The 72,089-nt window shown below is 35.2% G+C and overlaps 1 protein-coding gene across 1 annotated transcript; it reads left to right on the forward strand.

Moving 5' to 3' along the window:
- The first annotated feature begins 36,394 nt into the window (after positions 1–36,394).
- On the forward strand, positions 36,395–39,477 carry LOC131046245 (ergothioneine biosynthesis protein 1). The gene is made up of 5 exons (XM_057979930.2): positions 36,395–36,801; positions 36,997–37,277; positions 37,378–37,615; positions 37,708–37,956; positions 38,127–39,477. The coding sequence occupies exons 1-5, from the start codon at positions 36,524–36,526 to the stop codon at positions 39,205–39,207; spliced, it is 2,127 nt and encodes a 708-aa protein (XP_057835913.1). The 5' UTR covers positions 36,395–36,523; the 3' UTR covers positions 39,208–39,477.
- Positions 39,478–72,089: the final 32,612 nt, after the last annotated feature.

Here is a 72,089-nt window from a genome sequence, read left to right on the forward strand (position 1 = left end):
GATGAAAACTGCTAATTTTGCGATTTAAGACCTTTACATTCAAAAGAGGGTTAGAATCCACTAATCCAATCACAAATCAGATAAGGAATGAATAATAAGTGGATTGGATTGATTTGGTTAATTTGGATTCCCTCTTTTGTGAGTTGAAGTGCTGATTTAGTGTAAAATATTGAGAATTGAAGACAAAACTGAGAAAACAGTGAGCTACAAATATGGGATTTCGTCCTGTACCTGGAATTTAGGAGTATAAGTTGATTCAAACCTGCCCCTAAAAAATTCCCCAAAAAAGAAGGGACCATGACATGACAACATGGTCCTCTGAATTTTCCACATAAGAAAAAGGGTTGTTCCATCTCTATGTTTGAAGCTTATTCTGAGAAGTACAACTGCGCACCTGTTTCCTGCACACATAATAAAAGGGAAATATGTTGGGAATAGGAGTTTGCCTAAGTCAAACCCTGGTTGAGGAATAAACCTTGAATGAAATATTGCAAATACTGAAATAAATAATGGAAATGTATACCTCAGATCTGCAATGATTGATGATGATGCTTTGCTTCTTGAATGTAATCACATATGTTGTATGAAATAACATGAACATGAAAAACCCCTAATCACACACACATGCTTGCAAATGAATGATGCAATGTTGCTCCACAATGGATAGATGAGGAAAATTTAGCTTTAGGAATGGTTGATGATGAATGCTCCAATGCTTGAATGCTTGACTATAGTTCTCCTTGCCTTATGATCATATATCAAAATGAGAGGGGAAGATCTCGTTATATACTTGCTTGTCATCAAACATATTAATTTTCCAACATAGGCTGACCCAGAGGAAGGTTTCCCACCCAAATTTTGGATAGGGCTAAGGGTCCAAATTAGGCTCCAAATAGGGAGGACCATGGCGTGGCACCATGGTCCCAGTGAGGACCAAGGGGCTACGCCTTGGTTCTACCCCAAATTGGGTCAGGGTTAAGAGTTCCCAACAAGGTACAAGATGCAAATATGACATTTATTGCATGCAAGAGACATAAATAGGTCCCGATCAATCATGAGGATGAGAACAATAAGGTGAGGGCCCCAAAATGTGGTCAAAATTGCAAAGGGTGCAATTTTAGGATACTACACCAAGTAAACAACGGACATGAGTACTATTCTAATGGTTATAGGGTCCATATGTGGTGGAGTAAAGGAGAATAGATGTATGCCTAGAATCATGGGTTAAAAAGTTGGATTTATGTTGGTTAATATAGTAGAATGATTATTTTAGAGGACTTATTTACAGGTTAATTTAAAAAAAATGCATTGAATTGTTAGGAAACATCAGATTGGTATCAAAGAAAATCATTCTTATGCTTATACTTATTTTTTTACTAAAAGAGAATGCCATTATTAATGTTGTTTAAGGAATAAATCATTCTTGTTCCTATGCTTATTTTGTTAGTGGCACATGTTTGACATTGAGGAAATAATTGTATGCAACTTAGAAGATTGGAAATGTTTCAAATAGTGTGTAGGCAATACATATGAACCAGCAAAGAAAAAGTAGAATGATGTGAGCAAGGAATGATGGCAATTTTTTAGGTTAAGCACAAGTATGAGTGAAGGATAATATACAAAGACAAGACATGGCCCATTATTGTAAGATGTCACAACTAAATGAATGTTATAGAGTTGCATGGGAAGATAGAAAGAGTAGACATTATGTTAGAATGCCATAACAATCTTGGATGAATTTGATGCTTGTGTAGAAAAGAAAAGGGCTACCAACATAGTGTTTTGATATGAGGTGCAACCAAATTTAGAAGCATGTATGTTAACAAAGATAAGGAAAGTGTTACCTCTATTTAAATATTGAGCTTACAAATAATATGAAAGATGCTAGAATATTGTAGATGAAACAACAGGTCATGTCATAAAAAATGTGATTTCATGTAGACCAAAGGACAATGATATATCATTAGTGATATGGTGTGAAGAAGATGATTATCGTGCATGAAATAGATCATGTTCTAGTAGATGAATTGTTAGAGGAATTTTAGTAGTTTAGTGTTACAATTATCTATTTGGCTTTTGGATGTGCATACAAATGTAGAATAGTATCATGAAGTGAAAAAGAGGATAGCTCGGTTGGAAGAAGGAAAAGGAAAAATACATAGATAGACTTGTAAAAAAGTTAGAAAAAAGTAGCTATAAAATTTAGATTTGTTGGAGGATTTATTATGGATGTTGGAGGAATATGAAACATGCAATAATAAAAAAGGAACAAAATATATAGTGAAGAGTTTGATGAGTTGTGAGAAGATGAAAAAGAATAACATGAATAAATACTCACCTTGTGAGCAATAGTTATATTCAAAGAGGAAATCCATAAAGTCAAGTGTTAGCCAAGGAATAAAACTGCTAGATAGGGAAATATCAAATCTCTTGAAGATTTTGTTGAATTATTATTGGATAGAAGACTCTTAAACATTATCTTTCAAGAGTTATAGAGAGAAAGGATATAATAATATAATGATTCTAAACAGGATGAGTCACATGAAGCTCTTTTTTTTGTGTTACCATAGGAAGAAGGGGAAGATATTAAATATTATGATGCAAAAGGAAAAGAGTTGGAAGAGCACAATGAAGATGAATTCCAATTATCACATAGGGTGGCTCAAGATGTTGTAGCAATATAATTTGTCCACATTATAGAAAATACAAAGAGGATGGATATCTTTAGGAGCTTCTTTTCATGAGGTCCTATTAATTTTAGAGAATACAACCAACTAGAAGAAACATGATACATATCTCTAGAGAATCTCGTTATTGATGAAAAGTGAGTAGAAGGTCATTACTACCTTGGAGAAGGAACAATATTGATTGAGGAAGGAAGTAGAATCATATACATTTTGATGTAGGAGCATCTAGATCCATTGGTGATCCCACATCAACCAGAGAAATATTGGTTTGTTTTATTTTAATTTTTTTTCTTTGGTGTTTTTAGACATCTCCTAACATCAGAAAAGTGGACCCATGTGTTTAAATTTGTAAATTTCAATTTTTTGCTGAATCACAATTATAATATTCTGTAAGTAGTTTTATGAGAAATTTTAAAATTTGTAAAGGCTGAAGCAAAATACTTCTATAGGGGATTTTGGTATTGCAATTCAAAGCATACTCACCAAATTTCATGCGAAACAAAAAAATGTTGAATTTTCTTGCTTGTTAGGACTTGATTTTGCACTTCCGAAACACCACTTCCAACATAGTATTTTAGTAAGGTATTGTGGAGTTTATGAAAATTAAATGAATGATTTTAATAGATTTATACTTCATCTCTCCATTTCATACAAAAGTTGAGGTGTTTGATTTTGAAAGAAGGGACGACATGGGAGTGGGAGGTGAAGAGAAAGAGGCACCTGTTCTGGGCTTTGAAAAATACAACAATTCAAAGATAATGGGGTTGTAATTAAAATATATACGACAACATGGAGAACAAGGAAAAGAGGGAAATAATATGCAGATTCAAAGGAAAGGAAATCTACATAGAGTCAAGGGGAAGAAAATAGAGAGAAGGATGAATAGTGAGAGGCCATGAAAGGCAAATTTCGTAATGTTGTTACAGATTTTATTTTTGTAGTTTTTTTTTTGATGTAAATGGTTTTTAAGTTTATAATCAATAAAAAGATGCAAATGTTTATTTTGCATTTTTTTGTTGTGAGTTTATGTTGTGAGTAGAGTGTTTGCATCAAATGGTATCTAAACAAGTGATCTTGAGCCTATAGACAGAGTGCTGGATGTAAGATCGTTTGACACCAGGATTTGTGGGTGGAGTTTGAAGCAATAGAGTTGTTTGAGAGGCTCAAGAGAATTGTTGCAAGTGTATGAGGAGTAATATTCAATTGAGAGCTAAGAGGGATAAGATGCATGAAAAATAGAGTTGATTGTGTGTGAATATTTTGTTGCAAGTATTAAAGAGGACTTGTAATTTTTTTTTCTATACGTGTAAGTTTGTGGAGGTTGTAGATTGAGACTGTGTGAAAAGTGTTTGATGAAATTTGTCAAAGAAGAAAAGCATGAGGTTGGCTATGGGAAAGCGTTTTGGGATTTCAATCCTCATAAGAAGAAATAGTACAAGATTGCAATTAGTGAGATTAAAAGGATATTGAAGAATTTGAAAGAGATCTAAACAAAATTAGAGGAGATAAAAGAAGAGGAAAATATCGATTTGTGTGTACTTGAATTTGTATGTGCAAGAAAAGAAGAAAAAAATTAGAATGTAGCAGAACCATGTCTTTTGGAAGGCAAAAAAAAGGCCACGAAAGAAGTTAAAATAGAAGTTGTGGATATAGAAATAGTTATGAGTCCTTTGGAGGAAGAGATGGTGTAAGAATAAATTAGAATATAATTTGTAGCAAAATTTGAGGAGCAAAGTGAAGTTGCAATAGTTAAAGATGAAAATGTTGCAACAAAATGAAGAAGGAAGAGTTGCAACATGAACAAAGGAACTAGAGAAAATAGAGGTAATAAATAAAAATTTTCATTTTATGATAATAAAGATGATGGTGAGATGTGTGCAAATGAGGTAAGTGTAGAAGAAGAGGTGAATATAGAGGTGTAGATGAAAATACTTAATTTTCATAATATTGCTGGTACAAATTTGCATATAGGTGCAACAGAGGACAATATAAATGAGATGGAGTATGAAAAAAAGAATATTTGGTGGAGGAGGTTGGTCAATGGTGGACATAGGTTTGGAAGAATAAGAAGTGAGGAGAGGATTTGGTAGAAGAAGAGGGGAGTTAATCCAACCAAATATTGGAAGAGGAGAAGGAAGAAGTGTTGCAATGTAATTGTTTCAATGTTGTTTTTCATTGCAGCTTGTTTACAACCTAGAAGAGTGGTTCAATCACTCAACTCCATTTTGTGATCTATTCTCACAAATTTCTTACCCGGTGTATTTGATGCATGAGCATCTGGGTCCACAAGTGATCCCGCATCAGCAAAAAAAATATTAATTTATTTTATATTAATTTTGGTCTACTTTGGTGTTTTCAAGCATCTCTTAGCATTAGAAAAGTGTCCATGCACTTTAATTTGCAAATTTCAAAATTTTGCGAAATCACGGTTATAATATGCTGCAAGCAGTTTTATGAGAAATTTTAAAATTTATAAAGGTTGGATAAAAATACTTCTACAAGGGATATTGGCATGTCATTCCAAGAATACTCATTAAATTTCATGTGAAATAAAAAAAAAGTATTTTCTTGCCTATCAACACCTGATTTTGCACTTCCAGAACCATTTTTGGCATAGTATATTAGTAAGGTATTATGAAGTTTATGGAAATTCAGTTGTTGATTTTAATAGTTTTATTCTTGATTTCTCCATTAGCATATGTAATTTGAGGCATTTGAATTTGAAAATGACAAAAAAACAGTTTTAGAGCCCAAAAAATTGCGTTTAATCACCCTTTAGAGAAAATTAACTCATTTAAAATTTGTCATCACTAAATTTTCAAATAGAAAATTGTATTTAAATGAGAAAGGAAATGTGGATTTTAAAAAGAAAGAAGGGAAGGTTAGGGTGTGGGAGGTGAAGAGAAAGAGACACCCATTTTGGGAAAATATAGCAATTCAAAGATAATGAGGCTACAATTAAAATATATACAACATCATAGAGAACATGAAAAAAAAGGAAGAGAATATGCAAACTTGAAGGAAGAGAAATTTGAATAGAGTTGGGGAAGAAAATAGATAGAAGAAGCATGAATAATGAGAGGCAATGAAAGGCAAAGTTTGTAAAGTTGTTACAAATTTTGTTTTGTAGTTTTTTTTTAAGTAAGCAGTTTGAAAGTTTGTCATCAATAAAATGAGGAAAATGTTTATTTTGTATTTAGTTTTGTTACGAGTTTATGTTGTGAGCAAAGAGTCTCTGCATCATATTTTTTTTGTAAAAAATGATGAAAATAAATAAAAATAGTTTTTTCTTGTAAACAACACCATCTATAGCTATCAAACAAAGTCTTCCTCACAAAAGATGAATTAAAAACCATGTAAGGTGATCCCATAATAATGGCTTATAGATTCTCAAGACACCCAAAAATTCAAGTAGCCCATTTTTTTTTTTTGAAACAACCTTTGAGCAAAGGAAAACCTTAAAATGAAGGTACTTTTATTGCCTTCGTTTGAATATACTACCTTTGTTTGAATTTACAACTTCAATCAAAGGTAATTGCAAACCACCTTCAAGTGAAGGTCCAAATCAAAACATTTTTTTAAATAAAATAATACATTCACTCTTAAGGTAACCTTAGAGAAAAGGTACTACTTTATATTTCTTTTGAAAAAGTTAAAATGCCCAAAATGATAGTTAACTTGTCATTTTTAGCTATATCACCTTGAAGGCCTATATCTAAGATGACAGTGAAGACATTTTATCTAGTGAAAGTGAACCATAGTGAAGAACTAGTAAGCTTCAAGCGATGCCATCTCATGCCACCTAAGTCACCTAATAGATTCGATCGAACACCATGTGTTGGGTTGGTGGTTTTCTTTCTTTCTTTGTGCTTTCAAACCCTCAAACCCTAATTCATTGTTGATTATTCTTTGTAAAATGGGGATTTTGATGATTCTTTGTAAAATAGAATATAAAATAAGGATTTTGATGATCCTTTTGTATTCTAGTTGGCAATTGTAAATTGGGAGTTTTAGATATTGATTGGATTTGTATAGAATGAATGAATAAGCATTTATCTTCACTTGAAAATGAATCACCAAAATAAGTCATTGCTAATAATGATAAATTGGTGTATATATGACCTCAATAATTTTGAGATATTTTCAACATTATAAAATGTTTGACTCTAAAGAAACTCAAAACCCTATCCATCACTAATCCATCTTGCCAGCTCAAAAATTATTTTCATAGGGTAATGCCAAGATTGAAGATAGTACTAATTTTTTGAATGGAGATATGATAGTTACTTTGACACAAAAATAGGTGAAATTCAAACATAGAAGCACAAATGATTATCTACAAGATTTGCCTTAAATAATATTGACATCCAATAGCTACCAAGAAACGCTTATATTTCTCCCTCAAATTTCTGTCACCAAATTTATAAAAACATTATGTTGCCTTTGTTGGTATATAAGCCATTTATTTACACTTTGAAGAACTGTTAGCAACAACCAAGAAAGAATACTGAGAGAAGGTGAGGGGGGGGTGAATCAGTCTTCACCGGAATATCAAACTTAATCTCAAAACATAGATTTGATAAACTGCAGTAATACAATAGATAAACAAATTAACAACACAACACACAACACCAAGATTTTTGACGTGGAAAACCCGGATAAGGGAAAAACCATAGTGGGAACCTACCCATAGTAAGATGATACTCTGCAGTAGTATGTGTAAATATTACAATGGGGAATGCACATGCATTCAGGCACACTGCCTAGAGCTCACTGCTCAAATATAATGTCACGGAAGGCTACAACCCTAAGGGAAGTCTCATTGACTTACAACAAGATCCAGACTACAATTCAGAAGAAATGACTGAAATAATAGCATCTCCAAATGCTTGATTATAGTTTCGGTTAAGCATGGATGTCTTCCCTGCAACACCAATCTCACCTCAAACTCAACATCGATGGATAAATAACTTGTTCGCACATAAACCTCTATCTGATAATGCAGACATAACATTGACACCTAAATTACGTGAATATATCACCTATATATACAAATAATCAACCTTGAGAACAAGGTCGGCTAAACCCTCAACCCTCGATTACAAAATCACAACACACGATACAAAGATTGACCACAAGACCAATATAATGATTTACATAGCATAACATGGACCTAAATAAAATTCTCAAATGCTCAACTCCATTGGAAATCACACCAAGATCAACTGCAACACACCACACCACCATAAAAACTGCATAACAGGAAAATCATCACCAATTCATAGAAACCACCAGAAACTCACACAATGATCAATGCAGATCACCAAAACAAAAAGGACACAACTAGGAAACACCAACAAGCATGTTGGAATCATGAGGAACAACTGCACCAACACCACTTATCAAATCTTCATCGGTCAATGTCTGAAAGCTCAAGAACACAACCAATCAACAATTGTCACGAAGAAAGATAACTTGTGGAGCACCAAATCACGATCCAACTAAAATGAAGATACACAAGACCATCCCAAGAAATATCCCAAATTCTCAGCACAAGATCTGATCACACCGGAATATACTGGAGGATATACCAAACTCTGCAAAATAGTGATCAACAAAACAACACTACAAACCGGATCATAAGATCTTCCCAAAATGCAATCACCGGAGAAAGTCACAAGAATATGTTGACATCAATGACAACAACATATCCTAGCAGTAAAAATGACCAACAATATCCAACAATCTCCCCCTTTGGCGTTGATGACAACATATGAATGTGAAAAACAATTAGTGCAAAGAAAGAAGATATTTCCAACAAACTCCCCCTAAGATCAGGACAGATAAAGTAATTTTTCATATGATATCTCTCCCCCTTTGACAACAATGCCAAAGATCTCAAAACAGAAAAACAAACTCTCTCTCTCCAAAACAAAAACATGAATCTGTCTCCAAAACACAAACTACTCCAGCAGAGGAGCAACACCAACACACCAATCCAGATAAAATGATAAGGCTCTAAAATCCACCGGATTGATGCAACTTAATGCATCTAGTTCTCATCAAGAGGGGTAGATACCCCTAACTTGTCTTTGAAGTAAACAAACATATCTGCAGGCAAAGGTTTAGTGAAAATATTAGCTATCTGTTCCTTTGTAAATACATACTCCAACTTCACCTTCTCTTCACTGACTTTCTTTCTCAAGTAATGATATTTGATTGACACATGCTTAGTCTTTGAGTGTTGCACCGGATTCTTTGACATGTTGATGTAGCGTCGTAAATTGTACGCACTTGCTAGGGTGGTACAATTTCACACCTAGTTTAGCACCCACCTTGGCGCATTTTGTATTTTGCATTGCATTTCCCCTTTAGCACTTAATTAATCAAATTAATTAGGTCTAAGGTTCTATTTCATCATCTTTCATATCATAAAGTTGGGCCCTTTCATTAAAGTGTGCCCCTTTCATTTTATTCTTCCAATGCATCATTTAATCTAAAACCCTAATTAGGTCCTATTTTGAACTTGGGGGCTTGATTTCGAGGGTCAAAACATCTCGAAATCAGCTGTAACTTCGGGATTCTCTCTAAAATCATCATATCTGACGGCCCTGAAAATTTGGTGAAAAGTTGTCGGGACCATGGCGCCCGGAGTGCAACATGGTCCCGGACATTTTTCCCAAAATTTTAGGAGCGGGATCCAATCATAAAATAAAGCTTAACCCCAAGAAATTGGCGGGATATTCAATCTCTAGGTCGGCCAAAAGTCGAAATTAAGACCTAGGGTTTCATACATAAGAGCTCTCTTTCTTCATTTGAAAGGATCTGAATTTTGGCTTTCGAGGACCTTCTATGCAGCGAAAGAGTAGATCTTTGAAGACTTCAACAACATTCAATATCCTTCTATCAAGCATTTATCAATTTCATTCATCCATTTAGGGCTTGGAAGACATTGAAGAACAATAGGAGATTACCGACTGAAGATTGGATTGTACTCCTCCCTTGAGGGTTGGGACCTTGCACACACACTAGGTCTGCACACACAATACATTTTACAATACAACTTGGCTATTCGTGGAGGTGGAAATCACCGAAGCGGGGGTTTGACTAAGGCAAAACCCTATATAGCCGCCCAAACACCTTTTCAGATATAAGTGCAGGTTTCAGGACTCGGACGACGCCGCAAGTTACAGATCCGGAAGAAGCAGACGGAGACCGAACTTCACACCAAATATCAGAGCAAAAGACCAGGACAGGGGCGTGGGGTGCCCTGGTCCTGCCAGGACAGGGGCGCTGGGCGCCCTGGTCCTCCTGACAGACAGCATTTTCAGCATTTTTGACAGCTTTGCAAAACAACAGTTTCCGGAGCAGTTTCAGGGGCAGAATCAGGACAGTGGCGCCCGCGCCCCCGTCCCGAACATTTTCAGTCAGATTTTAACTCCGGGTACGCATTTGCATTCTTGTCTTGTCCTTGTGTTTACAGCTTTCCATCATTTAAGTTCAATTCTGTAATCTTGTTATTAGTTCATACTTGCACTTTGGGGTTAGGGATTGAACTTGCATCATTTCATCTTTCAATTACAACAAAGGAATAGAAATCCTAATAGGTAGCCCGTGGCTCTCTCTTCCACAAGAAGAAGTAGCCAATTGTGTGATACCTCTAGGCTCTTTCGTATTCCACAAGTGTGTGGTTGAAAGTGAGATTAGGGCATGTTTGCTTAGTGTCACTTTTTCTCCCACACATTTTGGTGAACCCGACGTGAATCTATCATTGCTTCCTCTTGCATTGCATTTGTTAGATCTAGATCTAGATTTAGTGTGTTTTCATTTCATTTTCATTTAAAAAAAAAAAAAAAAAAAAGGTGTGTTTCTTTGCATTGTGTGTTTAAATTTTATGCAATTTCAAAATGTCAGATTTTTATTTTCAAGATGTTCATATTTGTGATGATTATGAGTTAGATGAAGCTTTAGATGAGTTTTTGAAACCTAAATATACCAAACCTTCATTTTACCAAAAACTCATAAACATTGTTACTATGCCATTTCGTTGTGATGAGAAAGATAAGTCGAATGATTCCTCTCAAGGGTACATTCCTATCAGCTCTTCCACTAAATCTAGTAACATGGTTGTTTTCAATGATCCCCTCTATGAAGAGATATCTCCTTTTGAATCAAAAGATAAACCTTTTAATAGATATGATCATGCTTTGTTGAATGATGCCCTTGATGCCTTTGTGTCTCCTAAAAAACACTCCCTTCATGAGGATCCTTTTGTGCAAGAAGATGACATTATCCCTACATTTCTTAGCGATGGCCTTTCCTTTTCCAACAAAATTCCCACTAGAGATGATGAATTAATGATAAATGCTTACCCTTCTCCTAAAGTTTGTCTTACCCATAAGCATCCCTTAGAGAAAGAAGATGAAATAATAAGCAATTTCCTTAATTCTCTCTCCCCTAAAGATCATATTGAACATATTTTGAGGAAAGAGGATGAGTTTAACACATCTATTGATGCTCTCCCTCCTAAGGATGAGGAATTAATAAACAATGTTATCTCCTCTCCCGAAATTGACAATACTTCAAACATTCCTTTCAACAACCTCACTATTTGGGATGAACCATTAGAAGAAGGTGTAGATTATTCTCTCTCCCTTGATAGGTTCTCACCTTCCTTGAATATCAATTATTCTCCCTCTAAAAAAGCATCTCCCTCTCCTCAACTTGGTTCTACTCATAAGGATACCCTAGTTCAAAGCAAGATGGTTAACATCTCTTTCAAAGATCTCCCTCTCAAAAGTGAGACTTTAGAGAGTAATGTTGATCCTTCTCCTAGAGAGTTTATTCCCCATGTAGGTCATTTGATGATAGAGGATGATATGACCTTTCCTCTTCCTACTAGAACATCAATGCCTATCCCTTGTCTCTCTCCTAAAATTGATAAAATTTTAGTGCAAGAGAAGACTATCAATAATCCTTCCAACACTTTTGTTCATTCCTCTAAACCATCCTCAATCAATTTGATACATGTGAATGAGACACCTAACAAACCTCTTTTTACTGTCCAAGGTGCTTGTTCTTCTCAAAATTCTCAACCTTTAAATAAGCCTATCTTAGTGGTTCAAGGTGGTTATGCTAATGATTCTTTTTGCACTCCTAACAAACCTATCATTACTGTGCAAGGAGGTTATTCTACTAAGAGCCCTTATGAGTATGCTAAGCAACTGACTAGAGAGAGTTATCATGTGGTTGCCCATACCTATAACACAAGAAACAATACGCAACCTAATCCTCCTCCAGTTATCCCCACTTCGCTTCCTCCTTCCCAACCAATTCTTCCGCAAGCTCCACGTATTTTACAAGTTCTTGGTAAGGAATATGATCTCATAGAACAACTTAAAACTACTCTTGCTAAGATATCCCTTTGGGATTTGATCCAAACTTCTTCCGCTCATCATGGAATGTTACAAGATGCCTTGAAAGATTTGAATGTTCCTCCACCTAATACATCTAGTAATGTAGTATCTTTGGTTAACTCTGTGATGAATCCTAAAGCTCAAATTGTGTTTACCCAAGATGAGTTGCCTACTAGTGAAATTCAACATCAATATGATCCCTTGATGATTGTGGTTATCATAAATGACACTGCTATAAGACGAACACTGGTAGATAATGACTCTGGTCTTAATGTGTGTAGCATTAATCTATTGCATAAGATGAATGTGGATACATCCCTTATTGAGCCTGACTCTCGTCCCATTCGAGGCTTTGATAATGTGGCTAAGTCTTCATTAGGTATTATCACCTTACCCATCACAGTGGGACCTGTTACTTTGCCTACTCCTATCCATGTTATGTCGGGGAATCTAACATACAACTTGTTATTAGGGAGACCTTGGATTCACAGTATGCAAGCTGTCCCCTCTACATTGCATAGACAAGTTAAATTCATTTATAACAATAATAAATATACCTTGATAGGTGATACTAATCTTCAGGCTTGTTTGCAAACATCTACTTCCAAAGGGAGTTCTTCTAAACCTTCCACTTCTAGTGATGACTCTTTAAACAAGATACCTATGGATGAATCATCACTCTCTAATGATCAAAATTCTTTGGATGAGCCTAAATCTCCTGAAGAAGATCCTTCTCGACTTGAGTCTACACATGAAAAGGCTTTTGATCCTGAGAAGGTTCTCGCAGAAGACGATTGGGGATCTCTTGATTTTAATCCCACCTTTGTAGGTGAGTATAGGGTTCCTCCTAGAGTGCTTAAAGTTAAAGAGAAGGAAGAAACTAGAGATCAATCAGTCTTACCTGAACCTATGAGCAATAATTTTGTGGCCACCTCTCAAACTTCTTCTCCTCACACCTCTAATTATGAAGAGTTTGATTCTTTGTCTTATGAAAAACCACCCTCTCTTCCTGAAATGGCTGATCGTTATGGTCGTGGTTTTTCATTTTTTCTAAACATGGGTATCATGGAAATGGTTGTGGTGCTCATGAACAAGGGATGAAGGTTCCTCTAGAGACTAATTTTCACAATTATGCCTTTGGACTTGGCTATAATCCCTGCAAACGCACCAAAGCATCTAAAAGACCATCTCTCAATGTGAATGCTATATTTAGTAGTGATGATGATCTCACTTCAACTAAATCATCTTCTACTTCTATCAACTCTCATTCCCCTCATAAGGAAATCTTGGCGATGAACAAATCTCTTTATGACTCCCCTCAAATTTCTAAATCCACTTATGAATCTTTATCTCCTATTCATCATAAAGTCCTTTCCTCCAGGGATAAGGCTCTAATAAATTACACTCATCCCTCTTCTAAGATTTCTTGTGACTTTTCGTCTTCAATTTTTATCACTTTATACATGTTTTTGATCTCACTTATAGTTGAGCATTTAGCATGTCATATTCAAATACCTCATTCAATCTATCATGTCTTTAAATAACATTAATGGCTATTATGTTGCTCATCATTATGTGACATTGGTAGCTCATTTACTGGGGGCTCATTGTCATTCATGATGGTACAATTTCAAGTGCAATCATATTTTTTTTTGAAGCAACATAATAGCCTAATTTTCTTGTTCCTATGGGGACAAGAGTGATTTCATACATCTCTTCTTTTGCTTATGTCCAAATCTCTCCCTAGAAGATTGTGTATGTCCTTCTCATTGTCCTTATCCTTGGGAGGCAATGATCTTTCCTTATTTTTATCTAAGGATCCACTTTTTCCTATTTTGTGGATGGTGTGGACTTTATTACTTGATGTTATGCCTTGTACGCATTTGTTGTTGTTTGTTCAAGGATTCTCTCTTACAAGAGGTCTAAATCCTTGACTACAACCTCTTTTGCACTTGGTAAAATACATCCATAATGAATTCACTCTCCCGATTGGGTTAAAAAGAGCGTCATCCTTCATTAAGAATCACTTTCACCTCGCAAAAGAAGGAAGTATTGCATTCTTATTCTCTTCTTTTTATTATTCTAGAAGATGTTATATTTGTCCTCTCGGGGATAGGTTTCTTTTTGTACAAATATCTCTTCTCCTCTAAGGATCTCCTTTACACATACTACAAGATATCCCTTTTCAACTATCTTATCCTTGCTTAAAGAGTGCAAAACTCTCTTGCTTGGATCTATGACATTGTTGCATTTTTGGGGTATTTTCTTTTGTGATGAAGGTAGGTATCCTTGTTCTACTTTGCTTATGACATAAACATTACACTTTTTGAGCAATGGGTCATTCTCGGAACCAAAGCACAGACTCTTAGAGTGAGATGTCTCCATTTTTCTTTTATGCAGGGTGATTATTCTCGGAACCAGAGCACAGACTCTTAGAGCGAGATGTCATGCTTTTGTACTATACATATACAGGTTGTAGCATACTCGGGCATAGACTCCTATGAGGTTCTTCTAACCTCACTTACACACACATGCACGAGGTTGAGTGGAACTAGCGGCATAAGGCTAGACTTTCTCACTCTCCTCCCTTACATGGATCACCTAGACAGACTCTAGGGGCTAGTTTTCCATGTCCTTTTCCCATGGATCACCTAGACAAGATCTAGGGGTGAAAAGTCCATGTTTTCTCTCTCACTATTCTTCTCATGGATCACCAATGTGTGTATTCATGCCTTTTTCCTTTCTTTTCTTCTCTTTGCATTTTGTTTCCATTTACATCCTTCATCTTGTGTTAGAGAACTCTCAAATCCTCACACTCTTTGTTGTGTTGGAATTGAGATTTAGTCCTCTTTCTTACCAAATGATTCTCCATTAGCTTTTGATCTCATATCAAATCTTCTTGTGAGCATTTGTCATCAATATTCTTTAACAATTCGAAGTGGTAAACATGATACCCTGTTTCAACTCACTAAAATTAGCAAGCCGAAACAGGGGGGGGCATATAGCTACCCTCGAATTTTCATCACCTTCCTTAGTAAGCATTAGGTGATTTTGTGATCTAACGTGTGTTTTGTAGGGTGCGGTTCCTAACTGTGTACTGCAGATACCGCTGGGGGCTTCGTTCGACAGACTTATGGATATATCCTTTTTCAAATAATGTTTACTTTTCTATACTTTAGCTTGCATATGCACATAGTGTTCATATGACCGCTAAAGTGGGGGCTAAATGTAGCGTCGAAAAATTGTACGCACTTGCTAGGGTGGTACAATTTCACACCTAGTTTAGCACCCGCCTTGGCGCATTTTGTATTTTGCATTGCATTTCCCCTTTAGCACTTAATTAATCAAATTAATTAGGTCTAAGGTTCTATTTCATCATCTTTCATATCATAAAGTTGGGCCCTTTCATTAAAGTGTGCCCCTTTCATTTTATTCTTCCAATGCATCATTTAATCTAAAACCCTAATTAGGTCCTATTTTGAACTTGGGGGCTTGATTTCGAGGGTCAAAACATCTCGAAATCAGCTGTAACTTCGGGATTCTCTCTAAAATCATCATATCTGACGGCCCTGAAAATTTGGTGAAAAGTTGTCGGGACCATGGCGCCCGGAGTGCAACATGGTCCCGGACATTTTTCTCGAAATTTTAGGAGCGCGATCCAATCATAAAATAAAGCTTAACCCCAAGAAATTGGTGGGATATTCAATCTCTAGGTCGGCCAAAAGTCGAAATTAAGACCTAGGGTTTCATACATAAGAGCTCTCTTTCTTCATTTGAAAGGATCCGAATTTTGGCTTCCGAGGATCTTCTATGCAGTGAAAGAGAAGATCTTTGAAGACTTCAACAACATTCAATATCCTTCTATCAAGCATTTATCAATTTCATTCATCCATTTAGGGCTTGGAAGACATTGAAGAACAATAGGAGATTACCAACTGAAGATTGGCTTGTACTCCTCCCTTGAGGGTTGGGACCTTGCACACACACTAGGTCTGCACACACAATACATTTTACAATACAACTTGGCTATTCGTGGAGGTGGAAATCACCGAAGCGGGGGTTTGACTAAGGTAAAACCCTATATAGCCGCCCAAACACCTTTTCAGATATAAGTGCAGGTTTCAGGACTCGGACGACGCCGCAAGTTACAGATCCAGAAGAAGTAGACGGAGACCGAACTTCACACCAAATATCAGAGCAAAAGACCAGGACAGGGGCATGGGGTGCCCTGGTCCTGCCAGGACAGGGGCGCTGGGTGCCCTGGTCCTCCTGACAGACAGCATTTTCAGCATTTTTGACAGCTTTGCAAAACAGCAGTTTCCGGAGCAGTTTCAGGGGCAGAATCAGGACAGTGGCACCCGCGCTCCCGTCCCGAACATTTTCAGTCAGATTTTAACTCCGGGTACGCATTTGCATTCTTGTCTTGTCCTTGTGTTTACAACTTTCCATCATTTAAGTTCAATTCTGTAATCTTGTTATTAGTTCATACTTGCACTTTGGGGTTAGGGATTGAACTTGCATCATTTCATCTTTCAATTACAACAAAGGAATAGAAATCCTAATAGGTAGCCCGTGGCTCTCTCTTCCACAAGAAGAAGTAGCCAATTGTGTGATACCTCTAGGCTCTTTCGTATTCCACAAGTGTGTGGTTGAAAGTGAGATTAGGGCATGTTTGCTTAGTGTCACTTTTTCTCCCACACAGTTGATAGCACTGGAATTATCACAGTATATAACAATAGGCTCATCATAAATAACTTTAATATCTTTCAACATTTGGTTCATCAAAACTACCTGAGTGCAATTACTAGCAACAACAATGATCTCAACTTCAACAGTAGATAAGGACATTGAATCTTGTTTCTTACTAGCCCATGAAACCAATTTCTTACCCAAAAAGAATTCTCTACCAGTAGTGCTCTTCCGGTCATCAATATCACCAACCCAATCTACATCAATGTAGGCACATAAATTGAAGTCATCATTCCTCGGATACCATAAAGCATAATCTATAGTTCCCTTCAAGTATCTGAATATCCTCTTAACAACAATGACATGACTCTCTTTTGGATCAGCTTGACATCTAGCAACCATGCACACAACATGCATAATGTCCATCCTAGTCTAAGTGAGTTATAACAGTCCACCAACCATAGATCTGTACAAACGCTGATTAGCTTTCAGAGATTCATCATTCTTAGACAACTTACAACCAGTCACCATAGGAGTTCCAACCAGTTTGGAGTCATCTAACCCAAACTTCTTCAGTAATTCCTTCACATACTTAGTTTGAGATATGAATATACCTTTTCTAGTCTGTGCAATCTACAAACCTAAGAAAAATTTCATCTCACCAATCATAAACATCTCAAATTCCTTCTGCATATCACCGACAAACTTCATGCTCAAGTCATCCTCACCTCCAAAGATAATTTCATCAACAAAGACTTAAAAAGTCAAGATGTTATCATTTTTATCTTGACGTACAGATTACTGTCTGTAACACCTTTACTAAATCCCAATTTCAACAAATATTTATCGAGTCTAGCATACCAGGCTCCAGGGGCTTGTTTCAATCCATAAAGAGATTTCTTTAGCTTACGTACCATGTCTCCATCATCTGATAGTGAAAATCCATCAGGTTGCTCAATGTAGACTTCTTCCTTAAGATCACCATTCAAAAAGACAGTTTTGACATCCATCTGATATACCTTGAAATCTTTATAAGCAGCATAAGAAAGCAATAGTCTAACAACTTCAAGTCTGGAAACCAGAGCAAAAGTCTCCTCATAATCAATTCCTTCTTGCTGTGAATATCCTTTGTAGACCAATCTAGCTTTATTTATGAAAATTTCACCGACTTCATTCAATTTATTTTTGAACACCCATTTAGTACCAATAAAATTCTTATCCTTAGGTCTAGGCACAAGTTCCCTTGTGTTGTTCTTTTCAATCTGATCCAGTTCTTCTTCCATAGCTCTCATCTAGTTTTCATCTTTGTAGGCTTCAACAACATATTTAGGTTCAACTTGAGAAATCAAGCACACTTCTTCAACAACTAACCTTCTTCTAGTCATTACACCTTTATTCTTATCACCAGTAATCTGATTTTTAGAATGATTTAGTCTTACATACCTCAGAGTCTTTTGATTGTTCTGATTCTCAGGTTCCTGCACTCCTTCACCACCACCAACAACATCCAGATTAACTGTCTCTACCAGATCATTCTGCTTAGGCTCTTCAGGCTGAATAGGGGCTAAAACGATATGCTGTCCATCATCATAACCACATGCTCTGATCTCCTTCCCAAGGTTTTCATCCACCTTCACATTTTCACTTTCTACTATCTTTCTCAATCTCTTATTGTAACACCAGTAGGCTTTTCTCTTTGTTGAATATCCCAAGAAGATACCTTCATCACTTCTAGCATCAAACATTCCTATATCCTCATCTCTCTTGATATAACATATGCTACCAAATACTCTGAAATATCTTACAATAGAAACATGACCAAACCATAGCTCATAAGGGGTCTTACCCTTATCACCTTTGATGTGAACTCTGTTGAATGTGTAAACAACAGTACTAAAAGCTTCTCTCCAATAGATCTTCAGAATATTTCCTTCAATCAACATAGTCCTTGCAACATCCAAAACATTTATGTTCTTACTCTCAACAACTCCATTTTGCTATGGGGTTCCAGGAGTAGATAACTATCTTCTAATCCCATGCTTCTCACAAAATGAATTGAACTCACTGGAACATAATTATCCACCTCTATCAGATCTCAGACACTTCACCTTTAATCCAGACCCAGTCTCCACTTTTGCTTTAAATATCTGGAATTTATCAAATGCTTCTGATTTCTCCTTCAAAAAGACAACCCATATCATCCTAGAATAATCATCAATTAGTAGTATAAAATATCTATCACCCTGCACACTTCTAACATTTGTAGGTCCACATAGGCTAGTATGCACAAGATCTAGCAGTCCATCTGATGTATACTATTTTCTTTTGAAAGAAATTCTTGTTTGCTTACCCAACTGACATTATACTGGATTAGCAGGCTTAACAATCTTAGGCAGATCTCTAACAACATGTGTAGAACTGATCTTGATCATTTAATCAAAATTTACACGACATATTCTCCTATGCCACAACCAACTCTCATCAATCTGAGCAATCAAATAACTTTTCTCACCAACATTCAAATGAAAAATTTTACCTTCAGTCTTAGTTCCAGATGCAATCTCTATACCGAAGGCATTTAAAATCTTGCATTTTCCATCCTTGAATTGTAGATCATAACCTTTATCAGCCATCCGTCGAACACTCAAAAGATTATGCTTCAAACCTTCAACATACAAGACATCATTAGTGTTACGCTTACCATCAAAAGAAATAGAGCCTCTCCCACAGATCACACATGCTTTGTCATCTCCAAATCTAACTATTCCACCATCATACCTTTCCATACTCACAAATTTTCTTTTATCACCGGTCATATGGTGTGAACAACCACTGTCAATTACCCATTCATATTTCTCTTCAACTTTAGCAGCTAAAGCTTTCTCCTCAATAGTACAATTAGTGGAATCAACAGGTACATGTCCATATTCCTTAATGGAAAGGAATACAACTTCATCTCCTTCTGATTCTTCATCTATAATACCTTCATCAACAACATAATAACAATTCTTCTGACTTCTATACTTCTGGTTAGGCTTGTAAGGCTTATTATACTTCTCACGCTTGTCATATCTATCATTCCTATCATGCTTATCAAAATGATCATGTCTATCATATTTAGCCATTCTCTCTAGGCATCTAGAAGAAAAATGTCCTATCTTATTACAAGAGAAATATTTCAAAGGCAACTTTCCATCATACTTATCGGGACCTTTAGGAAATCTCTGGGCAATCAATGCTTCAAGTTCATCCATCTCTCTTTCTTGCTCTTATATCTCTCTCCCTCTCTCTCATATCTAGATATTATGCACTCATCAAGATCATATTTCTGCTTACTAGATATAGATGTAGATGCTCTAAATGCAGTCTCAGACTTTCCATGTGATTCTCCAAACTCACTCAGCTCAAATGCAACAATCTTTCCAACCAACATATCTCTTGTCACTATAGTCACACTTTGGATCTCATCAATAACAACAACCTTATGTTTATAAGAAGGAGGCAAAGATCTCAGCACCTTAGTAACAATTTCATCTTCCTCAATGGTTCCATCAACACATTTGATACCTAGGACAAGGTTTTTCACCTTACCCGTGAAGGAGTGTATGTTGTCATCATCTCCCATCTTCAATGTCTCATACTTTCCTTTTAAACTCTGCAACTTATTAACTTTCACCTATTTGTCTCCTTCATACAGGATCTCAAGATTCTCCCAGATCTCATGTGCGGTCTGAAGTCCCATCACATTTGTCATCTTAGAATCAGTTAGGGCACTAAGCAATGCTTCCTTCGCTCTAATATTGTGTTCAACTTCCTTGATCTTATCAGGAGTAGACGAACCATTCTGAGGAACAATATAGGTATTCTTTTTAATCTTCCAGTAATCTTCTCCAAGACATTTCAAATGCACTTCCATCCGGTTCTTCCATATAGCATATTTACTTCCATCAAATCTCGGACTGCCCTTCTTAAAGATAACACCTTGAGCTACCATCTCGAATCTGCTGAAGTGATCAAGCTTCTACCAGAGGATCTAGCTCTGATACCAATTGTTAGCAACAACCAAGAAGGAAGACTGAGAGGGGGGGGTGAATCAGTCTTCACCAAAATATCAAACTTAATCACAAAACATATATCTGATAAACTATAGTAATAAACATATAAGAAAATTATCAACACAACACACAACACCAAGGTTTTTGACGTGGAAAACCCGGTTAAGAGAAAAACCACGGTGGGAACCTACCCATAGTAAGATGATACTCTGTAGTAGTATGCGTAAATATTACAATGGGGAATGCACATGCATTCAGGCACATTGCCTAGAGCTCACTGCTCAAATATAATGGCCCAAAAGGCTACAACCCTCAGGGAAGTCTCACTAACTTACAACAAGATTCAGACTACAATCTAGAAGAAATAAACTAAAAGAATAGCATCTCCAAATGCTTGATTACTGTTTCGGTTAAGCACATATGTACGCCTTGCAACACCAATCTCATCTCAAATCCATCACTAAAGGATAAATCACTTGTTCACTCATAAACCTCTCTCTGATAATGCAGACATAATATCGACACCTAAATTACATGAATATATCACCTATATATACAAATCATTAACCTTGACAACAAGGTTGGCTAAACCCTCAACCCTCAATTACCAAATTACAACACACGATACAAAGATCGACCACCAGACCAATATAATGATTTACATAGCATAACATGGACCTAAATCAAATTCCCAAATGCTCAACTCCACCGAAAATCATGCCAAGATCAACCACAACAGGCCACAACACCCGAAAAATCGCATAGCACAAAAATCATCACCGATTCATAGAGACCACCAAAAAATCACACAATGATCAATGCGGATCACCAAAACAAATAGGACAGGACTAGGAAACACTAGCAAGCACATTAGAATCATGAGGAACAACTGCACCAACACCATTTATCAAATCTTTATTGGTCAACATTTGAAAGCTCAAGAACACAACCAATCAACAACTGTCAGGAAGAAAGATAACTTGCGGAGAACCAAATCACGATCCAACTGAAATGAAGATACACAAGACCATACCAAGAAATATCCCAAAGTCTCAGCACAAGATCTGATCACACTGGAATATATCGGAGGACATACGAACTCTGCAAAACAATGATTAGCAAAACAACACTACAAACCGAATCATAAGATATTCCGAAAATGCAATCACCGAAGAAAATCACAGGAATATGTTGACATCAATGACAACAACATATTCTAGCAACAACAATGATCAACAATATCCAACAAGAACAAGATTTAATTAAGTTTATAAATTACTCCTATTTATTGGTTGAGGAATTGTTAAATTATGCAATCTAAAATATTTTTTTTTATTGGTAATAAAGATTGAAAAACTACCAAAATAGACCCAACATACCTTTTTTTACCGTAACAACCACTTAAAAGACCATTCTTAACTTGATATGTTCCTTTATTACTTTATATTTACCAATTGCATTGCTATACATTCCCTCTAGGCATGCCTCATTACCTTGTCATTTTTTTACATGGGGAAATTTTTTCATGTGGTAAGACCACTTTTTTCCTACTAGACAACATTTTGGAGATGCCTTTGTCATATTTAGGAGTTGAGAATTTTTTAACCAAACCATTCAAATGCTTGGTAATTTCTTTTAGTGACTTAGCCAGTTTTAAAATGGGATAAAATTCTATGCTAACTTAACCATGGTGGGCATGTATTAGTTTTCTCAATATTAACATGCATAAAATATTCTTGTGTACTATGATCCACCCTCCCATCATTATTGACATATTATAATTTTTCAGGACCTCGATCCTCTCCTTTATGTAGTCACAATAATTTTTATCCTCATTTTAATAGTACTTATAATACCTTTTAGATAAGAGATGTAGGCTAGAATTAGTTATTTATTTCACCTTTTTTGTTACCTATGGGACTGCGACACTTATAAAAAATCATACTTAAATTGTTATAAATAACTCATAAGCTCACCTCCCAACACTTTAAAAAATTACTTTGATACCAACTAGTCTAATTGTTTTGAACAAGAAAGTTTAATAAACAATTTAGAAGATATAATTGGCAACTTGTCGAGTAATAGAGTTTAATTTTTCTTTAAACTATCTATGAACTACCAGTTTTGTTTACATCTATGTACTAAAGCTTGAAAAGTTTAATTCAAAAACTTATATGTAGGCACAATGTATGAATGTCGTATATCAAGAAGGTATTCACTATTTCATGTTTGTGTTAAATTTATATATCTAGAAGTATTGCTCTTTATTTCAATTACAATTATAATGAATAAGTAGATGAAGTCTAACAAGTTTATTAATTATTGCCATACAAGGTGTATCACAAGACAAAATATTAATAGGCGTGCACTCATCAATATCACAAAACATAAAATTCATATCATTTGGCCTTATGGATAAGTGAAGTATATCTAAGAGGAAATGATGATTGATAGCTCCAATTCAGTGAATTAGGGGAAAAATAAGTACATCTCCATGAAAAGCACATCTTCATCCAAATAATAACATATCACAAGGGTGTCAATGGTGGGAGGATGATGTGTCATAAAGGATATAAACAATTAAAAATTAAATATATATGCATACATAAAGTATGCAAGGGTAATGGATTAGGATGAACCATTATGATAACTATCCAAAAGTGGGAGGGTGCAATGACAAAGTTATATCACCATGTAAGAACAAACTGTAATAAAAGCATGCCAAGCATATGAAACAAAGGTATATCCAAAACCATAGGAAAATTTATGTGAAATGACAAAGTTATTTCATGTGTTGTTTTTATCCTTGGTTATATGCATTTTGTTAGGGTTACATTATGTGTGAATTGAAAATTGTACGATGTACCTATTGATTATTTTATTATCTATTTCATATAATATCACCTCTTTCTTTAATTTATTTCAATGTTGTTTATATTATATGGTCTATATCATTACTTCTAACCATTTTTGAGAACGAATGGTTTCAAACTTGGTCTCTTTTATCATGAGTGTGTTAAGTGATTGTGAGAAAAATGTCTTGGAATTATTATTGCTTGAGGTGCAATTTAGCCCTATTATCTATCATTTTTATTTCTATGAATTAGAAGGTTATTAATGATACAATGTCAATGATTGGGATTTAGAAAAAATAACTATGATGGTACTCTGATGTTATGAAATGGTCAACTAAGATATCTTATTGAGCATTATTACATAGATCACTTCTATATTAGAATAATAGATATAGTCTTAAGAGAGTAATGAATAATACTGCTCCACTATCAACACTTATTTCTATGACAACATCTATTAAACTTAAACACAAATATGCTCTCATTTGGTAGAACAAATTTTCCACTTTGACTTAATTACTAATAAATGCTCTCACCCTACCCATCATGTTATAAAATCATTAGAGCTTTGATTAAGAAAGGAGAGTGCACACAATATATTAAAACTAGTCTTATTCATATCACTAACAATTATATTTTATATAATCTGGCACAGCTATAGTATTCAACATTAAGATTTTTTTATTAAGATTAAAATAAAGAGGAAAATGAGTTTTTAAAGAAGTATGGTAACTTCATTAATTGGAAAGTGGCAATCTAGTCTATTATTCATTTTTATATGTTGAATCAATGCAGATTACAAAGAATGAAAGCTACCCACAGATAGCTGAAGGAAATACTTTTTGTTTTTATAGTGTCAATGTAAAAAGAATACAAAAATCATGAATCGACTTTTTCAAATAAATAACAAGTGTTACAATTTCAATCTGATAATAGTATTTGTTTAATAAATTCCTTTCTCAGCCATTTAGTGGCTGTTCTAATAGATTATTCTTACGAAATCCATTGAAACTAATATGACAGCAATTAGAGGCAATGCACAAGTTAAAAGTATTCAAATACAATTCATGAAGTAATAACTACTCAGAATTGTCTTGCCATTATTGTTCCAACAAAACATAGCAGTTGGAAAAGTAAGATAGCCAATAAATTTAATGCAATGCTACTAGTACAGCGTAGCTTATACTTTGTCGTTCCGCAAATACAATTGAGAGGGGTAGTCACGTGTTTTACACCGTTGATTTTGCAATCAACGGTTGCGATTGACTAACCTGTCACTAACATGCTGTACGAAAGGTCCGTTTTGGAACCAGAATAGACACAGCCAATAAGATTATGGTACATAGATGTAGTGAAAGAAAATGGAATTCAGTACTACAACATGAATTTTGTCATTAAATCAAATATTTCTTGACAAAGAAAATTAAAAAAATCCTCAGAAAATTATGAACAATCAGAGAATATTCTGTATGGGCATCTGACAAGAACAGAGAGAAGTATGGGCTTCCACTACAACAAATGGACACGAGAGAGGCGATTGAAGCAGCATTTGTTCATGATTCCACATTTGCATGCATTCACAGTGTCTGCCAGAAATTTCCTTTATTCTACCTATGTTTTGATGGATGTCGCTTCATTATTGTTGGACTTGTGATATAGTACAGCAAGCATATATTATTTAGGTTAATTCATTTAGCAACTCTTTTCCACGGCCAAGACTAAGGAATTCAGTTTTACAACTACTGATTGAAAATCTGCTCCAAAGTTTCTAATGCCTTTTCATCAAGTCTTCTTTGAATAGATATAATGTCAGAGATGACGTACATTCAGTCGGAGTTGTGTCAAATTTAAATTTTGGTCCTGCCCAATCCATTAACAGTGTGCTTGAAACTAAATTTTGTTCATTAAGCCCGATCAATACCAAAAAGAAAATAATTTCTTCACGCCCACTGGAAACTCCGAAACTGTTTTGCGTCTATTCACGTGTAAAAGTAGGACAACAAAATAAAACTCCGAAAAAGTTTGCTCAGGGAAAAAGTTTGTTCACTACACCTGACAGCATTTATCCAGCTCACTGACAGTAATAAAATATTGAAGATTTACTGCACGGCCCTGTCCACATGAGATATTAGGGGAAAGGATTCAGTAGTTGAGCGCGTTCCAATTCTTATGATAGAAGTTGATTTAATACTCTAATACTTGTTGATTTAATGTTCAACCTTTGTATAACATTGCACCAATAGTTGCATGAAATATACCATTTGTTGTGAAAAGTAACCAATCATGTGATGCCACATCAGCTGCACAAGTATTGGGGCCCTTTTGCACACCTATTGGTCTCACTTTTTTTTTTGGGCTGTTTTGGACACCTTGGCAAAAAGCATGCTGATGTGGCATCATATTTGATGATGTGGCCCTAAAACCTTAGTTATAAGCAGGGGACTTGCCAAGTAAGCTGCTGTAAAAAAATCGGAGTGATTTGAAATTTCCACGTAGGATTTTGAGAAGCGCAAAGATAGGGTGCACAACTACTGGGTCCTTTCCCCTAGTTCATTTGAAAATACACAGGTTAATTTATTGTCGTATCGTACCAGATTATAACCTCACTGAATGCAACCACAAAAAATATATGTTTTTAAAGACATTTTAACATGCATTAGGTAGCTATCTTAATAGATTGAAAGCAATGACAATTATATCATTGAATGTACATTGTTAATGGCCGATATGACTATCATTGTTGGTGAAATCCACACCAAGTCCGTTAAAGAAATTACAGTCTCATTCCACAGCCACGTTCACCACGGGAATTAAGGCTGTAGCTATTCTGGCTCCAAAATGACATGTCCCTCCATGGTATCGCATGCAAGTACATAAGGAGTACATGATAGACTGACATAAAGGGACCCACCGATGATATGGAGGCATCTTGGTGTCTAATGACAGTGGGTGATGTTGCTGTTTTCTCTTTGACGTAAAAACTTCCACGCAACCAACAATTTCCCGATCAATCTCACGGTTACGGGCACCACACGGCTAAAATTTAAATCTGACCGCTCTCACGGCTACGAGCACGACTGCAGGTGTTGAAAAAGCCCAATTTTCAATATTTTGAAAACTGAAAATGCAAAACCGGTAAAAAGAATCAATAACCTGGTTGTTTGAAATTGTTTCGGATTTATTTTGTATGGGAGTTGCATGGGCGAGGGAGAGCCGAATGCTGCAAGAAGAGGGGAAACCATTCGAGAAAATCTCGATCGTTTTGGTTGAATGTTCTTGGTTGAATCACAGAGCGAGGGAGTTGCACATCTTGTGGAGGTATATAGAATCGATATATGTATAATTTTTTTTAAGATCTCGTCGGGGTTTTTGTGAGGTGACATGTCTACCCGCAATTTTCTGTGTGTCCATTGTTTGTATTGCAGGGCGTGCGAGAGGTGTGAAAAAGGACACAGGGTTTGTGGATGCGAAGGTGTTGTCAAAGAAGGCGACATGCATAACATGTGTTGTATGGGTTTATTGTTATCACTGCTAACATGTGAGTTTTTGATGTGTAGGGAGGAGGGGTTGTAGTGCAGAGGTTGGTGGGAGGTGTCAAGATTGTTGTGTAGGGTAAGTGCAAACGCCAATAGATAACATGATATTTTTTTGATTACCTATAACATTTACTCAGTGTTTTTCATTTTGAATTTTTGGTATCATTTTTTTGTAGCGCAGAGGTGGGTGGGAGGTGTCAAGAGCACTAAGTTTGTGTGAGGGTTCGATGGCAGTGGTAAGTTAAAACCCTAACACATAACACAACATTCTTTTGTTTTCTAACATTTAATGTTTTGACCGTGAATTTTGTTTATCATTTACATAACACAACATTTTTTTGTTTTTAACATTTACTGTTTTGACTGTGAATTTTGTTTATCATTTGCAACATTCAAGTGGAGGTGTAAGGAAACCAAGCTTCGCTGATTGTGTGGTGGCTGGGTGAAGAAGAGTATAAAGGTGTGCATATTTGCCTAACCATATGTGCCGGTTTTCCATAGTGACTAGAGCTGTCAAATCACACATGCCAATTTTCTTCGTTTTCTGTATGTAAAAATTTAAATTGTTTGAAAGCATCCACTGTTTTCTTGGGCCAACCAAACACAATTCTGTTGTTTTATTTGTTGAAAGGTTGCATGATAGGGCCCAATATGTTAAGAGTTAGAAAATACAATGGGTTGGTTGCTTTCTATAACTGTGAAGCCCAAAATTGTTGCAATGCCTCATGTTTTTGAGTGTATTGTTTCTGTAGTCAGCCAACTATGCATATGTGTGTCTGTGTCTGTCATTCTCTCTCTCTATATATCATGCACACACACACAAACACACATAAACATACATATATACATAGTCAATTATATCTTGCATGATATATATATATATATATATATATATATATATAGAGAGAGAGAGAGAGAGAGAGAGAGAGAGAGAGAGAGACATGTACACACAGACATATGCATCACTGGATGACTACACATTGCACAACCAATTATGCTGCTTAATTGGATGGACAGTAAATGACTACAAACATGCATGTATTCCCATGTATTCCATGGAACCAAAATTGTTGCGGTGACATAATCCCTCGTCCATCCCTACACACAAGTAACTCTCATGTTAATAGGTTACTCAGTACAGGAAAGCTTGAAATTTTTGTTTTGTTTGTCACACATTAGGGTTTACGTAAGTGGGTTTGAAAAGAAGTTAGAGTTAATTTTTCTATTATGTTAAATCTTGGTGACATGAAAATAAAATCTGTACTCTTTTTAAGAACTCACAGTCGGATTCCTAACCGGCTTCAATCCATCTTTTTGCATGTTATTGACTTTATAAAAAACTCAAAACTGTAGCTTGTTCTATCGGCCATGGCTAAACTGGCTCCAAAACCCCAACACAAGTTCTAAAATGCAAAGTTGTGGCGACATAATCCCTCGTCCATCCCTACACGCAAGTAACTCTCAAGTTAATAGGCCATGAGAAGTAAACCCTAAAGCTCGAGACGAAAAATGAAGCAACCTACTTAGTAGCCTTGTCTTTTGTGGACGCACCAATGACGTACATGTCGTCTGCCATTCTTTTTTTGCTATTGTGGTGTGTGTTACAAACCTTTGTTGATTTCTTTGAATTGCCTTGTGTCATGGAAATCTGTGTGACCCAACATGAATCAAAATTCAGTAGGAATCATCCTTTATGCTAATCACGTCACCGAGACATTCGAAATAAATCTAGTCACATACATGCGTTTGCATGGATGCAACTATTGTGGCTCCAAAATGGTGGTGCCGTACCGACGACATACATGGAATACATGGGAACATGTGCATACCGATGCCTAGTTGCAGGAGGGCCAGATGCATGGGCTTTGATGATGTGGACATGGCAGAGGTGCCAACTGTGATGACATGGACATGCTGGAGGCGACGTGCACATGTCATCATGCTAGCAGATTTAAATGTGTGCATAACACATTTTCGAAAAATGGCAAACTGGTAGTGGTTCGTGCAGACTGCAAAATCAAGAGGGGACTCTGTAGTTAGGGGAGAAAAGTATATTGGGTATGTCGTCTCTCGGATGTGGTTAAATTGGCTCCAAAAAGTGGTTGTAAAGTTTGTGTTATTGACTTTTTTGAAGAACGAAAGTTGCATCTTGTTCTGTTGATCATGATGAACTATCTATGATTTTTTAGAAAACTGAATAACACAAAGTTTATAACCACCTATTGGAGGCAGTCTGTGGCTAAACTGGCTCCAAAAGGGCATGAAAAAGTCAATAATTCAGAATTTGTCAAAAAATCATAGTTGTTGATTGATATCAGCAAAATTAGCCGCAACTTTGAATTTTTTGAAATTTTCGAAAAAAATAACACTAGTTTTATAACTTCGTTTTGGAGCCATTTTAATTGCATCCTGTTATGTGCAGTTTTATCTCCTGCGACATGCGTGGTGTGGACGTCGCCTTCGACATGTCCACGTCATCACAACCGATGTGTATTCCATGTGCAACTTGTCACAACCCATGCATGGGACCACCTGCAAGTGGGCATGGGTATGCATGTATGTCCCACATGCATGTCAGTCATTGTTGAGTTAAGAAAAGTTATGTGAATATGCATTGTCATTTGTTATGGTTTGTTTGCAACTAACTTTTCTCCCAATCAGATAGGTACTTGTCTTACTTTCTCAGTTATTCTAGGGTCACTCAGAATAATATCTTTATTTTTCTATTGTAAGAGTAGTTTAGTGTAGGAGTACATCTCAATCTATGCCTTATATTTCCAAGCCAAGAAGAATATTTGTAATCAAGGATAAATCATCTTTCCTTGGTATATTTTCAATGAGATGCATCGGCTATTCAACAATTCCACGGGTATTATGTCACATGTCATGGGTATTGTAGGTATACCCACCTAGGTTTTGTAGAGCCTGAAGAGTAGGAGGTCATTAGCCTTAGCTAATACCTCGGTCATTGGGCATTGACCTGAAGGTCTGTTGATTAAGTCTGGCAAACTTATAGGAATCCTTCAAATAATCAGTTGGAAACACCAACACTTCCCTAGGAAAACTGCTCTGAATATTGAAAATTTGAGATAGGTTATTGTAGAGGGGCCTCACATGACCCTGTAGGTTCAGATGAATCATTTGCAAGTGCCATGAATTCTGAGAAAAAGCTTGTTAAAGTTTGACATTTTTTTCACTTAGGGCACTTAAGGGATATCGTTGCTAAGGTATGACATTGAGCATTTAAGCGAGTTGGGAGACAAAATAGCAGCATCCCTAGGGTGGAAATGCTTAACCAGATGTGTTGGAACTGACGGTTCGTGCCCATGATGAATAGAATGAGAATTAGGCTTTGTTGCAACTTTTCATTGAACGCCTTTGATGGTTTTTGTGTCAATAAAAAAATGTTGTCCTAGGAAAACCACTCCAAATCTTCAAAATTTGAAATAGGTTATAGTAGAGGGGCCTCACATGACCTTGTAGGTTCAGACAAATCATTCAAAAGTGCCATGTATTTCAAGAAACAACCTATCAAATTTTTATAATTTTTTGCACATAGGGTTTCTTAAGGGAGAACACTACTAGGGTATGACATTGAGCATTCAGGTGAGTTGGGTTGCAAAACAAGATCATGTCTATGGTAAACCTACCTAACCAAACATATTGGCATTGATAATTGATGCCCATGACAAATAGAATGAGAATTAGGATCCATTGCAACTTTTCATTGAATGCCTTTGATGATTTTTGTGTGAATAGAAAAATCGACGTCTTAGAAAAATTGCTCCAAATATTGAAAATACAAGATAGGTTATTGTAGAGGGGCCTCACATGATCCTGTAGGTTTAGATATATCATTAAAAAGTTCCATCAATTTTGAGAAACAACCTTTCAAAGTTGGACGCTTTAATGCACTTAGGACACTTAAGGGACAATGCTTCTAGGGTATGGCACTGAGCATTTAGGTGAGTTGGGCTGCAAAGAAAGATCATGCCTTAGGTAACCAAATGTGTTGGCACCAAAGGTTCACACCAACAATGAACAAAATGAGAATTAGGCTTTGTTGCAATTTTTCATTGAATGCCTTTGACGATTTTTGCGTCAACAAAAAAATCATTGCCCTAGGAAAAACACTCCAAATATTGAAAATACAAGACATGTTATTGTAGAGGGGCCTCACATGACCCAATAGGTTTAGACAAATCATTTGCAAGTGCCAGAGTTTCCAAGAAACAACCTATCAATGTTTGATAATTTTTTGCACTTAGAGCACTTAAGGGACAGTGTTGGTAGGGTATGGCACTGAGTATGTGGTCGAGTTGGGAAGCAAAACAGGAGTATCCCTAGGGTAAATCTTCCTAACCGGACATGTTGGCACTGAAAATTCACATCCACGACGACTTTTGAGATTTTGCGATGACTTGTTTTCTGTCATTACTAAGCATAATTAACCATACTTATTACATCCACATAAACAATGATTTTCTTTTGCTCAAATATGTCAAAGTGCATAAGAGGTAGAACATGAAATCAAATCCAATTTTGTTTACTTGTCATTTGTCATTACTAAGCATCCATGTTATGATTAATAACAATACCAATATGGTCATTAAATTTGGTGAAGTTGCCTGAGGCAACCATATTTAAGACTTAAGATTTAGATGGAACAAATTATATCGAATCACAAGATTATATAATATAACATGATATTGTTCATTATTTAACCATTGTTCATTATTACATTCCTGATTAAAGTTTCAAAGAATGAAGACATGCACATGAGGAACAAATTATATCAAATCTCAACTTCTATCTATCAAATTGTTGAATAATTACAAGTGCATGTCCATATACAAAAATGACATGAACGCTAACTCAAAGTTTTAAAAAATGTGGCATATGCCATCTCAAAATCTATACAAAATATGCATGCCAAATAGCCATGTATGAATCCAAAAATGTCTCTATCACATCCCGATTAAACTACTGATGGATCACCAAAATTGATCCTCTTTGAAGCACTCTTTGGCTCTGAAGTTTCATGCAAAAGAAAAAATCAAACCACAATTGAGATTAGTTATATTATATAATTTAGAATAAAAAAATTAACATAAAAAATCAATATACATTGAACTATAATTGAGCTCTAAAATTTAATTCTTAATTACCTCAAGTCTACGTCTTCTCCTAGGACGGTCAAGAGTCCTAGTATACGTTTGTGGCAGAGAAGGGGTGCCACTGACATTTTCAAAGATAACCTATATATGTTCACAAATATAAAATTGATACACGCTAGCATATAATTGTTGGTGATAAGAATATATTTACTAAACACAAAATAAAATAAACACACACTAGAGGCATTTCTTTTGTTGCTTCTTCAGGTATTGTGGAAGCAGTCAACAAGGATGTGAAACCAACACTTCCTTATACATAAAAATGACAAGTATGTGCAACTATCAATCTATGTAGACATGTATAATCATTATAAGTTTGTTAAAATCTTAATTCAATCAAATTTGTGTTCAATTACCTTTCCCTTGTCTTTCATTGTGCTTCTAGAGTCTGGATAGCACTGCAACTCACTCACACTATGTGTGTCCTACAAGAGTAAAATAAGATAAACATGTAAGTTAATATATAATTTAATTAATCATAATTTAAATGATAAGCATGTATACAATAAAAAATGTAAATGACTAAGTGCAAAAATATATACCGTAGTTGTGAAAGCCAAATGAAATGACCGAGAGGGTGGCGTCCTGGAACTGTGTCATGTCCTCTGCATACATCAATTGTAAAATAGACCATGCATATAAACATTAGTAATTAATACTATCTCTTATAAATATTCATTTAAAATAAAATGCACTATGAAATTACATGTTAATTGTTACCACTATATTGCCAGTGTATGATCCATGAACCTCCTCATCTCTAGCATGCAAGAAATCCCTAGGGTATGCTCCAATCGTTGTCGTCTCATTTGGTGCATCGACCATATCATGGACCTCGTAATCAGATGTGTTAATGGGATGATCAATAGGCTATCTTAGAGGACCTAAGCATATGTGCTTGCACATAGTGCAAGTAAGCAACACACAAATATGTGGACTCGAGGAGGATGTGTCAATGCCACCTAATCCACCACCAACATCAAGGTCATGTGGCTGAGCTAGTGTAGTAATATAAGATTCTAAAAGGCCACTCAAAGAGTGAGTAGCTGATATAGCTTGTGACGCTACCTCTGCAATAATATCTGGAGGTTGTACTAGACGCGGGCGAGTAATGTGAGGAGGGGGAACATATGGGTGGGATGTACTACTCAAACTACCCCAGACCCTGGAAATGTCTGATGTCAAAGTAGTTAACATGCTTACCTAACACAAACTCGACATATATAATTCTAAATACAATAACATGGCACATTGAGATTGTTGTTGGGTGGTCTATCAAAAACCATCCACCAATCATCCGAAAAGTTATCTCACATTTCATCATTCACTCACCATTTTATGGAAAGTTTTGGTTTCTTCACATCAATGGGTTGTCCAATGCGAAGATTAACAAATAGAGCGACTATTTTGACTTTTTTTATTTTTTGAGGTTCTTCACCTTGTCATAGGACAACCCATCCACATATCATTCCCTCATAGTGTCTCACAGTTCACCACAAAAGAACGACGTTGTGCTTGGTGGTGAGGGTTTCTACATTAGAGATTATTGATTGTACTGTGGAAAACATCAAGGATAAACGAGGGATCCTACCATACACCTAAGAAATTCTCCTCAATTGATCCAAATTTTGACCAAACAAATCATGAACTAAGGGAGGCTTTGGTGACAGAGAGTTTGGTGGTTGTGGGTTTTCATTGCTGTCAACCATATTACCCGATTGAAGTTGAAAATTTATAAAATTTATTAATTTTAAATAGCATAGATTTCAAATAAAAAACCTAATTTATAACTAAAAAATGGAAAAACAAATAAAAAAGTGCAAATGAATGATAAAAAATGAAGGAATACGAATTTTTTTTATACCTGATGTTGGCAAATGATGAAAATTTGTTGTGGCAATCAGATATCTTATTTTTTTTGGATATCAGATTGCTGCAAAGCTCCAAACTCGTGCTCACCATGGGTGGAAATAATCCACGACAAACACGATTCAGGTTTAAAATACCCACATGTATAAGATATTTGATAGTATTAGATATCTGATACCTTTTTTACATTTTCGTCTTATTATATATTAAATAATATATATTATTAATAAACAATAATATGTATTAATATATAATAATATGTATTAATAATGCATATATATTAATATATTATAATATCAATATATAATATATAATTAATATATAATATATAATATATTAAATAATATTTACTATATATTATATAATATCTGATTAAAAATATAATATAGATATCCGTTATGCTTTGGCTTTTTCCATGGCTACATGTACTGACATCCCAGCCAACCAAAAAGTCAACACAAATTTTTCACGTTTTCGGGCAAATGGAGAAGGCATTTTTTCATATATCCACTCTTTGGCCCCTCATGATCCTGCATATACCCATAGAAACAAAAGAAATTACACATTATTTTATTCTTTTTGTGGAGGGGAGAGATTATATATTATATCTTATATTCTAAGAAAATAATGGCTATGAGTAGCATTCTATTGGCTATTGGGTCCATGTATGGTGGATTAAAAGAGAATGGACATATGTCTAGAATCATGGGTTGGATAGTTGAGTTTATGTTGATTATAATATATAGTTAATTTAAATAAGATTGGATTATCTTGTTAGGTTGCATCAATGATTTAGGAAATCATGTGTTGAGATTTTGTCCTCATTAAATATCATATGTACATAAAGCCCAAGGAGCATATGCATGGAGAGTTCAAAATTAAATAAAGGAAATTACCTTTTGGACCTTAGTTTATTACATGATAATTGAATAATGCACAAAATTGACATAGATTAATCAATTAGAGCTAGGCAGATTAATCACAATAAAAATATTTGATTATAAAGTAAATGAGAGGGATAGTCCACTTGTCTTATAGATCAACAATGAAGAATAAATCTAAATTAATAATGAAGTCAATCACCTAGGCATTAGAAATGAAAGATATCTTTCTAATATTTACATTAACTATTAAAGTCTTGAAATTTTCTATGGATCAAATATACATCCTATGAGAATTGGTATTGCCTACTACTTGAATGGATTGATGCATGGAAGTGGCCTATAACTTATGCGAATGATATGTGTGTTCTGTATCCTTCATTGGCTATTAAGAACTAGCAATATTTAAAAGTGTCTTTTAAAAATCATGTGACCACAAGAGCTAAGCTATTTTAGGCTGACCCCCTTAAATGGATTGACTTTATAGTGATGGAAATGATAAAAACCGACACTATTTAGGCATACAAATGTCTTCATATGATTTGATGCAAAATTCCAAAATGAAGCGTTTCTAGAATGATTCTCCTTGAAGTACTTAGGATATGTGAAAGATTAATGATAGTATTTAGTTGTGTAAATGATGTAGATTGAATACTTTTAAATACTAAGACAACAATCAATCATGTAATCATGTTCCAAGTCTACTCATCATAGCCAATAGAATATGCGAAAATCAACATATATTTAAATTTTATTGTTTAGTTTCAAATCCATTTTGTGTGGTGTAAGATCAATCCCATACATTATAAGAGATTGACTCAAGACATGGAAATATAAATCTTGAGATGCAAAATTAATATACAAGAATAAAACAAAGATAAACATAATTACTAAAAAATAATGTCAAGTATGTATGTCTTTATCTAAGTGAACATACAACTTTTACAATTACATTATTTTATAAAACAAAACATTAGTAAAAAATGTATTAACTCATTACTTTATTTAATCTTTTGATATTAATTTATATGTTTTTCTACCAAAGCATCTTCAAGATTGCCTCGAAGTAACACGAAATGCAACCACCATCTTTCGAAATTTACCCACTTTGACATGTATAAAAACATATCCGTTGGGGCTAGCCACCTGCTTGAATATAAAGTATTTAGGTGATAATGTGGTGTATTGAATTATTTAATTATAAGAAAAATGCATGGACGATTGCTATTGTTTTATTTTTATTGTAGTGAACGCCTAACCACTAGGTAAAATCTCTGAGAAAGAAAGAAGATCTGAAATAGTATCAGGACGATCAAGCTATAAAAGGAGTTGCACCTCTCCTACAAAAGAACACAGAAATGAATATGGAGGAGAAAATTGTGTTAAATGGGCTGAGGAAACAGCAGAGGGAGATTCATTTCAGTTTTCTGTATGATACTCAAGGCTCACAGATTTACGAAGAGATTACATGTCTGAAAGAGTATTACTTGTTCAATGCAGAACTCCAGCTGTTTAAAGACAAGGCAGTGGAGATAGCAAAGGCCATTACCCCTGGAAGTTTGTTCGTTGAATTGGGTTGTGGTAATGCTCTTAAGACTGCTTCTCTACTCTCTGCTATTCAACACGTCCATGGAAGGTGATAACATTTTTTTCAACTTTTTGTTTTGGGTTTTATTGAACTTGAAAGTGGGGTTTGATTAATCTAATGGTTTCTGAATTGTTTTTAGTGAAACAACATATATGGTTTTTGTTTTTACCTTTAATAGCCCAATAAAATATAAATGTTTCTGCTCCTCTTTGAATTTTTTTCTTGGTTTTGGGATCTATACAGATGCAGGTATGTGGGGATTGATGTTTCTGAAAGTGCACTGAAGGAGGCCAGAAGAAACCTGGGAGATCTTGTGGCAGAACTGAACCCTGATGCCATAGAGTTGATAAATGCAGATTTTATCGAGGGTTTGCTCAAGGTGAAAAGCTGTTATCCTGAGCAGCAACTCTGCATTGCATGGCTTGGAAGTAGTGTTGGCAATCTGACAAAGGAAGATGCTGCAGAATTTTTCAAGGACATTTTCAAAGCTGTGGGATTCACTTGCCAACTACTTGTCTGCATCGGTAAGACTTACTAATGAATGATGGGTTATAGTCAAAATTGATTGTTCAATGTTCATAGATAAAGAATCTTTTCTGACTATAAAGGTTTTATGTTGTGTAGATATGTGGAAGAATCCTGAAACCCTTTATTCAGCATACCATGACAAGAAGGGTGTAACTGAGCGCTTCATCAAGCATGGTGTGCAGAAGGCACTGTCTTGTATTGGATATGAACCAGATGAGGACTCTGTAAAATCTTGGTGTTATGATGTGGAGATTAACAAGCTTCTTAGAAGAGTAGAAATGTATATCTCCTTCCCCCAAGGTTTGAATCTTGATAAACATCAGATCCAAATCAGGTAACAGCTTCTTTCCAAAGAAAAAACATCATAGGTAACATATAACATGGTCATGAATTCTGATGTAGATATTGTTTTTTTCATTTTGACAGACCCAGGGAGAGAATTTTGGTAGAATTCTCCACAAAATATAGTGTGGATGATATAAAACTTGTGGCAACCAAGGCCTGTTGCCAGTTGCATAGATGTTGGGGAGACAGCTCCTATTACACCTGTCAAATATTCCTGCCTGTGAGTCATGCTTTGGTGCAGTGTTGGAGGGACACTGACAATCTGTTTGCAGGCATCTTGGACTGGAACTCCAAACCAATTGATCTGCGACATCCATATATCTTCTACTAGTAATCATGCAAAACCACTTAAAGCCATTTTGCTAGATCACAACTTTTTTATTGCCTTCTTGGATGTTTCTATTTTGTAAATAGCTTGCTAACACTTGTCTACAACTCAAGTATTTGCATTATTTTTTTTCTTTATATGTGGTAAGTAATTGTTGTCTCATTGCATGCAGTGGCCACGTTTGTGCCTTTACAAAAGTAAAAATGATGGGAAATGATGAAGAATCAGAATTGGATACTATATTTTCAAGAGGAATAGACCCCAATGTCCTGGATCCATCGCAGTGCCACAGCCATCCAGTTATACCCTCAACATGGCCTTCAAAGGAAGTTGTGATTGACTATGTGAGAAGAACAAGAATATGGATACAGAATGAGGCTGTAAACGGAAAATTGGATACTAGGGTTTTTTCCCTAGTAATTGAGCATGAAAGAATGCATCAAGAAACCCTAACCTACATGATAGTCCAGGACAGGAAGAAATCATTTGAGAACAAAACAAAAGTATCTATAAATAAACCACAGAAAGGCAATGTGTTTTCTGACATCCTTATGCACAAAATTTCCAGACCAGACATACTCATTGAAGCTGGAGATGTGACTTTAGGGGCACACCCAAGTGATATATCTACATTCATATGGGATAACGAAGGCCCAACATTTCATACAAAAGTTTCTGAACCTTTTCTTGTAGCTTCAAGGCCTGTTTCTATCAAGGATTACCTACGCTTTATTGTTTATGGAGGCTACAAGATCAAGAGTCTCTGGAAACAGGAGGACTACACTTTTTTCTCTGAGAATGGATTTGTGTATCCAGCAACATGGTCTCTTGTGGGCAATGAGTATTATATTCATGGCCCTGATTCAACCAAGCATTGGACTGAAGTGGCTGAGGAAGCTGTGTATGTAAGTCTTGCAGAGGCTGAAGCTTTTTGCAAGTGGGTAGGCTACAGAGTGATGACAGAAACACAGTATCACAGGATCTTGGATTTTGACAAGCATGGAAAACAGGTTTTAAGTATGAGAGAAGGTGGTTGGGAGTGGACTAGCACAGAGTTTCACCCATTTCCTGGCTTTAAGCCTATTCCAGAGTATAAAGAATACTCTACTGATTTTTTTGATGGAAAACATTATGTTCTTAAGGGGTACTCAGATGTGACACATGGAAGTATGCACAGAGATTCGTTCAGGAACTTCTATCAACGTCAGTACAGATATGTATTCTCCAAGTTCAGATGTATTCTCTCAGCTTAGGATGGGTATCAATCACAGCTCCAGTGAATGTATTTAGAAAGACACTAGGTTATAGTAAGTGTTTGTGTGATTTTTAATTGTAATCATGTATAATTGAAAAATAAATAAACTATTTCTCTACAGAAGAAGAGTTGAGAATGATAGACAAGTATTTAGTTGTTGGCTTGATGCAGATTTTATTTCTGCGGGTTGTTCCAAAGTAATATGCTCATGTTCCAAGGTTTGATAGACTAAACACATCAAAATCTGCAAAATAGAATTTTTTTCTTTTTTTTTGTTAGTATTATTTTTGTGATCTTGAAATCAATTCTTGAATCTGAATGAGGTTCAGAAATTTGATATTTGCTAATTTCCAAATGTACACTTTGTCTTGTCTTGAAGTTTTTTGTTTGCTCTTCACATAAAAACCAGATTGTGATTACTTATTCGTGTCAAACTTTTATTCTATGCAAGGTAAACTCATGTTTAAGAAGAATATAGATATGAAAGTAGACATTATTTTTTGCAAGGTAAACCCATGTTTAAGAAGAATATAGATATGAAAGTAGACATTATTTTTTGATACATGTTCCCTTGGCTTGAGTGCCTTGCTTGAAAACATGGAAGCATAAAAGAAAAAGATTCAAATAAATAACATCCATAAAACATTTAAAATTAACTACTACTAACTATACATAAAAACTACTACTAACTATATATATGAAAATGAGTGGCATATCTTATTAATATCTAGATGTAGCTAACATTAAATTGCATAAGTAATACTACTAACTATACATAAAAACTACTACTAACTATATATATGAAAATGAGTGGCATATCTTATTAATATCTAGATGTAGCTAACATTAAATTGCATAAGTAATACATTAAATAGGTTTGCATAAGTAATACATTAAATAGGTAAGGGTACTACACTTAACAACTATGATATTTTACCAAAATTGTGTGTCTCATGCTACAATTAGTTACATACAACAAATACATAATTAATTTTTAAGGAGAATAATTAATTTTGTTATCCCCTCTATTACTCCTAGAAGGAAGGAATCATATGTTAAATATCAACATGATATGTATTGGGAAAACTAATTATTGCTAGAAACATTTGAACATAGGAAATATCATTGGAATGGATTGGAATGGACGAGTAAGATACTCATCACATGATGGAAACAATTGAACAAGCTTGAAAATTTGTAATAATTATGAAAATGATATCATTAGTGTAACCCTAAGAAAATATAATGATGATAATGATGAAAACCATATAGAATGCCTTGTTATAGGATCATAAAATAATTGCCTTGACATCCATGAGATATTGTAATGTATAAACTCAAAAGAACTGTTAATGTTGTCATGTACATACATGGTAAGCACAATAAGATATTTAAAAAATTATAAGATAAGATCACATAAGCATAAACATGCAAGAATTTTAACATAAATAGATAAAGTCCACACATTCCCTAGTGTTGCCTTTGGAGATGGAAAGAGTATTGGCCATTTGATGGAATTGATTATGTGTTGCATTGATGTTTTGTCATTGATGCCAACACTAGCTATTTGGATGCTTTACCGACACCCTTCTGGTCTCGGTAGGTTGAGTGGTTTCTGGTTGATTTGGATCCGACATGATCCGGTAGGCTCCGATATGATTTGGTTATGGAATAGACTTGTTCATGATACTCATGATCATATTCAGTAAGTTGGTTTTGGTTTGGTTATCAGATGCTATCCTGTTTGCTTAGAAGCTTGGTTTCTGGTTCCGAGGAGGGTTTCACCAATAGATCTTTTGATGAATTGCATAAGTGGTGTTGGTGCAGCTTCTGGTGGAGTTTCAGGATACTATTGGTGATCATGTTCGAGACTTGGCTGATGGAGATCATTGTTGTAGCATATGGACCTATACTGGGTCCTGGTTGATCTAGGTTATGGACCGACTTTAATGTAACGTGTGGATTGGACCTCTCGATGTGTTTCTGGGATGTCTTATGTGTGGATATTATTTGTTTGGTCTAAGGCCAAAATGGTTTGTAATTATGCAATTGGTTTATTATTTGGCGGCCGACTTGATTGTTTATGGTCGAGGGTTTCTATATATAGATGTAAGTGTTACCGCGTCATTCTTCCTTCGTAATAAGAACAATTTGCTTTTAAAAAAATTCCTTTCGGAGTCCTAGTCTTTCTTGTAATATCTCGGTTCAAGCCCTTAGTCCGTTCGCAAATTGTCTTCCAATAAAAAAAAAAATTGCCGAGTTTTAGTAATTGGTTGAACTCTGTGAAACACTTTGAACCATCTTGAACCGGGTTCAACAGGTTCATTTAGGTTCCACAGGTTCCTAGGTGTTCAGGGGATTTTTCATACTAACATTTTCTTTAAGTGTTTTGCAGCGGCTCTTTAAGGTTTCTTGTTCGGTAACGTGTTACGTCATCTCTCTCCAGGCGTTGAACTCATTGAACCGAGTTCAAAAGGTTCAAACGTGTTCAACATGTTCAACACAACACAAATGGTCAGCAACTTGGCATAATTAATACTCTCAGAAAGGATTTCCCTTGAGCGCAGTGTATACCTTGAACTACTTGAACCCCAATGAAGTCTGTTCAGGATGTTCATATGTGTTCAAAGTTGGTGGGTCCCACGGGTTAAATGATTTGATGGTGCATTGATTGCCAAATATGAGGAAGGTCAACCATATCTTAAGTGACGTCAATTGTTGGCTTTTCGAAGTAAGTAATCATTTCGGGAACTGGTGGTTACTTCAAAAATGCCGCCATGCATTTAATGCATGCGTGCGATGTCCAATCCACAAACTTAATACACTCAAACCGACAATTGGAATTATTGCACTTAATAATTCCGTATCAATGCTCTCCCTATAAGGTATGAAGGATTAACTCTCTGAAAATTTGTTCCTCGCTGCTGTGGTGTTATTTTTCCTGGATAGAAGTTTTAATCGCCGGTAGTCGTTTGGTTGCTCAACTGTGAAGGTGAGTCCTTTTCTTGTTCTCTCCAGTAATTTTTACCTGTATTTCTTCTCTCGTAGTAGGGTTGCTGCAACAAATTAAGGCTTATCACTTTGAGTTATGAAGTCCACACTGCACTTGTTCTGGAATGTTTTTAGCCTCGCATGTACAGAGCCCATAGTTAGCGATACCGACCTTAAAGGGGAGAATCTTGAAGTTTTAAAAGAAAGAGTCTTCAAGGGGATTGATGGTTCTTTTGGTGTAGAGATTTTGAGTAGCAGTCTCATAGAGGTAGCAACTTTTCCCCCAACTATCCCTTGCCTAGAATTGGTTAGGGAATGTATCGCTAGGTATGATCTAGTCTCTGAGACCATTAGAAGAGACAATGGTGAAACCCTTCTTGCTATAAACTGTGAAGTAATTTCCTCTATCTTCAAGATACCTAATTACTAGCTCTCCAATTTTTCCCCTGCTCAGTCAGTCACCGAGTTCAATGCGGATAGAACCAGACACCGAAATAATGTAGCAAAATACTAGCTGAAAATTCCTCAAAGGGGTGGTTCCAGGTTGCCCAAGAATCCCAATAAGAATCACATGCTGCCTCACATTCACGATGTCATGCTTTTTTTGCATCGAGTTAGAGGCTCTGCAGAAGCCTACAGTTTCGACGACTAGATTTATTGCTATGTGCAGTTAGTACTAGAGGGGAAGCAATACCTTGACTGGGCAGAACTGATTTCCAATTCAATGAGGGAGCAATTGAGTATGGCTAAACAGTTTAAGCATAATTTCTTCATGTCTTTGTATCTTGTATACTGTTTGGCATGTGTCAAGGAGTTAGTTGGAATCCCAAGATAGCTCATGGAGGAAGATGTTCCCGTGTACGATTTTTATCCCATGCTGCAAAAGGATAATGCCTTGCAGGATTTTAGAAGGGTACACAATGCTTTTCTGGGTAATTTGTGCTATGAATTGAAAAATGTGAAAACCAAAAGAATCTCCAAGGATGCACAGATGTTGATAAAGAGGTTTGATAGTTTCTTTATCCAGTTTCCTCATTTCTGCTATATAAGAATAGGTGGCTTTGAAGAGGAACCCTTCAAACCCCCTCATTTTTGTTCAGATTGCTTTGTTTTAGCAGAGATATGTAGGCAGCTGACCTCTGTGGTTAAAAAGGTGCAACCCAAGGATAAATGGGAGGGTCATTTTCTCATCCAATTAGGTGTGTTGTCCTGCAGTTCAATGTCGGACACATTGAGCATTGGAGCAGATCTCAAGAACTTCAATTTTCCCTTGTATCCTAAAAGAAAAGGTTTCGATAATAAGGGTTTTTCTCAAAGTCTTGGTCTAATGCCATATCTCCCAATACCATAGTTAGAGGACTTCTGGGAATATTGTACTGATGAACTCGAGGTGTTCAAAAGGGGAAACATGAGGATGGTATTAGAACAAGTTATTTCACTTCAGGTAAAGCTAGATATTAAAGGGCTCGAAGAGGGTTATTTAGAATTGTTTGATCCTAGATACTTAGCTCGAGAAGAAACTGAGATGCCTTCAATCAACTGGGATGAGGAAGAGGAAGATGATATACAACTAAGAACCAAAGGAGTCTCAGAGAGAACTGTGGCGTGGGTTGCTAGGAAAAAAGCAGCGAAATTAGGCGTCAAGTCTGATCCTGCGAGAAGTAATGAGGTTCCTCTGCGTTCACCAAAGCATTTTTCTAATAATGCTTCTATGCTTGTTCATGAAAGTAAAGATAAAAAGCCGCCTCAGGTTAGACACAATCCTAATTCATCTTTGGATTTCTGTACTCCTCGACATACCCGGTCACGAAGTGCTGCCCAGAGAAGGATGGACCAAGCTAAGGATGCAGAGGTGAAGGATACGATTTTTGATGCCCAAATATTTGAAGTTGAAGACCTAGATAGCGATGCCACTAATGCCCTGGAGTCCCATGCGGTAACCGTTGCTATGACACCACCTTCCAAAGCCATCGAAGGAACAACCAGTTCTAGTGCAACTCCCAAGTGCTTAACCACTTCGGTAAACAAAAAGCGAAATTTCCTTCCTATGACTATTCCAATTCAGGAGATGGTCATGAAGTATACTGAGAAGGGACCCAAGCTGAAAAAGTTCAGAACAACTGCTCGTCTGGATAATGATGAAAGAACCGGAAAATGGGTCGCTGAAATTGCCTCATACAAGCCCAAGGATGAAAACAAGAAGGCCAGTGCAGATGATTTTGAGATCACTAAGGTGGAGCTGGGAAACATGAGTAGGGACTCAGACAATCATTTCTTCTATGTATCGGCAAAGAAAATGCTCACCAGATTGGAGAAAGACAGGCGGGAAAAGAGAGAGCTAAAGCGACACATAAATATTCTTGCCTAGCTCATTGACAACATTGGTTATTTTGGGGCACTCTCTATATCTCATGCTACAAAGAACTTTGACCCGACTTCACTAGAAAATAAAAAGTTAATGAGCAAGGTTTAACGGGCCAAAAGTATTGCAGAGGCCATGGAGAGATGGATTGAAGGAATAGTCAAGGACGGAGAGAAGTATATCACTGACTCCCAGAAGTTATGTGATGAAATACAGAGCCAAATCGCAGAAGTTCAAAATCAAATTTCGCCATGGGTGAAAGAGGAACACAAATTGGAGAACGTCTTGTTGATGTTCATGAAAATAGAAGAGTATGGAGTTACCCAATTTCTGACAGAGCATTCAATCAAATTTGTGACAGATGAATGTCAGCTCTTCGTGTTGAAAAAGACTATAATGTGGCGGGTGCTTACCTTCAAGTTTGTGATCTCCGATGTTAAGACTTCTATGTATGAACTCCAAGACCTCCAATGCAGTATAGTTAATGACAACAAGGTGGTTAACACACAGGATGCGATTAAAGTTTTTTGAATATACATGGAGAAAATCAAAGCCAAGGGCAATTTCACTTCAAAAGATATAACACGGGTTGCTCGGATCGAGTCCATGACCTTTATTGGTAACGATCAGTTACCAAAACATGCCGAAAAGATGGTGAAGCACCGGTGGAACAAGGAAGCAGTGAAGGCAAAGCTCAATGCAATGAAGGTTCCGAACCAATCTATAATCCAGGAACTCACAACCACCCATGACGCCCAGTAAAGCGAAGAAGAAGATGATGATTGGAAAGTGACATAATGCGTTGATCGAGGCCTTGTTTTTGTTTATGTGATTTTCATGTTTATGCAAAGACTTCAGGACATCTGTCCCAATTATATCTTATTAGTTTCATAACTATTTTGGGGGAGGTCGAGTTTTCAGGGAGATCTCCCTTGTTCTAAAAACTATAAATTAAAGGAAGATAGATGGAATAGGGGTTAGATTATGTAAATAATTTTAGTTAATTTTTGGTTTTATATTCCTCTGTTTTGTAAAAGTCTCGTGGGGTGGAAGGAAGGATCAGATTTTCAAATCTGGAATTTGAAAGGATTTATAGATGTATTGTCGTGCCTTTGTTGCATAATATATATATATATATATATATATATATATATATATATATATATATATATATATATATATATATATATATATATATATATATATATATATATATATATATATATATTAAAGATCATACTGTTTTTGGGAGAAGGAAAATCTGTGGGTTTTGAATTTGTGTAGATAGATATCTTTGCATATGTTTATCTAATCAAACAATAGTAATGACCTTTCTACTACAGAAAATTATTATTTTTTTGGGACTCCTTCCTATGAGTGTTTGTTTTTAGGACATGATTTGTGCTTGAGAATAGATTTGGTTTCTCTTATCTATTCTTTTCTTATCTGAATTGTTGGAATGGTGTTCTGAACTTTGTTTCAGTTACTTCCATCTCTTGTGTTGAAAAGGTTGGAAAGATAATTTTTCTTTGAAATATGTGTGAAATATTGGTCTCTCATCCAAGAATGAAGTAGGCAGCCTTACATGCTTTCAGGTTAAAAGCATACTACTCAAATAAAATTAATTAGATTATACTCTGAATAACTAAAATAGGGAGCTGTACCTATGGAAAATTCAGAGGGAAGTGGTTTATATAACACTTGCCCAACTGTTTAGTTGAACACTTGTCTTTAAAAGAAGGTGACATAGTTTGAAATTGATCATTTTTAACAAAGGCAAAATCCATTCACTAACAGTAAGATCTCATTGTAGATCATATGGTAGAGATATATGGCTATAGGAAAAGAATGTTATGTGCGAATAATGTAATATCATTTAGGTAGAGGATTTGGTTGATCATTGGAGATCAAATTGGGTTTATGTAAGAGGATTTAGTCCTCCGGTATTGAGCTTAACCAGAACTGTACTCAGGCATAGGAGATGCTATCTTTTGTAGTTCAACACTTCTCCGGATCGTAGTTTGGATTTCTATGTAGTCAGTGAGACTCCTTTTGTGATGAACAGTGCACTCTAGGTTGTTGGCCTTCCTGCAAGTGCAAGCCCCTCAATTGTAATTCGCATACTTACTGCAAAAGTTTTATCTGACTGTGGGTAGGCTTCCCACCGTGGTTTTTCCCTTTACCGGGTTTTCCACATACATATCTTGTTGTCATGTGAATGGTATTTATTCTATGATTATTGTTTATGCTTAATTGGTTTTATCTGCTATTCTGGTATTTAGTTTAAGCATTTTGGTATTTATGTTTTGGGTTCCAGTGTTAAAGTTTTAATTGCTAATGGTTCTGGTAATCTGTGACAACTGATTCACCCCCCCCCCCCCTCTCAGTTGTCTTCCGGTTATTTGAACTATCTAACAATTGGTATCAGAGCCTTGGTCCTCTCTGCAGAAAGCTTAACCGCTTGAGGAAGATCCTATGGCGACTAACAATTCAAGTTCATCCAGTTCATCTGGAGCTATCTTTCAGAGAGATATTCCTAGGCTTGATGGAACAAATTACATAATATGGAAGATTTAGATGGAGACTTATCTGAGATGTCTTGGCAAGGAGATTTGGGAGATCACACAGAATGGTGTCACACCTTATAATCCAGCATCTAGAAATCCTCCTCCAGCAAACTTGGATAAGGAGCTTGAGAAACTAATTGTAGAGCAAGAGAAGCCCTCTTGTGTGCACTTTCTGATCAACAAATAATGAGATTAATCGACAAATCATTTGGAAAGGCTATATGGGATAAGTTGGAGACTCTTAATGAAGGTGACCCTATAGTGAAGATTGCTAAACTTGATGGTTACCGAGTAAGATATGAAAACCTAAAGATGGAAGAAGATGAAAGGATTACTACATTCATGGAAAGGGTAAATGAGATTGTTATGGAAATTCAATGTTGTGGTGGAACTCTGAGAAAAGATGGAATTGTTTCTAAAGTTTTGAGAGCCCTACCACTGTCTTACAAAATGAAGGCTACTGCTATTAATGAGTTGAGAACAATGGCTAATACATCTATCAACATAGATGCTTTAGTTGAGAAACTATCTCCTTTTGAGCTTGAAGAATTTGGACCTTCTGGAGCTATGAAGACTGAACCTTCTTTTCATGCATCTACATCTACAACTGATAAGCTAGATTGGAAAGCCTTGTATGCAAAGGAATTGGAATATATGAAGAGAGACTATGATGAGTTTGAGAAAATTGAAGCACTATTTGCTAGAAGAGTACCTAAAGGACTGATAGGAAGTAAGTATGAAGGAAAATCACCTTTTAAATGTTTTGCATGCAATAAGATTGGTCATTTTGCATCTAGATGTCCTGAAAGGAATTCAAGATTTGAAGAAAGACTTAGAAGATCATTTAAGCCTAACCCTGGATATCAGAACAAGTATAAGTACAGGAAAAACAAAGACAAATCATGCTACATAGTGGATGAGGAAGACATTATTGATTATGATGATGAACAGGAAGAAGACTCTGCTAGTGGTTCCAACAATGAAAAGGAATGGGTGTTCTTGGCTATCAAGGAAGATGATCCATCACTGGAAGAGAATGTACCTGAAGAGAAGGCACTTGCTTCTAAAATTGAAGACAAGGATGAATGAGTAATTGACAGTGGTTTTTCACATCATATGACTTGAGATAAAGGGAAGTTTCTATCTTTGCAAGAATTTGATGGCGGTCTAGTTAGATTTGGAGATGACAAGGCATGTATGATCAAAGGAAAATGAACTATATCATTGGATGGTAAGAACAATACTTACAATGTTTATTATGTTGAAGGTTTAAGGCATAATCTTGTGAGTGTAGGACAATTGGGGGATAAGAGATTTCAATTACAGTTCAAGGATGGAAAATGCAAAATCATTAACAGATCTGGCTTGGATATTGCAACCGGTATACAAACAAAAGGTCACATATTTCATTTGAACTCTAGTTCAAAGACATGTTTGACTTCACATATTGATGATAATTGGCTATGACATAAAAGGCCATTTCATATGAATTTTGATTGCATTGTAAAGATCAGTTCAACTAAGGCAGTTAGAGATACACCTAAGATTACAAAGCCCAATAATCCGGTATGTAAAGAATGTCAAATGGGTAAACAGGTCAGAACCTCTTTTAGGAGTATATAAGATAAATCAAATGATATTCTTGATCTTATTCATACTGATTTGTGTGGCCCCACTAGAGTTAAAAGTTTTCAAGGTGATAGATATTTCATGCTAATCATTGATGATTATTCTAGAATGATGTGGGTTACTTTTCTAAAAGAAAAATTCTGAGACATTTCAAAAGTTTAAATTTTTTAAGGCTAAAGTGGAAACTGAGACAGGATTGAATATTAAATGTTTGAGGTCAGATCATGGTGGATAATTCACATCCGGTGAATTTAATCTTTTGTGAGAAGCATGGTATAAGAAGACAATTTTCTGCTCCCCGGACACCTCAACATAATGGAGTTGTGGAAAGGAAGAACAAAACTATCTTGGATACTGCTAGAACAATGATGATGGAAGCTAGTCTACCTCATATCTACTGGAGAGAAGCAGTGAGCACAACGGTTTATACATTCAACATAGTACATATCAAAGGAGAAACCGGTAAGACACCTTATGAATTATGGTTTGGCAATACACCTACAGTTAAGTATTTCAGAATTTTTGGTAGTAAATACTATATCAGGAGAGATGATATCATTGGGAAATTTGATCCTATATGTGATGAAGGCATATTTCTTGGTTATTCTAATGAAAGCAAAGCATATACATGTTATAACAAGAGATTGTAGAGAACTGTGGATAGTGCTAATGTCAAAGTAGATGAGCTGAACATAAGTCAAATCAAAGTTTATTAGAAGGAACCAACAGTGGAAATGATTATATCTCGATCAGTAGCACCTTTACTAGAACAAAGTGTTGAACCAGTTACTCCGGTAGTATCTGGGAATTCTACAGTGACTGAAGATCAGGAAAGATGAACAGTGAGTCAGAGGACTCCTAGGTATGTGAGATTGCATCATTCAAAATATCATATCATTGGGGATAAGAACAATGGAGTGATGACAAGAAGAAGACTAACAACTAATGAGGTATGTTTAATTTCACAAGTTGAACTGGTATTAGTAATTGAGGCATGTAAAGATGAATATTGGTTGAAAGCTATAGAAGAATAATTAGATCAGATTGAGAAAAATAACACATGGACTTTGGTTCCCTGACCTAAAAATAAGAATGTTATTGGAACTAAATGGGTTTTTAGGAATAAATTGAATGAGGATGGTGAAGTTATAAGGAATAAGGCTAGATTGGTTTTTAAAGGATATTCTCAGAAGGAAGGAATTGATTATGGAGAGACTTTTGGACCCGTAGCTAGGATTGAAGCTGTAAGATTATTTCTTGCCTACGCTGCTTATAAAAATTACAAAGTTTATCAGATGGATGTTAAATGTGCATTTTTGAATGAGGATCTTGATGAGGAAGTTTATATTGAGCAACCTAATGGTTTTTCACTATCAGATGATACAAATATGGTTTGCAGGTTAAGGAAAGCTTTATATGGATTGAAACAAGCACCTAGAGCTTGGTATGCAAGATTGGATAAATATCTTTTGAAATTTGGTTTTACTAAGGGTAGTACTGACAGTAATTTATATTATAAAATCACTGATGATGATATACTGATTATTGAAGTATTTGTTGAAGACATTATTTTTGGAGGTGAAGATAAATTATGCATAAAATTTTCTATGAATATGAAGAAAGAATTTGAGATGTCTGTGATTGGTGAGATAAAATTTGTCTTAGGTTTGCAGATTACTCAGATTGATAAAGGTATTTTCATCTGTAAAACTAAATATGCTAAGGAATTGTTGAAGAAATTTGGTATGGGAGATTCTAAACTGGTAAATACTCCTATGGTTACAAGTGAGAAATTGACAAGAAAAGATGTTTCTGCACCAGTAAATCTTACAAGATAGAAATCTATGATTGGAGATGCTGATTGGGCTGGAGATGTTGATGACTGGAAAAGTACTTCCGGTGGAGCTTTCTTTCTTGGAAAGAAGTTGGTTTCATGGATCAGCAAGAAACAGTCATGTACTTCTTTATCTACTGCTGAAGCTGAGTATGTTGCTGCTGCTACTAACTGTACACAAGTTTTATGGATGAAGTAAATGTTGAAGGGTATAAAGGTGGATTGTAATGCACCGGTAGTTATTCACTGTGATAACTCTGTTGCTATTGATATATCAAAGAATCCGGTATTTCATTCTAAGATAAAGAACATATCTGTCAAGTACAACTTTTTGAAGGAAAAGGTGGAAGCAAATGAAGTTAGATTGGTTTATGTGAGCACTAAAGAGCAAATTGTAGATATTTTTACTAAACCTTTTCCCAATGAATCATTTGATTATCTAAGAGATAGATTGGGATTTTCTGCCCCTCCGGTAGAGACTTGATTGATGTGGATTGGCATCAGTCCGATATGCATTATCAGAGATAATATTCATTACAACATTGATGTGGGGATGCTACTACTCAGGGGGAGTAGTCAGCTTTGTGATTCAGTGGTTTATGTATTTGCTTTGATATTTTTGTCATATTTCTAGCATTGATGTCAAAGGGGAAGTGATATTGATGTGAAAAAGGAAGTGAAAAAGAAAAGGAAAAAGGGAGAAATTCAGAGCTTTACAAAGATATTATTCACAGGGGGAGTTTGGTCTTTATTTCAGAGCTATATGTGAGAGATTGTTGGTTTTCTTCCATTGGGGGAGACTTGTTTGACATTTGTTGGTACTTAGATGTTTTTCACATCTAGTGTTGCCATCAATGCCAAAGGCGGAGATTGTTGGCCATTTGGTGGAATTGATTATGTGTTGCATTGATGTTTTGTAATTGATGCCAACACTAGCTATTTGGATGCTTTACCGACACCCTTTTGGTCTCGATAGGTTGAGTGGTTTCTGGTTGATTTGGATCCGACATGATCCAGTAGGCTCCAGTATGATTTGGTAATGGAATTGGCTTGTTCATGATACTCATGATCATATTCAGTATGTTGGTTTTGGTCTGGTTATCAGATGCTATCCTGTTTGCTTAGAAGCTTGGTTTCTGGTTCCAACGAGGGTTTCATAGGCAGATCTTTTGATGAAGATATTTGATGAATTGCATAAGTGGTGTTGGTGTAGCTTTTGGTGGAGTTTAAGGATGCTGTTGGTGATCATGTTCGAGACTTGGCGGATGGAGATCATTGCTATAGCGTATGGACCTATACTGGGTCCCGGTTGATCTAGGTTATGGACCAACTTTAATGTAATGTGTGGATTGGACCTCTCAATGTGTTTCTGGGATGTCTTATGTGTTGGAAATTGTTTGTTTGGTCTAAGGCTGACAAGGTTTGTAATTATGTAATTGGTTTATTATCTAGTGGCCGACCTGATTGTTTATGTTCGAGGGTTTGTATATATAGATGTAAGATCTCATAGTAGATCATATGGTAGAGATATCCGGTAGGCTCCGGTATGATTTGGTAATGGAATTGGCTTGTTCATGATACTTATGATCATATTCAGTATGTTGGTTTTGGTCTGGTTATCAGATGCTATCCTGTTTGCTTAGAAGCTTGGTTTCTGGTTCCAACGAGGGTTTCACAGGCAGATCTTTTGATGAAGATCTTTGATGAATTGCATAAGTGGTGTTGGTGTAGCTTCTGGTGGAGTTTAAGGATGCTGTTGGTGATCATGTTCGAGACTTGGCAGATGGAGATCATTGCTATAGCGTATGGACCTATACTGGGTCCCAGTTGATCTAGGTTATGGACCAACTTTAATGTAATGTGTGGATTGGACCTCTCGATGTGTTTCTGGGATGTCTTATGTGTTGGAAATTATTTGTTTGGTCTAAGGCTGACAAGGTTTGTAATTATGTAATTGGTTTATTATCTAGTGGCCGACCTGACTATTTATGGTCGAGGGTTTGTATATATAGATGTAAGATCTCATTGTAGATCATATGGTAGAGATATATGGTTATGGGAAAAGAATGTAATGTGTGAATAATGTAATATCATTTAGGTAGATGATTTGGTTGATCATTGGAGATCAAATTGGGTTTATGTAAGAGGATTTAGTTCTTTGGTATTGAGCTTAACCGGAACTGTACTCAGACATAGGAGATGCTCTCTTTTGCAGTTCAACACTTCTCTGGATTGTAGTATGGATTTATATGTAGTTAGTGAGACTCCTTTTGTGATGAGCAATGTGCTCTGGGTTGTTGGCCTTCTTGCAAGTGTAGGCTCCTCAATTGTAATTCACATACTTACTGCAGAAGTATTATTTGACTGTGGGTAGGCTTCCCACCGTGGTTTTTCCCTTTACTGGGTTTTCCACGTACAAATCTTGGTGTCATGTGGATGGTATTTATTCTGTGATTATTGTTTATGCTTAATTGGTTTAACTGCTATTCCGGTATTTATGTTTTGGGTTCCGGTGTTAAAGTTTTAATTGCTAATGGTTCCGGTAATCTGTGACAACCGATTCAACCCCCCTCTCAGTTGTCTTCCGGTTATTTGAACTGTCTGACAAAGAGAACTTGAAAAGTAGATCATGAATAGTAATAATATAGATGCATGATATTAACATTTTTTCACAATTTTTTTTTCTCAATAATGGTAAATCCAAAGGTAACAATGTCATATTTAAAACACAATGAATGATCCTAGCCAATTGATTTTAAATCTTCCTTATAATTATTCAATTGTATGCGAAATTTTAGTATTTTCTTGGAGAACCAATCCACCAATCTCAAAATAACATTAGATTACTTTTATTATATTTTCTTTTCAATTGTTATATGTCTCTCTCTCTCTCTCTCTCACACACACACACACACACACACACACACACACACAGAGAGAGAGAGAGAGAGAGAGAGAGAGAGAGAGAGAGAGAGAGAGAGAGAGAGAGAGAGAGAGAGAGAGAGAGAGAGAGAGAGAGAGAGAGAGAGAGAGAGAGAGAGAGACATACCTATGTAGATTATTTAATGTATGCACAAAATATTCATCATGTTTCTAGTTCTTGTAGTTGTTGTTCTCTATATGTAGTATCATTGATGGTATCATCAAGAAATGAACTCCAACTCAACATACACATACACATACACATACACATACACATACACATACCCATACACATACACATACACATACACATGTAAATTATTTAATGTATGCACATGACATTCATCATGTTTCTAGTTCTTGTAGTTGTTGTTCTCTAAATGTAGTATCATTGACGGTATCATCAAGAAATGAACTCCAACTCAAGAGGAATAATGGTCTTAGTACCATATACGAATAAGATGTGTATCCCATAAGAGTATAGATTCTAGTACAATAATTGCAAAAAACAAATGACTTGTGTATGTATGTTAGTAACATGCTTATTTTATATTCTCTTAATCCTATAGTGTGTACATGGTTATGAGTAATATACTTGTGGCTAAATTAAATATTATTTGAGTTATGTTATTATTATTAGTGTCATATATATAGGTATTTAGGTCATCTTGAGTGGCATCCAAGATAAAATAATTATATACATAGGAAGTAAAGGCTATTTTATTATCATATTGAGTATTGTGTTCTTATTGAAAACTAATGGAGGGAGCCCCCTCTAAGTGGTTTAGGATGATTCTCCCTTAAAGTGACATATTATTTATTATCAAGTATTTGTAGTATATTTCTTGTTATTTATCCTATTGTGGAAGTTGTTTCATTAAAAGTGGTATTAGAGCACGGTCTTCGCACTTGGTGGGTAAAAATTAAAGCAATTTTTTTTGGCTTGAGAGATCAAATTGTGAAGCACACATTTCTCTCAAATTGGTCAATTTTTTTTTAATTTTTAAATTAAGGATATCTTTAAAATTATTTAGTCCTATTTTTAGGTCAATTGAAGTAGAATTAAAGGAGTTATTGTTTATTTAGGTCCAACAAATTTAATGTTAGTGTTGCAAATCAATGATCTTTTCTTGATTTTTTGAGGGTTGAACAAATATGCAATAATCCACCTACATTCCTAATTTAGATAATTTTGGAGTTATTTTTAGTAAGTTATTGTGAAATTAGGTTTTCCACTAAATTTTCTCCCAAGTTGACAAATGAATGACTTTCCTAGAGATTTATTTTAAGACGTGAGATCTCGAATCAAATGAGTCACTATGAGAATTTTAAATTAGTTTGATGTGTTTTGATTAACTTATTGTGAAAACTATTTGGTGTCATCATGACAAGACCTAGACCACAAGAGGAAAAAAATAATCCTATCACATCTAGTAAATCTCTAGAAAAAGGTAATGTAATAATTGAAGAGATTAATCATAAAAAAAAACCTATAAAGGAACACAATATCAAGGTTAAACATGTGATTTTAGCATTATAAAAAATAATCAATTCCCTTTTGAGTTATATGGAATCTACTTGGGAGTTGTTTCATATCATAAGATTTGAAAAGAAGTTGTATCTTTTAAGGGACGTGATGCTTTTGTGATTGAATTGGATCTAAAAATGGATCACCACCTAAATAATTCAATGGCTACTATTAATATGGTATCTTGGAACCTATTACCAAAGAAGAAGAAGAAGAAAAAGAATGCGCCACATTAAATGCAAATATTTTCAATTCAAAATTACAACATGGGAGATGAATATCTTGTGCCAAAACACCCATAATTGATTATCATCAAGGTTGGTGTTCGTGTGAGGTAGAGCATTCTATACCCCTAATCCTATAGTGTGCATATGATTACAAGTAGTTGGCTCGTAGCTACCTTAACTCAAGGAAGAAGAAGATAAATAAAATACCTCATTAAATGCAAATATTTGTCACTCAAAATTACAACATAGGAGATGAAGATCTTATGCCAAAGTACCCATAATTAATTAGAATCAAGCTTGATGCTTGTGTGAGAAGGTGGAGCATTCTACGTGCCCTTAATCTTAGAATGTGCATGTATGGCTATGAGTAGTTGGATTATGGCTACTTTAACTCAAATAAGAAGAAGAAGAAGAAGAAAAATAAGGTACCTCAATAAATGCAAATATTTAGCATTGTAAATTATCACATGAGAGATAAAGATTTTATGACAAAACACCCACAATTGATTACCATCAAGATTGATACTTGTGTGATAAAGTGGAACATTCTACATCCTTAATCCTATAGTATGCATAGGATTATGAGTAGTTGGTTTGTGGTTGTACCCTAAGTCTTTCTTGTTGAAGTCATGTTATTATTAGATAGTTAGGTCAATAAAGATGACGTCCACTGTATATATGCATGTATATATGTACACACACACACACACACACATATATGTATGTATATATCTGTGTGTGTGTGTGTGTACTTATACATACATATACATACATACAAGAGTCAAAGGTTAATTTATTATCATGCTTTGTATTGTGTTCTTATTGAAGACTATTAGATGTAGCCCCCTCAAAGTATTTTTAAAAGATTGCTTCCTCAAAGTGACTATTATCAATTATTTTTGTAACTTATTTCTCATCATATTCTTCTATTATACAGTCTTTTTTAATAACATTGCCTACACTTCTTTTTAAAATCTATTCTTATAGCTTACACTTGACCATTACATTATAGATAATATAGAAAAGATAAATGTAATTGTTATATGAAATTTATCTAAAAAACTACTAAAATGTGTTCTACTATCATTAATAATTAGAATTTGAAGAAATAGAGGTGAATGCTTGATGATATTAATTCAAATTGATACATTTAGATGATCTTACAATATTAAACACAAATGCTTATAAAACATTCATCCCCATGAATAACTACCCAACAATTCCCTTATGGAATAACTCCCAAAACAACTCATTAATTATTTTATTAATTTATTAATAAAAAAATGTAATACTCCAACACCCCCCCCTTATTACATTAATTTGAACAAGAGTGTAACATTGCAAGGGTTGAACTCGACCCTTCTAGAGACTTTGATGAAGTTCCTTCACCAATCCTCCTTGCTCATTAAGGAAACACCGAATTGACTGCATTAGTGAATCTCCTCACTAAAGAATCTGCAACCATATGCACAACATGAGAGGACATTGAAGTTTTCCCAACCTCCATGCACAATGAGACACTTTTCCTTTGAAATTCTACATCTCCTCTGAGTTTGTCTAATGCCTCATCTAGTGCTGCACATAAGACACCTTTCCTCTGAGAGCCCACATCTCCTTTCAATGTTTCTAATGCCTTATCAAGTGTTGTAGACACAATCTCTTCTCTGTTGTAGAAATCACCAACCAAACGTATGCACATGAGACACCTTTCCTCCAAAAAGTCTACATCTCCTCTAAGTGTGTCTAATGCCTCATCAAGTGCTATAGAAAGCACCAACCAAACATGAATACACCAAGCACACCCACAAGAAATATTGCCCTCCCAAACCCCTTGCTCCTTGAAGGGATAAATAGTACCAAGCCCCCTCTTTTCTTTAGGGACACAAATAGCTTGTTTCTCATGTAATGAATCATCCCTAAGTGAGAAGCTAGCTTGGGATGATAAAAGACCTCATGCCTTCATTTCCTCTAACCTCCAATATTTCATCTTGTTACACTTTATCCATTCAATGTCACATTAATCTCTTTAATAACATAAGCATGCTAATCTTTGAATGCGTTTTTAGGAGTAGTAGAGATGGCCCCAAAAGAATAAGTATAAAATGACATGATAACAAATTCCATTTCAAGGTGTTTACTTTTTTGTAGTAGCAAGAAAGAACTCCCCAAAAACTTGACTAGTGATTAAAGATCTTGAAATGCAATGATAATTCAAAATATAAACCAATGCTCGAAATATGCGTGACCGTGATAATATAAACCAATGCTCGAAATTTTCTTGACAGTGGAGGAGATAAAAAATAAAAAAATTATGTTATGATTTGATAATATAAACCAATGCTCGAAATTTTCTAGCCATTCTTTATACCAAAAATAAATAAATAAATAAATAAATTATGTTATGATTTTATTAGGTCAAGTTATTTGGATAGTGCACATAAAGGGCTTAAGATTTATACAATAATCTTACTAAATAATTAATTTAAAAAATATTTGATAGAAAACATATTTAAAAAATCTAAATCAAGCTTCAATATATAATATATGTTGCACATGTTTATAAAAGTTTTAAAAAATAATATCATTAAATCAAATATCTAAATTAAGCCTCAACATATGTTACACGTTTTTGTCTCTATCAAATTCTTTTAAAATGTTTAAAAAAAAATGTTATTTAATTAATCAATTGTAAATGTTTAAAAAAAAAAATGTTATTTAGTTAATCAATTGTAATCATCTAGATATTCAAATAAATTGCATATCTAAAGATTAGAAATAAAACCTCACATTATTTTATCACATCAATTTAATAGTTTATTTTAAAAGTTTTAGGTTTTTATCCCAAATAGAATGAAAAAATCTATGTTTTGATTATCTTAGACTTTCATTGCATTATACTTATCCCACTTATTTTTTTTGAAAATATTTCATAACATTTTATCCAATTGAATTCTAGACTCATTGAAGTTATTAAATCGGTTGTTGTAATGTTTCTTGTTTGAATATTTATTAAATAAAAAAAAATAGTCCTTTGTAAGCCATTTTACCTTCTAACAGTTTGGATCTACAGAAGTTATTAAATATATTTTACTTATTTTCAAGTCTAGATTTATGTTGAGAGATTTAAATGTGTGAATATCAAATATCAAATATCAAGCATTTTAGTATATTTCCACTACCTTTTAAATCTTATTGAACGACTGTGTTCTTTTTGGACTCCTATGATGATTGAATATGTCTTCTCTAGATTTAATTAGATAATTTCTATTTTATTTTCAACAAATTATCTTATGTTCAAACCCTTTTGCTTGACATCAAATCTCATATGCAAAAAGAATTTCAAATTGATTTTTTTCTAGCATTTAGTAAGTTTGCATCATAACAATATAAAACAATAATGTGTTTGGCCTTTGAATTTTAGATTTGATGAAACATTTCAATTAGGATAATCTCTTCGAGTGTGTATGTATAAATTTTGTGATAGTTCTGATACTTAATATAAGTACAGATCCAATAGCCAACAAGATGAGAGGGGGGGTTGTGAATCATACAAACTTAATCATCCATAAAAACATCAGATTCAACCTCGGTAACATATATATCAGTAATATAACCAAAACTGTTAAACATGCAAACTCAAAAGCATACAAACATCATAAACCTCATAACACCAGATTTAACGTGGAAACCCAAATAGGGAAAAACCACTGTGGGATTTCAGACCCACTAAGAAATATACTCTTCTAGAGTATGCTCGGTTAAAAGCAAATCCTGTTAAAGATTACAAACACATTGCTAGATGTGACCTGGTTAAGGGATTTCCCTCAGATCTGTTAGGATCTTCACCTTGTCAGAAGTGACCTTGTTAAAGGATTTCAAACACTCAATCAGAATGTCACCTTGCTAGAGGGTTTTACAAATAAGACTGTTAAGTCCACTCGGTTAAGAGATTTTCTGTCACTTTCACAAAATAACAGTAATAAAAATCTATCTGCAACTTCACATCTAAAATGCTAAAGCAGATTCCTATTTGTTCAATACAATCTAGACATAGAACTCATCCTGTCTATCTGCTGGGCTTCTATACTCTGTTATTCTAACAGGTCTTCAAGCTTCTATGCTCGGTAATCACTATGTAGCATCCCTATGCATACACTTGCCCGCATCCCTTGTTTATCAACAGTTTCCTATTTATAAACAATTAGATAACCACTTAATCTCTTTGATCACATTTCCCATGATCAATCATAGCCATCAGATATTCAATCTTGTCCAAGTTCAATGTATCTTTCGATCTGAAAACGTTTTACCCTGCCTTGGAACTTGCATACATTTCTTGGAACTTGTGCCAGGGTATTGCAGTTCAATTTGCGTTGTAGATCTTCATGCTGACTTTCCATTTCCTTAGATTCATTGATAGACTTCATCCACGGCTCACCAATCATTTAATCAGTTCCAGCTCATCAGCTTCCTTCATTAAATAACGCATATAAACATTTAATGCATTCTGTTATAGCTTGGTTACAACTCGGTTATAACTCGATGAATACTAAACTTTACTCGGTAGACATTCCGCCTTCATTAATCGATAGCGATAACCTTAGGGTTTACCGACTAGGTTCCTTAGGGTTTACTGACTAGGTTCTTTGCTTGGTAACAAAGTATAGTATTATCCTTACAATTTACAACATATGTATGATGTTAAAACAATCTAAACATCATGATCTCATCATTGTCTGACTCGGTAGTAGTTGCCCATTGAATACCTTAATTCATCCCCTTATTCATCATAATCTTTCCTATGTCTTTTACCGACATCTGTATACTCTTTTAAATCATACTTCTGAAGATATGGCAACATCATATTGAATTAGAAAATCAATTTCTTGACATCAATGACAAAATAATAATATCAAGACAGTAATCATCCTTAATCAGTTATATCCATAATCATCAACAACCTTCTCAATATCCTTATTGAAATGCCAACAATCTTTCATTGTCTGTTATAATGCAATATTGCCAACATTTTGATCCTCAATACTTGATGAAATAGGCTTCATTTATTAAACCCAATACTAATAGACTTGTTAACATGTGATGCCCATATGGTTGCCACATATAAGTCATGTTAATATTGAAACTAAAGTTTTATAAGAAAATAAGGTGATAAATTTGCTACAAATTCATTTTCCTCTTCTAAATCTTTAAAAAAATTAAAATATTTTAATCTCAAAAGATTGAAAAATCATAGAACTATTAATTAGAAATTGATATTAATTATTAAAAATCTAAAATTTAATAAAATGACAACATAAATAGATATTCATTTATGAATTTAATAAAAAAATCCTTTGAAGATCCTTTGAAGTTCAAAATCCTATTTTATTTAAATATTTTAGGGAGATTTATATTAAATTTTCTTCTAATCCAAGTAACCTAAAGGGGATAAAGCGAGAAAGTTTTATATATCTCTTTAATTTATAATAATTAAATATAAAATACCTTTCCAATTGCAACACTAAAAGAATTAGTCAACAAGAAGATGATACAAGTATTATCGAGAGAGTTTAAAAGAATTTGATTTATTTTGCATTTTTTGTGATAAACCTACCATAATAGCCATGTGAATTCTAATGTAATTTTAACACTTTGTGCCACCCTTATTTCCACACTATTGATAACTGATGTAAGAGATCTTTGCGTGTATCTAGGTCGACTACACATCAGAGTTTATCTTCCCCCCTCCTTTTTAATCATTTACCCAATTGCAAAATACCTCAAAATTGCTTAAGTGTGTAAGTATTCTAAGCTTTACAACTTGTAAAATGCCCAAATGGGTACCCACAATTCAAAATTAGAGAAAATTGGATCAAAATTGGCCAATTTATCGCCTAGTAAAAACTTTTTATGGTTTTAAGAACCAATATTGGTGTCGACAATAGTTCCTAGGATAGTTGGAATCGTCGACATGGTCTTCGTCCCCTTTTTCATACCAGTTTGGTTCAAGTGAGGAGGTGGAAATCATCTTTTTTGCAATATTGAAGATGTACATGTGAATTTTAGGTGACATTGTGAAGAAGGGCTTATTGGGTATCTTCAATTTTAGTTTGGTAGCTTGATGGAAAATTTTGGATAAGTATAAAGAAGTAGGAGGTTTCAATGGTCCATGAACCAATGGAAGTGCTAATGGGGTTTTGAGTTTCTTACCAGGCTCGACCATTAACAAACCAAACAATAAAGTTTAAAGATAAAAAATGACTAAGGCAAAGTGGTCAAGAGATTCAATGGTTCTTGAAACCATTAGAATTGTTGATATGGTTCTTGATTTTGTACAAATTTTTGATCATTGCCAAGAGGGGTAAAGGAACTAGAAAATAAAGATAAGCAGGGACTTAATAATATATGCATATATATACATAAGATAGATGCTTGTATCATGTGTGATTGAAAGACCTATAGCATTGAGCTACAAAAACATCAAATAGTTAGAAAACATGAAATTTAGATAGTATATACATTTACATCAAACATTGCATGAAATCATGGTAGAATTGCAATGCATAGTGTATCATGTAGTTATCTTTTTTGCATGAAAACAATTATGCATTTACATTATATATTGTATAAAATCTTAGTATAATCGAAATACAATAAGTATCATGGCGTTCATCATATTGCATGAAAAGAATAAGAGTTATTTTTTAGCATATGCATGTTACGCTTGAATTATCTTTGTTAAGAAAATTAGTTTTCTTTTCTATGTGCGATTTGAGTTTACCTTTAGGGACAGATGCTAAATATGGACTAATAGAGGGAAGTAGATATGATTTTATAGATCTACCTACCTTTTTTATGGTTTAAATGCTTTGACAAAATCTATGTGTACCATTGAAATAGGTGGATGTTATTTCATTAGTTTATTCTCTCTGCCATATCCTAATAGTAGGGCATATCATGTTCATATGTGAAATGCTTGTAGATATATTAGGTTGCATTAGATTCCATCTTGCCTACCATTTCTAAAATTTTGGGCTTCTTGAGTAGGGTTGTGTATTCTTTGGGTATGAAGAATTTTGAGGAAGCATAAGCTTCATAGTTGGGCATAAAAATACCTAAGCCATGTTCTCAACTCTTGGTTTATAGATGACCATTGGGTTAGTAGTGGCCAAAGACTCTAGTGATCATGTTACTTGTATTCATATATCATTAATTGTATTGTGGTGACTAGATGGACATGAGAGCCCTAGGTAGATTCTTTGTATTTCACATTCCATATACATTATGTTCTTGACTAGACAATTTTACATGTGAGATGTAATACACACACACACACACACACACACACACACACACACACACACACACACACACACACACACACGTATATATTTATATATGTGTGTGTGTATACATATACACATATATATGGATATGTATACATACATACATACATATACATACATACATACATATATATGTATGCACATATACATATGTATATATATACATACATATGTATACATGTATATATATACATATACATGTTTACATATATATATATATATTTATATATATACACATGTATACATATATATATCTATGTATATATGTATGTATACTTGTATACATGTACATGTATAGTACATGTATATATCTATACATATATATGTATATGCACACACACACACACACACACACACACACACACACACACACACACACACACACACACATACTATAATGCCCCGCCAAAAACCCTAAAGGAAAACCACACTACAAGGCAACTAAAGGGTGCAACAATTTAAAAAAGAAGAAGTTTAAGTACATTCATAAAAACATTGCATGTATAATAACACAAGCGGAAGTCTAACAATGACATCCTAAAGGGTTACCAATGAAGATTACTTCAAATTAAAACTATATCACAATGTTAATCCAATTAGGGAAATTCAGTTACGATAATTAACTCGAACTCAAAAACTGATTCCAAATAGATAGGTTTAAAGAGTTACAATATATATACTTCCAATGATTCGTTTATACATAAGATGAAGGATAATTGAAATAACATACATCCCATTGAATTTCAAGTTACAACATTCCATAAATTACATGGCTTCAATAGAACAAATAAAGAACATAGGTTATAAGGCCAAGGTTACAAAGTTTAAAATGCAATGACCACATGGTCACAACTGTATAATAATCTCGAACAAGAGCTGATACAAGAATCATGAACCAAGAACCACCAACAAAGCCGATCCTCGCAAGAAGGTAAGAACCAAGATATCCGATGGGAAGTGGCACTACCACCCGACCATGTGATCCCATAATGGAACCACCCCACTGTGCTAGGAGATAGCAGAAGACCCTCAAGCAAGCAATAAGACAAGTATGACAGTACACATGACTCCATAGAACTCAAGTGACGCAACTCACAAAACACTAGTGACCCTAAAGAGAGAGTGTCATCACATGGCTTATAATGGATACATTAGGTAGGTCTCCATAGGTCCCGACCCCCATCCTGGGTTATCCTGGTAACCTCTCCCGAACCCCCAGCTCCATCTAAGAATCATGCGGATTCTACCAACCTTTCGTGAAGACAAGGTGATAGGTTTTCCATTCCAGGCCTTCCCACACACCTTGAGCCTATACAAGCACTCAACCATGTGCGGGGTACAATATCTTAATTAATTTAATAACTACCCACCCACTAATCAATTGTTAGGTTATCACTTATTATCTGACTTCTGAGGGGTTATCCTGCCATCCACTTCGGGTGCGGCCCCTGCTCAAAAGCCACTCTCTCTTCTAGGACACTAACAGGAAAGGTCTCTCTATGAGAACTCTATGGCGAAACTGATAGCCATCTCTAATCCTGACATAACACAGGTGAAGGATTCACAATCACTGACCCATGATTGACCATTTGGAAACATAACACACAATGGCTCACAGCCACAAGGTTTAAACAATGACACCTGACTAAGGGGTATACATCATACGACAAAATGACAACTCACCAGAATTGCAATGAATTTTAAACTTGACTGCAATTACTATTAACATAAGATCCTAAATAGGCAATCTTTCTTTAAAGCAGTCAAAAGCATAGAATAATTGCAATAGAGATTTTCCAGAAATAAAGAAATTACATCTATATTAATATAAGGAAAACAATGAAGTCACATGTCTAATAAGGTTAATTAAACCCACATTTAAAATTTAACCCCCCAATCATTTGATTATGATTAAATTATAATTTACCCAAATTGACTAAAGCCATAATCTATATTTAATTCCAATTTTACACACACACACACACACACATATATATATATATAATATATATATATATATATATATATATATATATATAATAATAATAATATAAATTAATCTCAATATAATATATATTTAATGAATATAATATTATACGACTATATTATATTAAAATATAATATCTAATTTTAGAAAATGCATTTATATCCAAAAAATTACTAAACCCATTTATTTTCCAAAATATATAAATATAACTAATAACTCAAAATAATATTTATATATATATATATATATATATTATTAATTAACATTTATATATTTTTTTTAACTGAAAAAAAAATATATAAAAAAATATTAAACGAAGGTAAATTTGGGGGGACACGGCGGCCTGCTGCTACCATAAGGCAGCGAGTGCTACCTTACAGTAGCACTGCTACCAAACAGTAGCAGGTGCTACCGTAGGGTAGCGCCTGCTACCTAGGCGCTACCATACGGTAGCACTGCTACCGTGGGGTAGTAGGCTACAGCTCCCCCTCTCCATCTCATAATTTTTTTTTCAAATTTAAATTAAATTCTTTTTTTTTTGTTAATTCCAATTTAATAAAAGTTGAAATACAGAGATTTAAATCTCCGTTCCTTCCCACTCTAAGAAAGTAGAGTTAAATAAAAAAAAGTCAAATTAATTATTTTTTTTAAAAAGGAACAAAATTGATAAATTAAATTTATGACTGGTAATGAAATTTTACCAGCAAGAAAAATCTTCGAGACAAAATAGAGATAAGAATCTGTTTCCCAAATCAAACAAATTCAATTCCAAAATCAAATTGGCTGGGAAATAAATTGATTGCCATCCCCCAATTGGAGTTTTTGCCAAAACAAAAATAGAACAAGAAGAATTTAACTCATAATTTTTCCCCAACTTTAGAAATTACCAAGAAGGATTTTTTTTTTTTTAAATTGAAGGCATGAAGGGAAATTTCTTGGCAAAATTTTGCCAGCATGACTCTACCCAAAATCACAAAAATAAACAAAACTACCATCACCAGGAAATGAAATTTCTTGCACAATCAAAATGAAGAATGAATTTTTAAACCAGAACTTCCATGAAATTAATTTGGGAGAGTTTGAAATTGCATTTTAATGATAAAATAGATTGGTATTATCAATAATCTTCATAGCAAACAAATTCCATAACACCACGCTCATTTAATCAAATTTTTAACAACACAAAGATGGGAAAGAAACATATATTTTTAAAACCACAAAGTAGAAACCATCCAACCTGTGGAGCTTCCTGGAAGAAATTTGTGAGCTTCTATCCTTCAACAAATTACCAGACCAAAACCAAAATCTTCCTTTCAAAACAATTTTTCCAGAATTTTTCCTCCTCCCAAAACAAGCATTTTCTTCCAAAAACAAGCCTTCCTTTCAAAAATATTTTTAGGGATAAATAAGGAAAATATCTTAACCTAAGCTTTTAGGTTGAAATATTTTTCTCATGAAAAACATTTAATAAACAAATTGACTTTTTCTATTTTCCTCCCAAAGTAAATGGAAATTTCCTTATTTGAAAAAAATACATTTCTCCTATCATGAAATTCAATTAACTTTTCAACAAAAGTGAAAATCAATGATTTAACTCTATTTTTGTTTTTCTTTAAATCTAAAATCAATAGAATTAACCTTATATATTTTACTTTTTCCATTTGATTTAAACATGGTTACTTTTCCAAAATAAAACAACTATAGATTTAAATCTAATAAATTAACCAAATAAGCTAAGTTCAAGACATAAAGGCATAATAATGCATAACTTGCTTATACCAACTATGAAATGACGACTTAAACTTAAATAAATAATTGAACCCACTATCGCACGAAAACTGAGAAAAATACAAGAAGACTCGAAGGCCCAACAAAAGGAATGAACGACCGACTGACGACACTCACAAGAGTAGTCTGAGGGTAAAAATTAGGGTCAACAACTATCTCCTCCAGTCCCATTGGACATATAAGGCACGCTCAGACATGTGAAACCAGGTGGAGACGATACGCCGTACCTACCCGGTACTTGTACTTGCAATATCCTGCATCATCGAATCACACATGCATGTATGTAAATATAGAATACACATCACACACAACGATGAAGGGGAATCACGATGTTCCCTGTCTCACCGAAGTGAGTGAAGGAAAATTGTCCCCTTGCATCCAATACAATCGCAGACATGCAACATATAATTACGCATTGCATAGATAAGGTAAAGTGTCAGTACAATGCAATAATCCATAAATGCTACAATCACAAGTACTGAAATACTAAAAATAACTCATACATCTCATATCCAGATAAACATGAAATAATATCCAATACATCTGAATAATGTTTAGCAGTAATGTATCAACTGAAAAGTAAACTGCAACTAAAATATCAGTCTAATAAGTCCGATCAAGAAGGGGTACTACACATACATACATACATATACATATATCTATATATATATATACATATACATATACATATATATATATATATACATATACATATACATATATATATATGTGTGTGTGTGTGTGTGTGCATATATATATATATATGATGCAGAGCCCTACCCAAACTCCTAAGGACAAGCCCAAATAAGGTTAGGCTAGTGACCCCTCAAATGAATACAAGGGTCATGCAAGGAAGCACTCCACACCTTGGATGAAACTACACACACATTCACTAAGATTGGGCCTACTCAAGATGAGTAAAAGACTTCAACTCATCAAACATGCCTTACCGGTGACTCTTACTCTTAGGGATTTGCAATTTGGTCAATACCTGACATCTAAGAACTCTTTCAAACCCTGGTTTTGGTTTTGGGCATCAATTCCTTATACTTGCTTTGGAAACCTACCCCCTAGGCTTGTAGCCCAATTTGGCGATAGAATGGACCTTAACTCAAAAATGATCCACACACTCATACAAAAAAATTACCATTTCAGACACCCTTTTGGAATTTGTGCTGATCCCCAAAATGGTTTTGCCAGATCTGCAATTACAAGGTTTGTTCCCTTTAGAGGCTAAGAGACCTAATAGGGGCAATTAGCCCTATTTCCTAAAGCAACTACTTTTACCGGTACACCAAATGAAAAATAAACCTTATGGGAATGTGGGGGATAGTGAGAAACTTATAATTCTAGGGTTGCATGCCTAGAATCCACTACTATGATAACTTATGACGACTGTCCTAAATTGTGTCCTAGGTAGTCACATAGAAATGCCTACCTAATCTTGCTTCTTTCTCCACACAACAAAGTTTCCCCTACAACAAACCATGAAAACACTAAATTATAGAGGCTTATCCTACATCCCTCCAAAGGAAGAGTCTTCTAATGGACTGGAGTGCAAGATAAAGCCATTTTTGTTCAAAACCCTCTCCAAACCCTCAATTTCTGGGTTACATTCTAAAGAATGGAGGGTTCTCTCTACTCCGGAATAGTTAAGGCCTTAGACCACCACCAAAAGAAAAATACTACATCTCCCTATCTACTCCATGGATGTTGGGATTCAAATCAATCCGTACAGGAACGTGCAACTCCTGCAAACTTAGAATTTCTGGGAAAATTGAAGTATTTTGTGTATTATTGCTTCACAAACTCCAATTACAAAAGAAAACCCCTTGGGAATCATGCCCACAAGGCTTATAAACTCTCCAATGGTTTCCCTCTGAATTTTGAGTAGGTTGGAGCCATTGAAAGGCTTCCCCCAACCGATTTTCAAAAAGTTGCACTTTTGCACTTAAAAGTTGCATTTTTGCAATTTTGCACAAAAATTTGTCATATAGGCTAAGGTTGGAATCCACATACATGGATCAACAAAACACACATGAAACATGTCTAAAAACCTATCAAACACAAATCTAAACCATCTACTACACCTATTGACCACATTGTTCCAATTGGCTTCTCAAATTGCCTAATTGGTGACATGGGCTTACATGGTGGGGTCTATTTGCATACATGAAACACAAGACACTCTTAAGACACCCTAATGATCCTAGTCTTCATCCTTAGGGTCATGAATATCTTGTTGATGAGGTTCTCTTGCACCATACTCCCCAGGAGAAGAGAGCTCAAGCCCACTTGAGATCAAAGTTTGTAAATCTGTACCATGATTAGATATTTGCTCACTTGTCATCTAAACCGCCTCAGAATCTGATTTGTCTTTCCAAGCCACCAAGTACTCAATATACTCCTTGTTCCTTGTCTTCTTTGTGACTCTAGTGTCTAACACTTTGCTCAACTTAGGTGATTCATGACTTGGAATGTCATTGTCTGCTGCAACCTGCATTGGTTCCTCCCCTTCATTGTCACTACCTTTGAAAAATGTAAGATCACACACATTAAAAATGGGCGATAATCCCAGATCAGGAGGAAGTTGGATCTCATAGGCATTTTTTCCACACTTTTTTCAATATTTGACATGGTCCAATCTTCCTCTGCATGAGTTTTTTGTATTTGCCTTTTGGGACTCTCTCCTTCTTCAAATGCACCCATACCAAATCCCCAACACTAAACTGTGCATCTCTCTTCTTCTTATCATCATGAGCCTTATACTTCACTACAGATTGTTGGAGATGAGACTTGACTTGGTCATGCACCTCTTTGATGGCTGATGCAAAAGCTTCACCATCTGTACTAATGGGCTCTTCTTTGGGTAAATATCTTAACTCCAATACTCCCCTTGGGTGGATGCCATATACAATCTGGAAAGGAGACTTCCCTGTACTCCTATTTATGGTGTCATTGTAAGAAAACTCTGCCTGTGATAGTATACTGTCCCATTTTTCTCCATGTTTCCTTTTCAAACACCTTAATAGGTTTCCGAATGACCTATTGACAACTTCAGTTTGCCCATCCGTCTGAGGATGGTAGGCTGATGAGAAAGCTAGGTTAGTCCCCAACTTCTTCCAAAGGGTCCTCCAAAAGTGACCTATGAACTTCACATCTCTATCTAAAATAATGTTTAGGGGAAATCCATGTATCCAGACTATCTCTTTGAAGAAAAGGTCTATAACATATGATGCATCACAAGAAGTCTTACATGGCAAGAAATGAGCCATTTTACTAAACCTGTCCACCACTACAAAGACACTGTCAAATCCTCTCCTTGTCCTAGGTAGAACCAACACAAAGTTCATACTTATGCTCTCCCATGGCTTAGAAGGAATGGGTAAGGGCTGATACAAAACTGCATTTGTAGACTTCCCCTTGCTTTCTGACATATGACACATGTCTCCAAAAACTTTCTTACATTTGCTTGCAATTTAGGCTAGAAATAATGTCTCTTCACAAGGTCTAGGGTCTTGTTAAGGCCAAAATGACCTGCCATAGCTCCATAATGCTTCTCCCTAATAATATTCAACCTCATGGAACACTTAGGAATACACAACTGCACTTCTTTGAACAACAATCCATCTTGTATCAGAAATTTAGAAAACTCAATATGGTATCTCTCACCAAAGGTTTCACATACCTTGTATATCTCTCCAAAGTCTTCATCAGCATCATACATACTCTTCAAGGAATCAATACCAACACTCTCCATCTTGATTTGGTTGACAGTTAAGACCCTCCTGCTCAAAGTATCTGCAACTTTGTTCTTAACTCCCTTCTTGTGTTTGAGGGTGAATGTGAAGGCTTGTAGGGTCTCTACCCACTTCATGTGCCGATGGTTTAGATTCTCTTGGCTATTTATGAAACTAAGTGCCTGATTATCAGTAAAAACTATAAACTCCATAGGCAATAAATATTGCCTCCATTTCTTCAAAGACTGTACTAGAGCATACATCTCCAAGTCATAAGATGTGTATCTCTTCTTGGCATCATTTAACTTTTCACTTAAAAAAGCAATAGGCCTCCCTTCCTGATTGAGCACTGCTCCAATAGCCATGTGGTTTGCATCACATTCCACTTGAAATATTTTTTTGAAGTCTAGTAAGGCAAGGACTGGTTGTTCTACAACCTTCTTCTTCAATGTCTCAAATAAATCATCTGCCTCTTTGGTCCAATTGAACCTACACTTTTGTCCTCCCTTTATGGTGCCAAGCATGGGTGCACAAACATGACTAAATCCTCTTATGAACTTCCTATAGAGAGTTTCTAAATCATGGAAGCTTCAGACATCATTCATAGTTCTAGGTGTAGGCCAAGATAGTATAGCACTCACCTTCTCTTGGTCCATTTTCAACTCACCTTGTGAGATTACAAAACCCAAGTAGATGATCTCCTCCCGCATGAACAAACACTTATCTAAATTGATCATTAGTTTCTCTTCATGTAACCTCCTGAGAATCATATCTATGTGTTTGAGGCGCTCTTCCCTTGTGTGACTGAAGATCAAGATATCATCTAGGTATACTATGACAAATTTTCCTATGAATTCCACCAAGACTTCATTCATTAACCTCATAAAGGTACTAGGGGCATTGGACAACCCAAATGGCATGACCTTCCACTCATATAACCCCTCATTGGTTTTAAAAGCTATTTTCCATTCATCCCCTGGCCTTATTCTAATCTGATGGTATCCACTTTTTAGATCCATTTTTGTAAAATACTTAGCACTCCCTAAGCAATCAAGTAAATCCTCTATTCTAGGGATTGGGAACCTAAACCTTATGGTTATCTTGTTGATGGCTCTTGAGTCTGTACAAAGCCTCCAAGTGCCTTCTTTCTTGGGTGCAAGGATTGTCGGTATTGCACATGGGCTTAGAATTTTTCCAATGAGTCCTGATTCAAGCAACTCTTGAATCCGCCTTGCCATTTCTGCATTCTGGTCTAGGGTGAGCTTGTAGGATACTTTGTTTGGGAGAGTAGTTCCAAGGATCCGATCTATGCAGTGACTGATGTCCCTCACCGATGGTAGGGACCTTGGCATTCCATTTGAGATTATGCCTTGATGCTTATCAAGCGACTATCTGACTGCAAGGTCTATGTGCTTCTGACCTCCTTCTTTCTCTTCTATATACTGCTTTTTCCTTGTCACCTTGGGGATAGGCACGAGGGCATAGCAAACTACACCTTTCTCTGAAATCTCCTTCATGAAATGTTTACCTTCTACCATTAGCACTCTTGTATCCTTCCCTTTTGATTCCATCTCTTCCTCTATCAGAGGTAAGAGTTCTATGACCTTACCATCCTTGGTGATTGAGTAGGTGTTTCTCAACCCATCATGATAAGATTTCAAGTCATACCGCCATGGTCTCCCAAACAAGGGATGGCATGCATCCATCTTGGCCATGTCAAATAGCAATCTATCCTTGTAAGATCCAATTTGAAACTCCACCCAAGCCTGCTCTTCCACCACTTCTTGCTGACCTTGGGTGAGCCATGAAACCTTATAGGGGTAAGGATGAGGCAAATTTCTAAGCTTAAGCTTTTCTACCATCTCAAGTGATACAAAATTTTTAGTGGATCTGGAGTCTATCAGAACTTTGCATACCTTTCCTCCTGCCTTGCAAGTGGTTTTGAAAAGAGATTTCCTT

The sequence above is a fragment of the Cryptomeria japonica genome, chromosome 8 (assembly GCF_030272615.1).
Source record: "Cryptomeria japonica chromosome 8, Sugi_1.0, whole genome shotgun sequence".
In the NCBI taxonomy this organism is placed as follows: domain Eukaryota; kingdom Viridiplantae; phylum Streptophyta; class Pinopsida; order Cupressales; family Cupressaceae; genus Cryptomeria; species Cryptomeria japonica.

What these genes read in the sequence shown, in the direction of transcription:
- LOC131046245 (XM_057979930.2), top strand. Translation starts at nt 36,524, where the DNA reads ATGAATATGGAGGAGAAAATTGTGTTAAATGGGCTGAGGAAACAGCAG. An exon ending in CCAACTACTTGTCTGCATCG is followed by an intron (nt 37,278 to 37,377) that starts GTAAGACTTACT and finishes TATGTTGTGTAG; the next exon opens with ATATGTGGAAGAATCCTGAA. An exon ending in CATCCATATATCTTCTACTA is followed by an intron (nt 37,957 to 38,126) that starts GTAATCATGCAA and finishes CATTGCATGCAG; the next exon opens with TGGCCACGTTTGTGCCTTTA.